This window comes from Peromyscus leucopus, chromosome 8b (genome assembly GCF_004664715.2).
Source record: "Peromyscus leucopus breed LL Stock chromosome 8b, UCI_PerLeu_2.1, whole genome shotgun sequence".
NCBI lineage: Eukaryota > Metazoa > Chordata > Mammalia > Rodentia > Cricetidae > Peromyscus > Peromyscus leucopus.
The window spans coordinates 54,367,162-54,439,250 of record NC_051086.1 but is presented as its reverse complement, the minus strand read 5'-3'; the positions used below and the strand labels follow the sequence as shown (position 1 = coordinate 54,439,250).

The 72,089-nt window shown below is 42.3% G+C and overlaps 1 pseudogene; it reads right to left on the bottom strand.

Moving 5' to 3' along the window:
- Positions 1 to 34,446: 34,446 nt before the first annotated feature.
- LOC114688982 lies at positions 34,447 to 64,032 on the bottom strand (annotated as a pseudogene).
- Between the last annotated feature and the right edge of the window lie 8,057 nt (positions 64,033 to 72,089).

Below are 72,089 nucleotides of genomic sequence, written 5' to 3'. Positions count from 1 at the left end.
ACTAAAATGTAAGATTAAGGACACAAGAGGACCATGATTATAATCTTCTAGTAACTAAATCCTTTCCCACATGGAAGGGAATAGATCTTGATGTGTCCCAACAAAAATAATTAACATTCACAAGAGGTTGGCTTCATATAAAGAAAAATAGCAACATTGCTCCCTTCAGTGAAGGATCACATTGTGAGATGGGTATAAACAGCATTTAACCTTTCCAATTCCCCTATCAGTAACTAATTCTGATCTCCAGTTTACAGGTAAGGAAGGTCAGACTCAAATGAGTTAAGTCATTTTCCAAGATCACCTGCAGAGTAAGTGCTGGAGTGAGGTTCAAACCCTGGCCTGACTGGGGAAGGTCAGTTCTCCACCTGTGGGTCACTCAGGTTAAGGCTGAGCAAAGGCAGTTCTTAGTGAAGCCTGTTTGTAGCAGCTCAGGAACAGGAATCACAGTTTGACAGCTGTCAAGAACTGGGCATCTCCAGAGATATTGATTAAGGGAGTTTGGTTTTGGCATTTTGGGCTCTAGACTAAGACTGTACTGTTACTTCAATTGAGAAGTTTCCCTACTTAGGTTTCTCTTGTCCATGTCAGCTTGAAAATATGGATGACTCTACAATAGCCAAATAAATAAATAAAGCCCACAATTTTCGACAGAAAAACCTAACCACAGCAATGAAAGGACTCTGTAAGGAAAATTTAAAAATATGCATCAAAGAAAGAATCAAGGAAGACCTTAGAAGATACAAAGACACCCCAGCCATGGTCATTGTTTGGAAGGATGAATATGTGAAAAAGCCACACTAGTAAAAGCATACTACATACTCAGTGGAGTCCCAATTAAGATGACAGTGACATTCTTCACAAATAGAGTGGAAAAATGCTGAAATACACGTAAAATTACAAGAGACACAGATGTCCAAGGTAATCTGAACAAAATCAGTTTTGTGGAAAGATTCATCACATCTGATTTCAAGCTAATACTACAGCCAGAGCAAAAAGATGTACAGATCAATGGAATAGAATAGAAGACCTAGATAAAATCCACAAAACTATTACCTGGCCTTTGACAAAGAACCCAAAATACATTTTGGAGAAAAGACAGCCTGTTCAACAAATGATATTGAAAAACCTATATGGGAACACATGGAAGAATTAAACTAGATGCTTATGTCTTACCTTTAAAAAGCCAACTCCAAATGACCCAAGAACTCAATGTGAGACCCAATACTCTGAAACTGGTAGAGTAAAAATTAGGGAGAACATTTCAACATGGCGGTATAAGTAAGGATTGTGTGAACAAGACTCTAGCAGCACAGGAAATAAATCCAATAATTGATAAATTAGACTTCAGGACACTAAAAAAAAATTCTATATAACAAAGGAGAATCAGTTGAGTGAAGATGCAGCCAAGAGTGTGAGAAATGATTTCCCAGCTAACATAGAATAGAAGATTAGTAACTAGAATACCCATGGAACTGAAAAACCTAAACAAAAAGAAAATAACCCAGTTCTAAGATTGGCCCTAGTAGTAACAGAATTCTCAAAGGAAGAAATATACATGGCTAGTAAACACTTAGCTATTAGGGAAATGCAAGTTTAAATCACTTATGATTCCATCTCATCCCTTGAGAATGTTCAATATCAAAACACAAATGTTAAGTTAACAAATGCCGGGCAGTGGTGGTGCACGCCTTTAATCCCAGCACTCAGGAGGCAGAGGCAGGTGAGTTTGAGGCCAGCCTAATCTACAGATAGAGAGTTCCAGGACAGTGAAGGCTACCCACAGGAAACCCTGTCTCAAAAAACAAACACACAAACAGAAAAAAACAAATGATACATAATGCTGGAGTGTACGTGGGAACGGAGAAACACTTATACACTAACATGTTCGAGTTTAAACTAGCTAGTTCAGCCACTGTAGAATCCAATACAAAGGCTTCTTAAGAACTAGAAATAGCTGGGTGGTGGCTGCACATGCCTTTAATCCCAGCACTCAGGAGAGAGAGCCAGGCAGTTCTCTGTGGCCTGGTCTACAGAGTGAAATCCAGGACAGGCACCAAAACTACACAGAGAAACCCTGTCTCAAAAAACAAAACAATAACAACAAAAGAACTAGAAATAGAACTACCATATAACCCAACCTTACCACTCCTGGTAATATACTCAAAGAAATATATATTCTACTCTGGAGACATTTGCACAACCATGCTTATGGAAGTTCTGTTCACAATAGCTAAGAAACACAATCAGCCTAGATGTCTGTCAACAGTTAATTAGATAATGAATGTTTGCCATATATATACCATGGAAGTTTATTCAGGTGTGAAAAAAATGGAATTATGAAAGGTAAGTGTATACAATAGGAAAAATATAGAGGAAGATATGTCAGGACCAGAAAGAAAAACATCACATCTCTCACATGCAATTTCTACCCTGGAGTCTTTAGTTCTGTGGGTTTCATTTGGTGTACCCCTGGAAACCAGAAAACTAGAAAAGGGCAGGGCCTTAGGGAGGAAAGGAGCAATGTAGTGTATTGATAAAATGAGGGTAGAGAGAAATACTGGGGGCAGAAATATTCAAATAGCAAGAGGGGTGGGGATGGAGGTGATGAGTAGGTCAGTGGGATGGGTTACTAAAAAAAATGAAGACAGTATTTAAAAGTCACAATGAAACTAATTATTTAGTAACCCAATATAAAAATCACAAAAGAGTTCAAATGCAAGACACCCTTCGAGCACACGGACTCTGGACTGACAGCTGGGGAGCCTGCATGGGACTGAACTAGGCCCTCTGAATGTGGGTGACAGTTGTATGGCTTAATCTGTTGGTGGGGCACCTCGGCAGTGGGACCAGGACTTATCCCAGATATATGAACTGTGTCTTTAGAGCCCATTCCCTTTGGTAGGATGCCTTCCTCAGCCTTGATGAAGAGGGGAGGGGCTTGGTCTAGTCTCAACTTGGTATGCTAGACTGTGTTGACTACACAAGAGAGGCCTTACTCTCTATAAAGAGTAGATGAAGGGTGGGGTGGGGAAGAGGTGGAGGAGGAGATGGAGAATGGGGGGTGGTGGGGAGGGGAAAAGTAGTTCGTATATAAAATGAAAAAAAAATAAATAAAAAAAGAAAAAAAGATAACCTATTAGACTTGAAATGGGAAGTCTTAGAAGTAGTGTATTTCAAAACAAAATCACAGTTCTATGTGTGGGATATCTCCATAGGAGTTGTTGGACAGGGAGGCCCTGGAGGTTCCCAAGAAAATACAGGTGCATGTCATTCTTCTTGGCTTCCCATGAAAACTAAATGATAAGACCTTATTGCTGAAGACACCACACATCTTGGATATGTGATATAGAGAATTCAAACTGGAATGAGTTGGAAGCCTTTCTTTGATGCTAAGCATAGTGACAGATTGTGTTATGCAGGCAGCTGAGGAAGAAAAGGCATCAACAGTCATCTGCCAGTCAAGATGGTCCCAGTGCTGCAACAGTGGTACAACTGTGATGAGAACTCACTTATTACATTTCAGGCCCACCCCACGAGACAGAATCCATCACTAGCACTATAAAGTTAGTAAAACAAGCAAACCCATCCATATCTGTGGAGGTCTTAGTCCCTTGAGAGAAGCTACTATGGCTGCTTAGCTAAATGGACATAGTATCAATGCCCTTCTAAATATGTAGGTTTATAACACAGAGAAAGGTTACTCTCAGTCTTCCTCAGAAATGACTCTCTTTGTTGTGAATGTAGGTGAATACAGATATCTACAGCTCTGCAAGATACTGAGAATAAGGAATGGTTGCATACTAATGCCTATAAGTAGATATTTATACCACATTCTTAAGGCTCTAGGAACATTGTGGAAGAGGAAGTGGAAATAATGTAGCAACAAAGATATGGAGAAGGGTTGTGAAGGGTGACCATGGCCATCAGGAACTCATATCCCCTGCACCTACTGTCTCTGGACCCACATAAGTAGGGCCTGCCCATCAGTCAGCTAGGCATGGGGAAGCAGCTCCCAGGGATAGTACCACTTACTGCTGAACTATTGGCAGATAATAGATAATGGACAAGGAAGGTATACATTCCATCTGTATCCCTGCTGGTGAGCTCTCTAGGTTTTTACTGTACAGTGTAAAACCATGGGCACACAGATTTTCTCAGTTAAACTCTGCAAGAAACAAAGCAGAACTTTATGAATGTGGGAAAGAGATTTGTATTAAACAAGAAGAGCTGCCAGGAGTAGGAGGGAGATAAGGAGGTGTGTTTAGGAAGGAGTTCCTGCAATGTATTGTACCCATGTATAAAATTGTCAAAACAAAATTTATTACAAATTATGTATGGATTTGAGATTGAGTATCTCATGTTGGCAAAATTTCTTCATTTTAAAGCTGAATTATTATGTGAACTGGAGCCAGATGCTTTGTGCATCTCAAATTCTGTCACTTCAAGGGTAGTAGGGGAGGAATTCAGGATACGGGACTGAGAAAATGAGGCTTAGGGTATATGGTGACTTGGATATGATGTGTGCCATGATAATGCTCACGTGCTGAAGGATTAGTCCTGCAGCCATATTCAAATATGGCTAGTCCTGAGGGCTGTGCACTCAAAATTGTGTGAGTACTGAGAATGGAAACTATAAGAGTGTACATTGGAAGAAGTAGGGCACTGGAGGGATGTCCTGGAAGAGAACATCTTGCATGGACTTCATTCCTTTTCCCATTCCCTACCCCTCTCCTCTCCTCCCTTTCTCTCCTCTCTTTTCCCCTCTTTCTCTTCCCCTCTTCCTCCTCTTCTCTTCCCTGGCTTTCACTCTGACTCCATCTCTCTGCTTGAGATAGTAGGTGAACAGCCTCCTCTCTCACAAGCTTCCCATCCATGATATACTGTTTAACATTAGGAGCAAAGAGATGGAGGCAGGTGACCATGGACTGAAACTTAGTTCTAAGATGATGAATCAAAACAAACCTTTCCATTTTAAGTTGTTTTTCTCACATATTTTTTCACAATTGGTAACAGCTGCTGACATACACGTCACAGTTTAAACTGTGATCAGACCACCTGTTTAATATCTAGCAAAAGCAATATAACTAATCTGACTATTTTATGACACCAGGAATTAATGACAATACACCTCTCCTCACTCCTTGTCTCTCTTCTGTCTTTGGGGTATCCAGACCTAAACTAATTTTACCTGGTTTCAGTAAGGCTTCCCATATGAGATTCTTATGCTTCTTGTCTCTGATTTTCAGCTTAATCTCTGAACTCATGTGGCCAGCATAGATCTCAGAGAAGAGCTGGGATTCTCCAGGGCTCTGGTAGCACAGCTCTAGTTCCTGAAGAGAGAAAGAATTACTATGTGAGAATGAACTACTCGTCCTGTGAAGGAGGGCTGTCCACACCACATACTTTCTTGATCTTGCATACTACACTAGACACTGGTTATCTTTTGCACTGAGGTAACCCACAGCCTTTGAATACACATCTTTACTCAGAAGGTTAAGGACTGAGATGGGACCCAATCTTGCTGTTTCTTTTCTCATCACTCTGACAAAAACCTGACAGGAAGCACCTTGAGGAAGGGTTTGTGTTATTGTTTAGTTTTGTAGTAGGAAATGCATGGAAACTGGGACTCCATCTTGGTGTCAGGAGATTGTGGCAGTGCTCATTATATCCCAGATGATCAGCAAATCATACAGTGAGGTAGGGAGCAGGGCATGACTATAATCCTCAAGGCCTGACACTAATGACCTGTTTCTGATGGCCAGGCCTCACGTATTTGTTCCACAAACTCTCAAAATACCACCACTGTCTGGGAACCAAGTGTTTAAACATTTACATCTGTAGGAGAAGTTCAGATTCAAACATTAGCAACCACAGATGAGTGAGAGCTCATCCTGAAAGTCCTGCTCACACAACCTAAGCCAGGGCTTGCTCTTTAAGCTTCTCTGAGCCATATTGACTCTAATTCCTTAGTCCTGCAGGCTCAATCTGCACTCTGGTGTGGTTCCTTAAATTGCTTTCCACCTAAAGCAATTTGGTGTATTCTTGCTCATCTCAAATATCAGTTATTTTCTCCCCAATCTCAATTTGTTGCAAAACCTTGTAACCTGCCCCACAGGGTTCCCAAGCCTGGCATCTGACTCTGAAGAGTAGCAATCACCTAGATGCTCACCTTTGGGATGATTTTCAGCTTCTTGGAACCAGATAGGATGTAGCGGGAGCCAATGTAAAGAGAGTCTAGTGGGGGCGGCTTGTTTATTGGAACAAATTGGAATTTTGTTTCTTCATCATCAATGGCCTAGGGAACAGACAGCAATTTATCTAGATTGCTGGGCCACAATATCTGGTCTGAATACCGTACGATGATACATAGTACATTTTCGTGGGATCGGCTGGTGACACCTCCAAGCTACCCTATGTTCCGTGACACAGATTGTTGAATTATTAGATCTTTTTGTGTTCATTTTGGGAGCAGGGTAGCTGCCAAAGAAGAAAGGAGATGGCTACAGATTGTGCATGGAGAATTTCCATCCTTCTGATGGGTAGAAAGAGGCTATAGAAGGATGCTTAGGGATTAGTAATTGGGCATCAAAGACACTTGGATGAGACTCTGGTGGAGGGGGCCATGAGGAGGGCAGAGTCACACACACACACACACACACACACAACACACAACACACACACACACACACACACACACACACACTCCCCTTATAGAACCCTTAAGAATCTCTCCTAGGGATTCACTAGCTGCATCTCAAGTTTTCTCTCAGCCCACCCTGGCCTCATTTTGTGGTCCTCAGTGTTACCTTCCGAATGGTGCAGTCATTAGGGACCAGGTAAAGGTGAAATGTCACATCCTTGAGATTGAGGTGATAGTAGATCAATGTAATGGAAGTGATTCGGATGAGGCGTCCAAAACCAGGAATCTTTCTCATTAGAACTCCCACTGGGGAGAAGCTTGGGTTTTCCAGTACTGCATAATGCTGCTCCACCCTGGCTGGAGTTTCTAGGACCATCCCATGTTCTTGAAAGTGGGCCACACAGAACCAGGAGATGTCTACCTGTCCCTCTGTGAAAGAACAGATTAAAATATGTAGATTTAATACTTCCATTGAGCCATGTTTGGCTGGAATAATATCACCCTAGGATTTATAATGACTGTGGTGGTTTGAATGAGAATGACTACCATAGTTGGTAGAATTGTTCGGTAAGTATTAGGAGGTGTGGTGTTGTTGGAGGAGGTGTGTCACTGGGGAGAGCTTAGAGATTTCAAAGCTTTTAGTGTCTCCACTTTCCTTTCTCTCTCCTCCTTGATAATAAGGATGTAAGCTCTCAGCTACTACTGCTCCAGTGCCAAGGCTGCCTGCTCCCTGCCATGCTCCCTGCTGTGGTGGTCATGGACTCACCCTCTGAAGCTGTAAGACCCAATAAAATCTATCTCCTATAAGTTGCTTTGGTTATGATTTCTATTTAGTTTGTGTTGATGTTTTGATATTTATGAGAAAAACTATGGTTAAAATTTAATTAAGTTCTATTAATTAATGTCCAGTGACAGCACAGCAGAATTATCAACTGTTTCCTCATTATCAATCACCATGCCAGTGAGGGTGAGTGTGAGCTGTTGCCAGTGGTGACTCATGTAGACTGACCCTCATTGGAGGTAGTTTACCCTTGGTCCTGTCTAGCTGATGGGGGAGCATTTACAGTGGAATGGAGGCTCTTCATGGTCTCATCAACAGATATAATAAAGAATACAGCCAAAGAGGCTACTGTCATAAATTTCACAATCAGCAGGTTCTTAGAGGTGCTGCCATCACCAGCTTCAGTGTTTGGGGTTTGGCATAATCCTCTAAATTCTTTTTTGCAGATGGGAGTTTTGCTGCTATGAAAGAGACTCAGCGTACCTTTGTTCACTGAAGACAAGCTGGATGGACCTATGGAATAGTTAATGTCAAATGTGAACTTGATGAAGTCTAGAATCAACTTGTATATATGCCTCAGGGAATAATAGAGGAAATTATTGTGATTGGATTAGTTGAGGAAGGAAGACCTATCCACTGTGTGTAGCATCATTTTATGGACTAGGACCTAGGACTATGTAAAATGGAGAGGTCACATGAGCATAAGCATTCACTGTTCCCTGCTTGCTCTGTTGACACAAGTTACCAGGTGCCACAAGCTCCATGTTCTCAGACTTCCATGTCATGATGAACTGTTCATTTGGAATGTGAGGCAAAACAAATCCTTTCTCTCTATGTGTAGCTGAAGGTTTTCCTGTGCTTGCCCGGTACCAAGGACCCCACAGCTGCTTATAAAATAATCACTCAGAAACTTATATTAATGAAAACTGCTTAGTTATTAGCTCAGACTTATTACTGACTAGCTCTTACATACTTAAATTAACCCATAATTCTTATTTATGGTTAGCCACGTGGCTTGGTACCTTTTCTCAGTTCTACTGTGACATCTTGCTTCCTCTGTGTGGCTGGTGACTGCTGAGTCATCCTTTCTTTTCCCAGAATTCTCTTCTCTGCTTGTCCCGTCTATACTTCCTACCTGACTACTGGCCAGTCAGCACTTTATTTATTAACCAATCAGAGCAACACATTCACAGCATACAGAGCAATATTCACAGTACTTAAGTTTCTTTTGTCATGTATTTTTGTGAGTTATAAGTAAAGCAATTAGGGTAGAAAATTCATATCAGGATCCATGTTTTTGTTGCAATAAACCTAATCATGTGGTTCATAAAACTTTGGAACTGTTTTGTGACTGGCATGTGAGGAGTTTTGTACTTAGGACTAGGAAAGCACTTCCATGCTGAGAACAGAGCTTATGGGGACATTTGGGTGGAAGCAGGAAGACAAGAATGCTGAGAGAGACAGTGGAGGCCAGTCATGAGGTTGCAGAGAGCAGCAAGGTTTCCATTGGGAACTGTGAAAGGATCCACTCATGTGACAGTTTTGTCAGGAGTCTTGATTTATTGTGTTAATGCTCTGAATATGAGTGAAGATGAATTTAAACACAAGGGACTAATTTGGCAGGAGGAATTTCAGAACAGAAAACATCCAGAATGACTCTACACAATCCGCTGTAGCTGTGAGAGAGCAGCGTCACTGAGGGAAAGGCTGCAGTGCAGGTGACAACAGGAAAGGGGTCCTGAGGGACAATCTCACTCTTCACAGACTCATCTTGTGAAGATCCACATTCATTTAAAGACAGAAAGCCTGAAGTGATGGTGTTCCCTGCTCCACAAATGCAAATGCAAGGAAGTGTTTCCCATGGTTAGCGCATCATACAGCTGTGGTCCAAGGTGGCCACATCTCAAACTGTCAACAGAACTTGGCAGTGACGTTCCTGTAGTTTTATGGTGGAAAGATGCTGGATTGAGGGGTCACTGAATCATGCTCCACAGTTTCAGATATCTGCTGAGGCAAGGCAATTTGCCTGAGTCAAAGATCCTGTATGGAGATCCTGAAAGCTCAGCCTATGGACCATTGAAGGTGAAGCCTAGGGTGGAATGGACATCCTAGGATGTTGGAGAAGCCAGAACCACAATTTTTTTTCTGCTAAATAAAGTTTTAGGCATGGAGTAGCGAGATTGCCCAAGGAGAGATTGTGTGTGCATCATGTGGAAAAACTGGAGTGGTGGAGCTACCTATTCCCTTTGGAGTCCAGTGAATGACATCATGAGCTGCATAGATTGTTGGATGGATATAGAGCTGCAGGAGTTGTTGTTTATGCTGATGGAGTTTTTGTCTTGCTGTGGTCTTATCATTCTTTCATTCCCTGATTCTTCCATCTTTGAATGGCGATGTTTATTCTATGCCATTGTAAGTTGGAAGTATGTAACTTGTTTTTTATTTTATAGAAGCTCATATTTAAGACGATTGTCTTGAATATCAGATAAGAGGTGGTCTTTATGGGCTTTTAAACTGTTGGAATTATTAAGGATTATGGGGTTCTTTGAAATTATATTTTGCTTTATGAGACAAAACAGAAACTTTAGAGACATGAGGTGGGAAGTTACAAATTAAAGTGATGTACTTGGGTGTCAAGTTGACACTGGGTGGAATCATGATGTTGAATCTCACTTTCCAACTTGATGTGACACCTGCTAATGGAGGCACCGCTCTGCAGTCCACCATTTCCTGTCCCTTCAGCACCGAGTTTGCTTTCCGACATGGTCCATGACAAATGGTGTTGCAATGTGTGTTGTTCACCAGAGAGCTTTTCTATTTCTCTCAGGTGATTGCTTTGGAATCAATTATCACCAGGAAATGAGACAATGAAATTGCTCTTGAATAGAGTGGTACAGCTTAGGATTTCCATCAATGACATGCCAGCTAATAATTTCACATGGAACCACAGAGCACTAAAATGTACCTTGTGTGACAGTTCTGGGAGTTGACACCCTGGTTTTCCCCAAATCAGCTTTAGCCTCAGCACCAGATCCTTGACTTGCCTAGGCCTTGTGTTGTGTTATTTTGACAGAGTCCCAGAAGATGCTGTATCTCTCGCACTTCCCTTCTTGCTAGGGTAAACGATAGTCATGACCTTCCCAGACTTGAGGGGGATGTGAGGTGCTGGAGTTTTCATTGTTAAGACCAGAAATTTCCTGAGGCATCTAAGATGACTTGGTAAGTTTTTCCATCTATATTCTCATTTTAGGTTTTTAGATACAGGAATTCACTATGTATCTTCAGTTAGAAGTCACAGTACTTTTTGCCTAGCCTTAGGAACTCTAGGACCACAGGTATGTGCCATCACCAGTCCCTGTGACTATCCTTCCTACATATATTGTCCTTCTATATCCTTTAATGGAATCACATATATTGATTTTCCAATTGTGTAGTTCTCTGATCTGAGAGTGGGAGTAAGAAATAAGAAGGGCAGTGGCCTGCAGAGAAGAGCTTGAGTGGTGACTGGGCAAGTGATCTTGGGGAGACCAGGTACCCTGTGTGCACCTGCTGGACTTGCCTCATTAGACATACTGGGGAGGCATCATCCGGGTAGCAGTGCTCCTGTGTCAGGGTCTCATGTGTTTATGAATGTGACTATTGTTTTTATTTGTTTTGTGAGTTCTTTTCAGCTGAGTCGTGCTTGTTTTCCTCATCTTCATTTGTGTTCATCTTTTGGCCTTGACATTTAATGTGAATATTTTAATCAGATGAATGCTTTGTTTTCTATTCATGGTTCTTCTATCAGCTGGATAAGTCTGCATTTCTTCTCTAGCTTTTATAACTTCTTCACCTGTCAGTTTCCTCTCTTGACCTAATCCTCATCTTTATCACCTATTTCTGTGCTCCTTGAAGTAGGAGAGGAAGTTCGATCATTAGCCACTTGTACAACACCTGGTTCCTTGTTGGTGTTGCTTTTTCTTTTCATAAGCATAGTCTGGCTGTGTAGTCTAGGCTGCACTTGAATTCTAAATTCTCCTGTCCCAGTCTCAGGAGATCTGGGATTACAGACATATAGTGATGGCTTACTTTATGATATCTTTCACTAAGAATATTGTATTTATTAAAACATCTTCTTTTTGGTCACATGCTGTGGTTGATAAGCTTATTGTTTTGTGGGACTCCTATTTGTGGGAGTAGGTGTCAGTGACTATTTTCTGTTCTCAAGACCATTTTCCTCCTACTTTCTTGCCTCATCTACCCTTGAAATTAGGGTTTGTGCTCATTTATTGCAACTTGTTGTACTGTCTTTCGTTGATAATCACTTTGATCCTGGTTCTTTTCTGAAGGGAAACAGAGGAGCAGTGGATCTGGGGGAGAGGACAGGGGATGGATAACTGTGAGGTGTGGAGAGAGGGCAGGATGCTGCCGAGGGTTAGTCATCACGACAGATACTTCTGTGTCAGGGCACCGTGGCTTCCAGTCCAGGAAGTACGACCACCTTAGCTCTGAGAAAGTGCCTCCACCAGCCTCTGCTGTTGTGGGTGGGTCACAGGAAGACAGAGTATGCAGAAGAAAGGTAAAAATGATCTAAATACAGAACCCATATTCGTGTTTAAAATTCTAAAACAAAATAATGGCAGTTTTTCATGTCCTCTGGCCAATGACAGAATGACATTTTTCTAGGTCCTTCTGGCCAAGATCAGAAGTCAGTAAATATCTACAGCCCTTGACAAATCCAGGCAATCCTTTGCCTGTGGTGAACACTTACTCTAGAACATAGCCATGAGTCCCTAAAGGAAGATCCAGAGGGTGCGCACGCACACGCACACACACACACACACACACACACACACACACACACACACACACACACACACACTGAGATGCCCATCTCTTTATGGGATCTGAGTCTGAGGACTGACGCAGATGTAGAAAGTACATGAGGACTTATGGTTCTGGCTGTGGTGGATGCCATCTGGCTTCACTCCTCATTTGTCTGGTTATGCAATCAAATGCTACTTAGTCAGCTTCCTTCTCACACATGGTTTCCTGCCCCTCAATGAGCTGCTCTCTCTGCTCCCTTACAATCTCTATGTCTGCCTGGAATTTTCTTCTTCTAGGCTCATCCTTCATTTCCAATCTTTGAGAATTCACCTCAGCTCACCTCAGCTTTGGATGAGTTTAGAGAGTCCAACACTGTAATAATATGGTTCCCAGGTATAATTATGTGACTGTGGGAGAACAAGTGTCTCCTCCCTGCTGGACTGAGATAGCAAATGTTGGGCTGTGCCTGTCTTGCTCACTGATGTGCACTCAGATCTCAAAACAGTGTATGATGCACAGTAGGTCTGCAGGAATGTCTGTTCAATGAATGGCTGACCCTCCTAAGTCTTCAGTACACCCTCCATTCAAGTGTGTCACAGCAGCTAGGAACTTGAGAACAGATGGAATTCATGGTCATGAACTGAACTGTGCCAAAGTGGGAGAACATGGGGCTTCAGCACAGTCTCTGGAGTGGAGATAACTTTCCTGTCCTGTGACTTCTCCATCATACAGTGTGTGTGTGTGTGTGTGTGTGTGTGTGTGTGTGTGTGTGTGTGTGTGTGTGTAGTTTGGACAGTGATACACATCATGTTTTTTTTCCCCAAGAGTCTTTCTGTCTGTGTCTTTCTCTCCTAGTTTTGGTGACTGTTTTCATTGTCTAGTGGTTTGGGTTCACTGTTGGCTACTATTATCTATTATTATCACACTGGCTGTGCCAGAGGACTCACCACTAACTCAGCTTTTTCATATTCTTTTTTCCCAGTTGAAGAACTTAAGAAGGCATGCTATATGATTTTATTTTTTGAACTTTAAAACCATAACACACACACACACACACACACACACACACACACACACACCTATCTCACTCTAGCCTCATGGTTCCTAGTTTCTGTGTGGATGTGCTTGTTTTTTCCACCCACTCAGGACACTTTTCCCACATATGAGCTTATCAGAAGTCACATAGAGCCTGGGCTGACCAATAGGAGTTTTCTGTGCCCACTCCTTGCGATGTGCTGGAGATGAGCAGCTGCAGATTCTCTGTCTCCAGGGCTCTGAGCTCCATCATCACCTGGTCACTGAGAGGGGCCTGGTCCAGCCTGCAAGTACAAGAGGGGTTTGTTTCTTCTGGGATCCACCACAGGATCATGAGGCCTCAGGGTCCAGGATCCTAGACTCTTGTCTGCAGATGGAACCGTTGAGGAGCCTTATTTAGGCTTATTTTTGACTCAAAAACCAGGACAAAGGATGGAGAGTAGTGGGATGAGTGGAGGCAGATGTGTCCATGACACAGTGTCAGTGGACCATGGTCAGTGTGCAGGGAGATCTGAATCCAGGGTGAGGACCTTTGGAACTTTCCAGAGCTGAAATGAGTGTCTTACCCTTTATACCCCTCCTCCACAGTTCAGTTATTGGAAATAGACTGTTAGGGGAAAAGGAACATGGCCATAGATGAGGGGATTCTTGTTGGTAAAGAGCTACACAGTAGCCATCAGGATTTTCAGTGACTGGAGGTCATGGTCATATCCCCCAAAGGGATTCTGAGCGGGTGTTCAAAGTAAACACATAGCACTGGGATGATGGGTATTCACCATGAGGGAAAGAGCCTTGGATCCATTCTCACCTCCCTCCCCCTTTCCTCTAGTGCTAAGGGAGGAAGGCTTGTCCTTACACAGCAGCCACAACCAAAGATCCGCAAGTCCTATCCTTATGATCCCCAAGTTCCAGGATTTCTGGTTTTAGGGTAGTGACTTCTCTGGGTTTCCACATCCTCAGTCCATAACCAGAGCTATATCACTCCCATCTGCCTATTGGGAGGCACAGATAAAACGGGGGGGGGGGAGTAGCTTCCTGCACTCATGAGAGCCTGAGCAATGTCACATGCAGCAGACACCAGCTCTGAACAGGCTCTTCAGCCTGTGAGAAACAGTCATGTCTGAAAGCAGGCTGGGGAACAAAGGTGCCGAGCAGCTGGGCCAGTTTCAGCTCCCAGAGGGTGGAAAGAAAACTCTTCACTGCCCAACTGCTTCTGTGCATTTAAACCAGAGAGCTGGAGAGATGGCTCAGTGGTTAAGAGCACATACCGCTCTTCCAGAGGACCTGAGTTCAATTCCTAGAACCCACTTCAGGCAGCTCATATCTACCTGTAACTCCGGTTCTGGGAGATTTTGACTCCTCTGGTCTCTGAGAGCACCTACACTCACAAATACCAGTGGCTCTCAACCTGTGGTTTGCAACTTGTGTGTGGAGATTCTAATGACCCTCTCACAGAGGTTGCCTATGGACATTGGAAATAAGGAATATTTACATTAAAATTCATAACAGTAGCAAAATTATAAAGTAATGAAGAAATAATTTTATGGTTTTGGGTCACCAAAACAAGAAGAGCTGTATTAAAGTGTCACAGCATTAGGAAGATCGAAACCACTGACATATACATTCACAACATTAACATAACAATAACAATAATAATAACAAGAATAGAGTTGAAGCAGAAGGCCTGACAGAGAGAAGTCCCAGGGCACAGGCCTGCTGGACTTCTCCTGTTGGCTGGAAAAACCAGAAGACTCTCACTACAGGGGAAGGGAGTCTCTGTGGTTCTCTGAGCTCATGAAGGGCACTGGCCAGCAACCTCTGGGAAGTTCACTAGAAACTGGCTGTGGGCTGTGCTGGGGAGGTGGAGGGACAGGAGAGGGAGAAGCTCAGAGACAGCATGAAGGGGCTGAGTGGAGGACCATGGTTTCCAGGGCTGTAGTTTGGAGGCTTCTGAGCTTGTGTGAAACTGTAGTTCAGGGGGAATGGCAGCATTTCTGGTACAGAGGCCTGTCTCAGGCTGCTGTAGTGAACCTGGTGACTCTCCAGGGCTCCAGCCTCTTTCTGTTCCAGAGCTTTCCCCAACTCTGCCTTTGTCTGGGCCCTGGCCTCAGCTTGGCCCACCTAAGTCCTATTTCCCCTTCAGGACTCAGACCCCACCCCCACCCTGAGCCATTCAATGAAGTCCCATCTCTCACATCATGACATTCTCACAATACTGTTGACTCCACAGCATTCAGCAGAGCTTGTCAATACAGAGTCATGTGCTGGTGTTTGATCTATGTCTGTCTCTTTTCACACAGTTTCAGGAGGACAGAGTCACGTGTGTTTGTAATTGTATCCCTAGGGTCTGGGCTAATGCCCAGAGGGCCTGATATGAATGCATGCATGGATTCATGAATGAATAAATGATTGAAGCACTGTCCTGGAGTAAGGCAAACCTGGGAGTCTTTCAGGATATACAGCCTTGCTAATACATGTGATTCCACTGTGCCCAGATATCTACCTGATATTATCTTTGTTTTTACATATGTACATTTTGTGTCATTACAATCCATGAGGTGGGTATGGCATTCTATTTAATAGATGAGGAAACTGAGTTGTAGAGAAGAAAGTGACTTGCAATGTCACAGGGTGTAAGTGGCACAGATGGTCAGGAGCCAGGCTGACTGTGCATTATCTGTCCCTTTTCTTTTCTATGTCTTGTCATGTAGTAATGCACTTGTGTCTCTTCTCTTACCTCTTGCCCAGAGGGACTCCCAGAGTCTTTCTTACTGCAGGATGCTGAGTTTGCAGGCAGGATTCCTGAGCCCCTCACACAGCAGCCTCACCACGGTCGCCCAGGTCATTCAGCTGCAGGTCTAGCTCAGCCAGGCTGGTGCTGGCCCTGAGCACTGAGGCCAGGTCTGCACAGTGGCTGGATGTGAGGCCACAGTTGATGAGCCTGTAGGGAGGATGCTCACAATCAACTTCTTCAGGCTCACTGCTCTTGGGAACTGAGCTCAGGTCTCCCTTTGTGAGCCCTGGTGTGCTGTGTTAACAGTGTTTGGCTCTCTGGAGTTCCTTTTCTAATCTGGGTGGATAATCCATGCTTCATACAGCTGAGCTGCAGGAGCAATGGAGTACAGCTTGGAGACCACTACCTTGCTGTGACTGATCATGGCAGAGCTCCACAGGGCCCAAGACAGTTCACTGGTGTATTTCAGGGAATCATCTGAAATGAAATTCACCAGCCATAGAATAGGGCATGATCTAACTTGTCACGTAAAATCTTAATAAAGATGGAGTTCATAGAAACAGAGTAGATAGGGGGAATGGGACAGGGGATAAGAGGGGCATCTGTGTGGTTGGTATGTAAAATGAATAAATAAATAATAAGAAACAGAGTAGAAGGCTGGTTACAAGGGCAGAGAGCAGGAGGAAATGGGGAGATGCCATTCCCTGGGCCTGGAGCTTTCTCCCTGTGGGCTTCCCATTGTCTCTGTGTTCTTCAGCTCTCCTAGTCCCTTTCTCAGGAAGTTTGCTCCACTGAAAACCTCATGAACTTGTTGTTAGTGGGATTCCTTGATGAATGTCATTCTATCATGATGCCCAAGAACAGAATCCCATTTGTTTATCATAGCCAGTCTGGCATCTGTCTCAGGTATGGTCAAGATAGTTTGACAAATACCAATCCTCACCCTAGAGTCAGGTTTTGCATTTTGTCTCCATTCCTTCCATCCCTGCTTCAGGGAAGACCCCAGGCCAGACTCACAATGTCCTAAGATGACATCCAGGGCATCTCAGGGTCCTACAAAGTCTACACAGTGCAAAGCAGCTCATTGGATTTCCACTTAGGTCCAGCTCCATCAGGCTTCCTGTGAACTCAAGAGTGGAGAAGAGAATCTTCCAACTGGTATCTGTGGTAGGGATCCACCTAGACCTGAAGGAGAGAGATGGGGTGGGGGGAGACAATGAGGGAAATAACTTATGTGTGCATGGTCTGAGGTACACAGTCCCACACAACAGATTCGGTTTCTATCTGCCTGAGCACCAGGCTTCAATATGCCATCCCCAGGGTTCACCAGCTTCTACATGCTCCTTTGTTCCAACATCTGGATCTTCTCCTCTTGTTGGTTCCTCATCTACATCCTTATCATAGCATGTTGTATGTCTGTTTCTGACTATTCTAGGTGTCGCACAGGGTATGAACTGGTGGCTGGCATCTTTTATTTTTAATCTACAGTATTACGCACAAGGGTTGGCACAAAGGAGGCCCTTGGTAACTCAGGCAGTCTTCTTCCTCTTGATGTGAATGTACCTGCTTTCCTTTGGAACAGAATTCTAGAGTCTCATGAAGAAAAAATAAAAGGGGAAGTGGGAAGGGAGCTCATCAGAGGTGGCTGAACATGACTGTGATGGGATGTTGAGCATGATTATAAACAATGCAGATGTGCTGGTTCACATGGTCTCTACCTCTCTACAAGAGTAAAACACTGCAGAGAAGGGAGAGATAAGAAGAAAAAATGGAAAGAGAGAGAGGGGGAGGGAGTAATCAGCTCAGAGTGGTAGTGCATTCCTTTAATGTGAAAAACCAAGCATATGAAGGCAGGAAAACAGTGAGTTTTAGGTCAGCCTAAGCTACAAACTGAAGAGGCTAGGAGCAGCTCCAGGCCTGTGCAACATTCTATCCCAAACACTACAAACAGAACAAAATAACAAACTCAAAGAAATGCAACCCCAGAAACACTGATGAAAAGTAGCCAACTTTAAGTGTAACAAAATGTATAGGATATTTTATTCCAATTATACAAAACCAAAGAAATGCCAAGGAAACTAAATACTAAACTTTGAAGTATGGTGCTTCACCCACCCCCGCCAGACAGGGTTTCTCTGTGTAGCTTTGGGCCTTTCCTGGATCTCGCTATGTAGACCAGGCTGGCCTTGAACTCACCAAGATCCATTTGCCACTGCCTCCTGAGTGCTGGGATTAATGGCATGCGCCACCACCGCCTGGCAACATGGTGCTTTCTTAAAGGCTTTATTTATTTTTTACTTTATGTGCACACTTTTATTCCTCCCTGTCCTTGTGCACTCTGTACAAGCAGATGATAGAATCAGGGTCTTGGATCCTCTGGGAATGTAGTTAAAGGTGGTTGTGAGCCGTCTGTTGTGGGTGCTGGGAATGGATCCACATTCTCTACAAGATCAGCAAGTGGTCTTAAACATAGAACCACTCCCCCAGCTCTCAAAAGATGACAGTTTCGGTGCATGATTAGTATTTGCACTGACTGAAAGTGGAACCTCAGAATGTATTATTCAAAAATCAAGAGATGCCATTAGAAGCCCCACACAGAAATTGTTTACCTTGTCATCTTTGATGCCTTAATTCACTGGGCTGGTCCTTTCCCTTCCCTTGGCTTTGGCCAGTCTCCACCTCTGAAGTCTTTTCCTTGTGAGCAATGGCCTCCTGCTTGTCTCCCTGCCTTGTATGATTGATATTCCCTCTCAACTTTCCCTTCTCTCTAGCAGTTTAAGCCTCTCTTTATCCCATAGGGTTGTTGCAGGATCTAAGCCCACTGCCTTTGCAAGCAGGATGGTGTTCCTGTTTTCTCTTTCTGTGTCTGGCTTGTCTCTGTATCTACTTCGAATTCTTCTGAAGGTCCACATCAGACCACTTCTACTTGCAACATCAGTATCAAGGTAATCCAAGGCTTACTTGTATATAACCATAGACACTTAGTAACGACCTTAAATGGCTAAATAGAAAAATGGTCCAATTGGCCAAGATATTCTCCCAAGGGAATATTGTAATGCCATTTAATATGTAAACTAGACTTTTAGTAAGCAGAGAAGACAGCCTAAATTCATTAAGAACATAACCATGAGTGTAAGATAATGTGTGGCTCAGTTATACTGTAGAAAAGTCTATAGAAAAAAAAGATTAGGGCTGGAGAGATGACTCAGAGGCTAAGAGCACTGGCTGCTCTTCCAAAGGTCCTGAGTTCAATTCCCAGCAACCATGTGGTGGCCCAAACCATCTGTAATGAGATATGGTGCCCTCTTCTGGCATGCAGGCATACATGCAGGCAGAACACTGTATGTATAATAAATAAATAAATCTTTTAAAAAAGAAAAAGATTAATAGGTATACTCCAATTCTTTACTTCATGCTTTGTACAAAATCTAGGTTCTTGGGATTCCTAAATGTGATGAGATGTGACCAAGAGGCATGGGCATTTGAATGCTTTGTCTTCAATTGGTGGTAGTATTAAAGAAAGCTTGGGAGGTATGGCTTTGTGTAAGGAAGTATGTTACAGGGGGAAGAGTTTAAGTTTCAAAGTCTAGAGCCATTTCTCACATACCCCTTCTGACTCTTGATGGTGGTTCAAGAATGATCCCTCAGCTGGGGCTCCAGTCACATCCTTTCCCTCTGCCAAGATGGACCCTGATTCTTCTGGAGCCATAAAACCAAGTAAACTCTTCTATAAGTTGCCTTGGCCACGGTGTTTTATCACAGCAACAGAAAATTAACCAACACTAGACAATCTCTCTATCAATGAGTCCCATCCTTAGCCATTAATATTTTGAGACAGTGTCACACTATGTAGCCCAGGCTGGACTGGGACTACTGGTCTTCTTGCCTCAGCCTTCAGAGTTTGGGATGACAGGTGTGCACAAACAAGCTCAGTTAACCCAATTCTTAATGCTGTCCTGTCTGATAAATGGAATTCTGGAGGGTACTAATTTATTTTGTTTGGATAATTGATATATCCTCACTCTTCTGCACTGAGTAGGTTTTTAATTTGGACCTACTAGTCATATAAAATGAGTCACTGAGACAACTTCACTTACCTGTGTAATACAGTTTAATAATTTCTGTGCTCTCTGACCCGTTTTCTTTCTACTCTTCATCCCCTTCCTGTTCTCTGACAGTTGCTCCACTACTTTTACGTCACTATCTTTTCATGTGGGCTTTTGTTGTGTTGTTCAGATTGAAGTCAAAGCCATGACTTAAGGAATCTCCCAGTTTTCACTACTAGAATGATGGGATTTCAAACATATGCCGGCCAAGCCCAGCTTAGATTATCTGGGGAAAAGCTTCAATGTATAGAAACAGAAGACTCAAAGTAAAAACACCTCTTCCTCTGAGAATCTTTTCCTTTCTGGTTTGCTTGAGTAAGTTTTCTCTTCCTTGATAACTGTGTGTGCCTAATCATTGCAAGAGAGTGTACTTCACTGCATTATCTCTACTTTCTGACATCCTCATGGAAGCAACTCTATTTTCCTCCTGTAATTGATTGGTAGGACCTGCCATGAAATGAGTACTTAATGAATATTGATGGTGTGAATCATCTAGAGGGGAAAGAGACACATCCTGATACTACAGCACACTGGAAGGAGAAGTGTATCTTGCTACTGGTTTTTATAATTTTTTTCATGATGTCTTTTATGAAATTCTGAAGCCTCCAACACATTTTCTATCAATAATTGATCAATTTCTTTATTCCTTTTGCTAATGGCCCAGGCTGTCAAGTATGAGATTGAATATGAATGATACATAGTAGGTTAAGTTCTGTCCAGAATTGTTTTTTGTGGTTGTATGAATAACAAAGTTAATTCCGAATAATCAGGAATTAGTTGAGCAGTTTTTATATGGAATACAAACCCTTTTGCATATTGAGAATCAATAATTATATTAAGGGATTCATTAAAGTCTAATAAAACATTAGAATGGCATATGACTCTGATTTTTGGACTGGAACATGGACTTTGAATTATTTTACTTATATTTCCTGCTTAATAATCAGCCATTTTTAATTTATTTTCATAGGTATAGAAGGTAAGAGCCCCAGAAATAGGTAATCTTTTCACTATGTGGGGAAGAATTCATTCAGTTCTTATTATAAATTGATGCCAGTTACAGTTGGGATAATTGTTAATTTTCCCTCTTCGTCAATCATCATTAATCACCCATAATTGGATAATTTTAGTATTAGTATAAGGTAGTACAATTTCAGCTGGACTCATTCCTGACAATTGATGAAGTCTTATGCTTCCTTTTATAATTAATTCAGAAAACTTTTTTTACTCTGCTTTTGAGCTTAAAAAATCTATTATAAATATTATCCTCCCTTTGCATAATTGGTCCAGTAGGGGAATGGGAAGAAGGTGAAATAACTAAAATACATTCAACTGTAAGATCTAACCTATCTCCACAGGCATTTTGTAATTTCTGTTCTATTTGGGGCAATTTCTCTTCTTTTCTTTCCTTCCTTCCTTCCTTCCTTCCTTCCTTCCTTCCTTCCTTCCTTCTTTCTTTCTTTCTTTCTTTCTTTCTCTTTCCTTTTTTTTTGAGGCAAGGTTTCTCTGTGTAACAATCCTAGCTTTCCTGGAACTCACTTTGTAGACCAGGCTGGCCTCAACTCACAGAGATCCTCCTGCCTCTGCCTCCCAAGTGCTGGGATTAAAGTCATGCACCACCACTACTTTGAGCCAATTCCTTTTCATCTTCAGCTGCTAATTGCATTGGACTGTTTAAGTCTGAGTCATCTTGCAACATTTGAAACAAATTACTTAATTCTTGAGTAGTCAGTCCAATGTAGGCTGCAGTGAGTTAATATCGCCCAATAATTTTTGAAAATGATTGAGTACACAATTGATCACTTCTTTTTTAAAAGCTTATTTTTTATCAATTCTTTGAGAATTTCACATATGCACCCAAATTCCATTCATTTCCCAGTCCTTCCATATCTGCCCTTCACCTTTGTAGCATCCTCCTGAAAAGAAATAAAAAAAATTAAACCCAGACCAAACCAAACAAACAAACAAATAGAAAAAAATTCTCTTTCCTTATTCATCTTTTCCACCTTCTAACTTCTCTTCATTTGTCTTAGTAGCACTGGGAGCCAAGGTATGTCAAACAGTATACCAATCAGCTTTCCTTGTAAATGTTCACTGCAGTGAGTCATTGGTCTGGTTCAAGGGGTCTGGTTTTTGGTATATCATCATCATTACTGGACCCTCACCAAACTATTCTTGGATGTTCTGTGGCTGCCCTGAGTCATGAAGGTCCTGTGGGTATTATTCCACAGTACCGGTCTTTTCATGCATTCCAGCATGTCACAGATGGAGTAGATGTTTGAGTGGGCCAACCCAAGGCCCTGGCTGTGGGCCTGGTTGGTAGCTGAGCTAGTCAGTCAGGGCCACTGGGGCTATACTCTTCAGGCAAGAGGCAGAACAAACTACTCTATGCCCATCCATTGGAGCCAGTTCTCCCATGTCTGTGGTGAGGGGGGGCATCTCTCTCGAGTGCAGGTCTAGTTCTGCTATGAGGGTCATGGCCAGCCTTCTTGCTGCAGTCACCAGTGAGGGGCAGCACCAGCTTTCCCAGGGCCAGAAAAGGGTTGGTCTGGCTCATCATGTGCCTCTGATTTCATTATGCATGGGTTCCTATGGCTTCCTGTGGTAAAAGAGGCTACAGACAACAACACAGACCCTAGCTGCAGCAAGACCATGGACCCAGACATGGCCTTCACAGCAGCTTGGGCATGAAGTATACCATGGCTCTAGAAACAGTATGGCTACACCAACAAGGCCACAGGTTGCAGCCCAGACCCATGGCTTCTGTGTATCCTTTGATAGCAGTGTGGTCCTTGGACTTCCACACAGACCCCAGTTGCAGTAGGACCAAAAACCCAGACATGTTCCTTGGCATCAGCCTGTGCCAGGATGTAACAATTGCCCAAGGGAGCAGCACAGGCCACTCAGATTGGCATGGCCCTTGGTCACGTATGTGGACTTTGAATTGATATGTCTTTACAAGGTAGGCATTTTTATAAATAGTTGGTGTAAAAGCAAATTTCTCTCTGTCTTGTTCTTGTAAAGGGATAGTGAAGAAACATTCTTGTAAAACAATAACTGTAATAGGCCAATCTTTGGGTAATAAAGAGGGTAAAGGGATTGCAGGTTGTAAAGACCCCAAGGTTGAATTGCTTTACTTACAGCTCTGAAATCAGTTAACATTCTCCATTTTCCCAGATTTCCTTTTTAACTGCAAATGCAGGAGAATTCCAGGGACTAGTAGTTTCTGCAATATGCTTAACATCTAACTTTTCTCTTACTAGCTGCTCAAGTGCCTGCAATTTTTCTTTAGTTAAAGGCCATTGCTCTACCCATACAGGCTTATTAGTTAGCTTTTTAAAGGTAGAGCAGTTGGGCTTCTGGCAGTGGCCTCTATTCCAAATTTGGGTAGCCAATTCCTTCTTTGTCCTGCTGCTGGACAACCTGTATAACCTCTGATTTTCTTTGACAATCCTTCTCAATACCTTTTCCAGGAATGTATCCCATTTTTTAATATCACTCTATGAGCCGTTTCTGAATATTAATTTGACTGGTATAACCCAGAATGGATATAATCTTTTTGGTGGAACATGGAATTTGTGTGTATACATGCTTTTTGTCCTTTTCAAAAGCCTTCTATAAAAATATTAAAACAATCTCTATAGGATTTTAAGAGGTTATTTTAGGCAGTACCATTGGAGCTGACAAAATTATTTTTCACATGAAATTAAATGCAAGCAAAATGTTTGTTATACACTGTTTTAATTGACAGGTCACATTAAAAAAGGACCAAGCCAAGCAGTGGTGGTACACGCCTTTAATCCCAGCAGTATTTTTATAAAATCGTAAAAAGAGGGTTCTTTTTTTTTTTATTTTTTTATTTTTATTTGGTTTTTCGAGACAGATTTTCTCTGTGTAGCTTTGTGCCTTTCCTGGATCTCGCTCTGTAGACCAGGCTGGCCTTGAACTCACAAAAATCTGCCTGCCTCTGCCTCCTGAGTGCTGGGATTAAAGGCATGTGAAAATGGATTTAATCGATATATACAGAACATTCCATCCTAACAAAAAAGAATATACCTTCTTCTTAGCTCCCCATGGAACCTTCTCTAAAATCGACCACATACTTGGCCACAAAGCAAATCTCAATAGATACAAAACAATTGGAATAACCTCCTGTGTTCTATCAGATCATCATGGTTTAAAGTTAGATTTCAACAACAACAAAAACTACAGAAAACCTACAATCTCATGGAAACTGAATAATGCTCAACTGAATCACCAATGGGTTAAGGAGGAAATAAAGAAAGAAATTAAAGACTTCCTAGAGATCAACGAAAATGAAGACACCACATACCCAAACTTATGGGACACTATGAAAGCAGTGCTAAGATGGAAATTCATAGCACTAAATGCCCACAGAAAGAAGTTGGAGAAATCTCACACTAGTGACTTAACAGCACACCTGAAAGCTCTAGAACAAGAAGAAGCAAAGTCTCCCAGGAAGAATAGACGCCATGAAATTATCAAATTGAGAGCTGAAATCAGTATAATAGAAACAAAGAGAATAATACAAAAAATTAATGAAACAAAGAGTTGGTTCTTTGAGAAAATCAACAAGATAGACAAGACCTTATCCAAACTAACCAAAAGACAGAAAGAGAGCATCCAAATTAACAAAATCAGAAATGAAAAGGGGGACATAAAAACAGACAATGAGGAAATCCAGAGAATCATCAGGTCATACTTCAAAAACCTCTACTCCACAAAACTGGAAAATCTAAAAGAAATGGATAATTTTCTGGATAGGTACAACATACCTAAGTTAAATCAAGACTAGATAAATTATTTAAATAGGCCAATAACCCCTAAGGAAATAGAATCAGTCATTAAAAGTCTCTCAACCAAAAAAAGCCCAGGACCAGAGGGTTTCAGTGCAGAATTCTACCAGATCTTCAAAGAAGAATTAACAGCAATACTCTTTAAATTGTTCCACACAATAGAAGCAGAAGGAACATTACCAAACTCCTTCTATGAGGCTACAATTACCCTGATTCCTAAACCAAATAAAGATGCAACAAAGAAAGAGAACTACAGACCAATCTCCCTCCTGAATATTGATGTAAAAATACTCAATAAAATACTGGCAAACAGACTCCAAGAACACCTCAAAACAATTATGCACCATGATCAAGTAGGCTTCATCCCAGGGATGCAAGGGTGGTTCAACATACGGAAGTCTGTAAATGTAATACACCATCTAAACAAACTCAAAGAAAAAAACCACATGATCATCTCACTAGATACAGAAAAGGCATTTGACAAAATCCAAAACTTCTTCATGATAAAGGTCCTGGAGCGATCAGGAATACAGGGAACATACCTAAACATAATAAAGGCAATTTACAGCAAGCCAACAGCCAACATCAAATTAAATGGAGAGAAACTCAAAGCAATTCCACTAAAATCAGGAACAAGGCAAGGCTGTCTGCTCTCCCCATACTTATTCAATATAGTACTTGAAGTTCTAGCCAGATCAGTAAGACAACATAAGGAGATTAAGGGGATACAAATTGGAAAGGAAGAAGTCAAGTTTCCCTATTTGCAAATGCCATGATAATATACATGAGTGACCCCAAAAATTCAACCAAGGAACTGATACAGCTTATTAACACCTTTAACAACATAGCAGGATACAAGATCAACTCAAAAAAATCCGTAGCCCTCCTATATACAATTGACAAACAGGCTGAGAAGGAAATCAGAGATACATCATCCTTTACAATAGCCACAAATGATATAAAATACCTTGGGGTAACTCTTACTAAGCAAGTGAAGGACCTATATGACAAGAACTTTAAGTCCCTGAAAAAAGAAATTGAAGAAGATGTCAGAAAATGGAAAGACCTCCCATGCTCATGGATAGGCAGGAGTAACATAGTAAAAATGGCAATCTTACCAAAAGCAATCTACAGATTCAATGCAATCCCCATCAAAATACCAACACAATTATTCATGGACCTGGAAAGAATAATACTCAACTTCATATGGAAAAACAAAAAACCCAGGATAGTCAAAAGAATCCTGTACAATAAAACAACCTCTGGAGGCATCATAATCTCTGACCTCAAGCTCTGCTATACATCTACAGTAATAAAAAACAGCTTGGTACTGGCATAAAACCCCCCAAGACACAGCTATACCACTCTTGGGCATATGCCCAAGGAATCCTCAATCATACCACAAGGGCACTTGCTCAGCTATGTTCATATCAGCATTGTTTGTAATAGCCAGAACCTAGAAACAACCTAGTTGCCCTTCAACTGAAGAATGGATGAAGAAAATGTGGTACATATACATAATAGAGTACTACTCAGCAGAGAAAAACAATCACATCATGAGGTTTGCAGGTAAATGGATGGATCTAGAAAAAAATCATCCAGAGTTTGAGTCTGTGTGAGGTAACCCAGACTCAGAAAGACAAACATGGTATGTACTCACTCATAGGAGGATACTAGATGTAAAACAAAGAGGACTAGACCGCTACTCACAACTCCAGGGAGGCTGCCTAGAAAACAGGAGGACCCCAAGAAAGACACAGGGATTGCCCAATGACAGAGAAGTGGATGAGATCTACATGAACAACCTGGATGTGAGTGGGGGTAATGAAGGGCAAGGTTCAAGGGAAAGAGAGCTTAGGGGAACGGGAGATCCCAGCTGGATCAAGAACAGAGAGGGAGAACAAGGAAAAAGAGACCATGATAAATGAAGACCACATGAGAATAGGAAGAAGCAAAGTGCTAGAGAGGTCCCCAGACATCCACAAAGATACCTCCACAATAGACTACTGGCAATGGTCGAGAGACAGCCTGAACTGACCTACTCTGGTGATAGGATGGCCAAACACCCTAACTGTCATGCTAGAAATCTCATCCAATGACTGAGGGAAGCGGATGCAAAGATCTACGGCCAGGCCCCAGGTGGAGCTCCAGGAGTCCAATTGGTGAGAAAGAAGAGGGATTGTATGAAAGAGGAGGGATTGTATGAGCGAGAATTGTTGAGACCAAGATTGGAAAAAGCACAGGGATAAATAGCCAAACTAACGGGAACACATGAACTATGAACCAATATCTGAGGAGCCCCCAACTGGATTAGGAACCTGTTCTTAGTACATGAGCTGGCTGTTTGGAACCTGGGGCTTATGCAGGGACACTTTGCTCAGCCTGGGAGGAGGGGACTGGACCTGCCTGGACTGAATCTATTAGTTTGAGCTGAATCCCCAGGGGAGTCTTTGCCCTGGAGGAGATGGGAATGGAGGGTGGGCTGGAGGGAAGGCGGTGGGGGGGGGGAGTGGGGAGGAGAGGACAATCCATGGCTGATATGTAAAATTAAATTAAATTATAAAATAAAAACAACAACAACAACAAAAAAAAAATCCCTGACTTCAAACAAGAGGTGATAGTTATTGACTTTAAACCAAATGTAGTTCAAAGCCTAGGTGCCATCACTCTGAAATTCAAGCCAGAATCAATGGCCCTGGGGAATCCATTGCTACAGCTCTCTGCCTTCTCCTTACCTATAAGGATGTAAGCTCTAAGCTGCTGCCCCAGCATCATGCCTACCTGACTGTTGCCATGTTCCTAGCATAATGGTCATGAACTCCAAACCATGAGCCCCAAATGCCTTCTTTTTAATTTCATATGGTACCATTTGTCAATTTGTCCCATTTCTTGAATGACTAGAGTCCTCTTCAGAAAAGCCTTACCTGTGCTGACACTGTGAACTGTATTCCTTCTGTCAGACCCAGGATTTTAATCTTCTGCTAATGTCTTTGGTGCACTTGGAGTTGATTGTTCTGCAGGGTGGAGGAGAAATCAGTCTTTTACGTGTAGGTGTGTAGTTTTTGCAGCCCCACTTGTTAGAAAGGTTTTCTCTTTGTCAATGAATACTTTTGTCACCAATGAGTGTTTTTTGCTTGTCATTTTTTTTTTTTTTTGCCAGAATGCAAAAGCAAGGTTTAATTCTGGATATCCAAAAGCAATACAAGCCTAGGCAGGGACTTCATCCAATACATCCAACGCAGTGGAGGCTGGAGGAAGTGCCCACCTGTCTGCAAGCTCAGCTTTTAAAGGGAAAACTCACAAGGTTACATCATTTAGGGGTGCTAGTATGGATACAATTCTGATTGGCTCGCTTCTAGGGACTTTTACAAATTACTTCTAAGGGAGTGGTTGCCCGCCACCATTTCTCATTGGCTGCCCTCGGGTGGGGGCATTTCTGTGGTCAGTTACCCTGGAAATCGGGGAGAGGACATTCCATAGTGTGGCAGGCATTACCTCGTGACTATCTTGTGACTCTGTACTTTTACACTTCCTGGTTTCTGGAATCTGAACTGACTGGTTTCAGTAACTAATGGCCTATTCCCAAAAGGAGAAATCGTAGGCCTTAATTTTAGGGTGAAAGCATTTGTCTTATTTCTAAGATGGCTCATTTTGGTCTCACATTTCCCCCTTCTCATGTGCCTAATGGAACCCAATCATGAGTTTTGGACAGTTAGTTCCTAACTATCCCTCTCTAATAATGGCCATGTATAGTTAGTTAGTCATCTTGTCTCTATGACAGGGAGTTTTCTTTTGACCCAGCATTTCAGCCTTTTCTGAACAGGGAACATGGGTGACATATTCTCTTCTGGAACTGCTTTGAGCTGGCATTGGGGCGCCACTGTCAGGGGCCCCAAAAGACTGAAAAGCTAGTCAAAGACTGGGCAATTGCTTGTCATTTTTACTTTAGAACAAAAACCTTATTTTTTCATCTAAAACATTAAAAAATTATTCCTCTCTCATACATTACATGACTCCAGCTTCTTACTACTCCACTCCTCCAAGTCTACCACATATACCTCCCCTTTCTCCCAGATCCACTCCTCCTCGATTTTCCTTTAGAAAAAAGCAGGTCTTGCAGGGCTATCAACTGACCATGGCATAACAAGATACAATAAGACTGGACACAAACCCTCATATCAAAGCTGGATGAGGTCACTCAGTAGGAGGAAAAGGATCCCAAGAGCAGGCAAAAGAGTCAGAGACACCCCCACTTCTACTGTTAGGAGCCCCACAGTAACACCAATTTAACAATCATTACATATATGCAGAGGACCTATCTTATACCCATATGGTCTCTGTGATTGTGGCTCAGTCTCTGTGAGCCCCCATGAATATTGATTAGTAGATTCTGTGGGCCATGTTTTTGTGTCTAAAATTAAAACATTTTTTATCCAATACATTCTTATTCAATGGATTGTTTTAAACTAGAACATATTTGATAAGTTATTCAAGAAATACATTAAAGTAATTGCAAACTGTTACTATAGGATGAAAACACTGCCAGTATATGTGATTGTGGTGGCTTAAAAGAAAATGTCCCCTAAAAGGAGTAGCCCTCTTAGGAGGTGTGGCTTTGTTGGAGTAGGTATGGCATTGTTGGATGGAGTGTGTCACTGTGGGTTGGGCTTGGAAGTCTCCTATGTTCAAGTTATGCCTAGTTCAGTTCTCTTCATATTGTCTGCAGGTCAAGACGTAGTATTCTCATGGTCCTTCTCCAGCACCATGTCTGCCTGCATACTACCATGTCTTGCTGTGATGATACTGGACCAAACCTCTGAATTGTAAGCTACCCTAATGAAATGATTTTCTTTATAAGGGTTGCCATGGTCATGGTGTCTCTTCACAGCAATGGAAATTCTTACTAAGACAGAAGTTGGCACCAGGGACTGGGATGTTGTTGTGATAGGCTGGACCATGTTTTTTCTTTGAAGGAATATGGACATTGCTACTGTGGATTAGAAAAGCAGCTGAATGCTTTAGGTTCTCCTTAATGGGCCATACTAGTAGAAGTACGGATAAGAGCTTCTGAGTGTGATTTGATGAACCATGGGGGCCTGGATCAAGAGGTTTCAGAGGAGAAGAATTTTAACATATTGATCAAGATGGTTCTTGTGATATTTTGGTGAATAATGTGGCTGCATTTTGCCCTTGTCCCAAAAGTCTGCTGAAGGCTAAAGTAAAGAGTTTTAGATTATTGCATTGGCTAACAGTCAATATAGCCCAGTATAGACTTTGTTGTGTATTGATGTAACCAACCGTCTTATTAAATAAGAAACACAGAAACAATGTAAAAGAGAAAGCCGAGAGGTCAGAGCTCAGAGCTAAAATCTCACCCTTCCGCCTGCAGTGTCCCAGCTTCCCGAAAGAGACCTATTCCCTGTCTGTTCGTCTATTTATAGTATTTTGTTCTGCCTTCTCATTGGTTGTAAACCCAAACACGTGACTGCCTCATCACTGTCTGAATGTACAGCCCCCTAGGTCTTAAAGGCATATGTCTCCAATGTTGGCTGTATCCCTGAACACACAGAAATCTATGGGATTAAAGGCATGTGCCACCACCGCCACACTCTTGCTATGGCTCTAATAGCTCTGACCCCCGGGCAACTTTATTTATTAACATACAATCAAAATCACATTTCAGTATAATTAGATTACCACCACAGTTGTGTGGTTGTTAGTATTGACTCCAATGAAGATATATAAAGAAAAGAATCAAGCTGAACAATGAAAATTACAAAATGTACAATTTGAGGAGAAAAAGAGCACCAGAAAGTGAAATGGAGCTAAGTCCTGTGTTCAAAGAGATAAACAGATCAATAAATAGAATAAAAGAAGTGGTGACCTCAGGGCAGGACCCCACCCAGCTAAGTTTCCAACTTGTGAAAAGGAATTAAAGAAAAGCTTAGAGAGGGGAGTGGCAGTGCATGCCTTTATCCTAGACTCCACCTACTCCAGCACCATGTCTGCCTGTATACCACCATGCTCCACCATAATAGTGGACTGAACCTCTGAACTGTAAGCCATCCTCTGAACTGTTTTCCTTTATAAGAGTTTCTGTAATCATGGTGTCTTTTCACAGCAATAGAAACCCTGATTAAGACAGTGATTAACTTACACAAAACATCATGGTTAGATTTATAAATCTTAATCTGTTTTGATAAGATGTGGCCCTAGAAGGCTGAAAATCACATAAATGCTACATGTCCTTTGTAGAGTCATTTCCAACTTCTCTTGGACTCTTTTTTACAAATTTATTTATTTTCATTTTTTATTAATAATTTTCTATTCACTTTATATACCAACCACAGATCTCACCTCTTCCCTCTTTCCACTCCCCAACCTTCCCTCCCAAGTCACCCTCCATCCCCACAATTTCCAAATCAAGGTCTCCCATAGGGAGTCAGCAGAGCCTGCCACACTCGGCTGAGGTAGGTGCAAGCCCCTCTCCACTGCACCAAGGCTGTGCAAGGTGTCGTACCATAGGCACTGGGCTCCAAAAAGCCTGCCCATGCACCAGTGTCAGATCCCAATCGCCCTACCTGGGTGTCCTCTAAACAGTTCGAGCTAAACAACTGCCTCCTATATCCAGAGGGCTGGGTCTAGTCCTATGGGGGCTCCATAGCTATTAGTTCACAGTTCATGGGTTTCTACTAGTGTGGCCAGTCATCTCTGCACGTCTTCCCATTATGATCTTGGTGTCCCTTGCCTGTAGAATCCCTCCTCTCTCTCATTGATTGGATTCCGGGAGCTCAGCCTGCCTCCTGGTCATGGACCTCTGCATCTGCTTCCATCAGTCACTGAATAAAAGCTCTATGATGACAGTTAGGGTATACTCTTGGACTCTTTAGGCTTATACAAGAAAAGAAAAAATAAGTAAAATTATTGAGTTTAAATTAAATTAAATCTTGAGTTTAAATTATCTGATAATATATTTTAAAAGAAACTTGAATGTATACCTTTTTCACATTTAGTCTGTATCTGCATCTAGTGTAAAGCCTCATTTTTTGTGTGCTCAAATATTTGTTGACCAACTGTTGTGTGATATTTCTGGAAAGATGTAAATTTAACATCTGCTCCTAACTACTGACATTTCCACATTTCAAAGAATGATTCATTAAGATCATCTTTATGAACAGAAGTACATTTATTAGAGATTGCTCATAGAGCAATAGAAGACCACAGACATTTGCATGGACCCTTCCCCTGAAGTTGCCCCAACCTCTCTCACCAAGCTCTTATTACCTTCGGCTCTGTCTGCCCCAGAATTGAGGGAAACATTTGTTCCCTGTGCCACCTAGTGTGCAAGCAGCAGAGGTGACCCCAGGCTCAGACTGCTAGTGTTTGGTGTTTATGTAAACTCTGCCCTTGCCCTTATAAGGGGTTCTGTTGGTTTGAGCTAACATTGTCCATCTTGCAAAGGTTCGAGTGTTTTGCTGCAGTCTGGCATCTTGGACAGCCCCATTTGGGCTTGTTGTAAGATGGAGGTGACAAAAATTCAGAGGTCTGGGCTCATTCACTAGCTTATACACAGCCCAGACCAATAATGGCTCCCACACCTTGAAGGAAGCACTGTCCAGGTAACATGTCCTCCAGAGGAGCCATGTTGAAGACTCGGTTATGGAGACTGCGTCAGTCTGACAGACACAAAGTCTGTCCTGTCATGGCTTTTTTTTTTAATCAGAGCATTCTAACTGCATCAGTAAGGAGGCATGGGCTACCTAGAAATTTATATTTAGCTCATGATATTTTAGCATTTTCACTTATTTACAAATAACCCCAGTGTGTTACACCTGTCATACACATTTAAGAACCTTGACTTCAGGCTGGGTGTAGTGGCACAGGCTTTTCATTCCAGCACTTGGGAGGGAGAGACAGGCAGATCTCTAGAGTTCCAGGTTAGTGTGGTCTACAGAGTGATTCCTCAGAAAGATAGGGCTATACAGAGAAACCCTGTCTCGTAAAACAACCAAACAAACAAATAAAACCTTAACTTCGCTTGTAATTACCCAATTTGTTTAGTTTTAAGTTATTTTTAAACTCCTGATGAAATAAATATAGGTTAAAACTTGGAAATAACTCTTGTCAAATAAATCCCTGGAGGATTCTGGATAAGAAGTCTGGGGAGAAGCTGCCTGCCTGTAATGCAGTAAAGGGCAGAGGTTAGAATAAGGAAAATACTGTGTTCCAAGAAAGAAAGAGAGGGAGAGGTCCATAGATTCTCACAGGCAGAGCTAGCACACCTGCAGAGCCCAGAGGAGAAGATAGGACATATTGAAAAGCCAGGCTAATAGCTCTGGCCATGGGTCGGGAGGGGAGCAGAAGCTTGATCCAGAAGGAAACTGGGCGGCCTGGGGAAAGAGACTGGCAGGCCTACCCTTGTGGCAAACACACAGCCTTACTAAGTCTCAATTCCTACTCTGGTAGATAGGTGAGCAGTGGAGAAGAATCCCATTTTGTTATTTTTTATAAAAATTGTGTGTTTGTGTGTGTCTACTTCTGTACATGTTTTTGTGTATGTGTATTTGAATGTGCACCTGTGTGTGTGTGTGCCATGAATTCCTTCACATGGAGTTGGTGTTACAGGTTTGAGCTTCCTGATGTGGGTTCTGGGAGTAGAACTCTGATCTTCTACAGGAGCAGCTCTTAGCCACTGAGCCTTCTGTTCACCACTTTTTTACTATTGTACATCAGTTTCTCAAGCTGTGAATCCCACATTCATTTGGGATAACTTAACTAAATGTGGGATTGCAAAATATTGACAAGAACAACAGGTTTGTGCACATGCAATGGCCAAGGTTAATTCAATGTGCACTGAGTCTGAGGTGTTTCTGACAGCATGAGCCATGTTACATCATGTGACTTCCCCATACCTGTAGTTCTGAGCACACAACATGAATACTAGTACTGCTTGAGCCCACACACCACACAATGCCTATGATGCTCCTGAAACACCTTGGCTCAGAGTCTAAGCTATTGTTGGCTGGGATTACAGCATTTACCCTGTATAAAGAAGATTTTCTATACTCAGAGAAACATGAAACCTTAATTATGGAATGTAAAAATTTAAATATATTCCCATTTTTATTCTCTAGCATGTAAGAATTGGATTAGCATATCTTTGCATTGTATTATATGAGAACATTTGGTTTTACAAGTTTGTGTTTTGAGTTGTTGACTTGAGTTACATAAAGAGATGCTAAGTGAATTTTGCCTTGGGATTAGGACAGGATTTCCACCAGCTTCTGGAATGTGCACTGCACATCTGTGCAAAGCATGAGAGATGCAAAATATCCACTAACTCTGAGAGACACTGAAGATTCCCAACATCTTATAACATCAATTATTCAATCAAGGTTTAATTCCAAATGCAAAATAAACAAATACATGCTTTTCATTAGTGTGAAAATTTGCTGTCATTTTTAACAATTGGTAAAATTATATTACAACAAAGCCTTGTTTAGAATAAATTTCTTTAAGATTTATTTTTAGTAAAAATGTTTGATTTATATACTTATATATCTACATATCCAGAGTCACATAAAAATTATTTGGAAAAAGGTTTTGAGGGTAGGAAATGTTTGAGAAGCCCCCCTTCCTTTCCTATTCATTAGACCTTCAATTTCTAGGGAAAGGACCATCTCATTGTCTCCATTTCCATGTGCCCCAGTCCTGCTTGTATTATGGTGTGTCAGGTGGTTTTGAGACTGGTCCCTCAGGCCACAAGAGCAGGCTGGACAAGACTTGAATAGGTTGCTGGCTCCACTGGAAGTTTCCTGAGATGCTCATCCCACATAAACATCTGGCTGGGGAAGGTCAAGAGGGAACATCTGGTTCCCTAAGAAGTGTCCTGGAAACTCTGCCATCAGAAAGGCCACTGAGATAACTAAATCTATAAACCACTGCTTTATAGATTTAGTAGCCAAAGAAAGTTAGGCAGAGTCAGAAATCATTTGAGTGCTCACCCCTCAGCCACTAAGATGTCAGGATCTCACAGAGAAACTTCTTGACGTCTCATAGAGGTCCATGATCAGGTGAGGATGTGTCTCCTTCAGAGCTTGGTAGACTTGGTCTTTACTGTCCCAGCTCCAGGACCTGCTGAGGCTGAAGAGCTTCCTCATCTTGTTTTGGTTGGTGGCCTCAGCCCGCACTGCCTCATACTCCTCTTCACTCAGCACTAGACTATGCAACTTGTCCAAGACAGGGTCCACTGATGTCACGCGGGCCACCAGCTGCTCCCGATGCTGGTCCAGGAAGTGTGGCAAGGCAGGGGCATCTAGGGGTGAAGATGAGACTGGCACTGAGAGAAGAAAGGCTCCTCCTATGGGCTCTCCCACTGGCTGCCCACTTCTTGCTATTTTCATGTATGCCATCTGCACCCCTGGCTCTGTCCTTCCTCTGGAAGGTCATTTGAAAAAAGTATCTGTACCCTTCCTCGGCCAGTTATTAGCCTGACACTCTGCCTAACCAGGAGGAGGGGTTCCTGCTGGGGTGTTCAGGTTGGGAGTGGTGGAGTTATTGTCAACATGGGAAGCAGCAAGGGGCATAAGAGAAACTCTGCCCTGGGCATGCACTTCTCCTACCTGTCCTGGTAGGTTTGCAAAGTATGGTTCCCTCCTTCTTACTGCCCTTCTCTCAAGGACTAGATCATCTACCAGTAGATTACTACTGGATTTTCTGGCCCTGTATAGTTGTTACTGACCTTGGTGGGCTGCAGGGATCATGGGCGGTACAGGTCTGAGGTCCCCTGGAAGAAAGGAGAGATGATGCATCTGTAATGATACCTGTCACCAACACTCAGTGTACTCTGTGAAACTCCCAGCCATGCCTGGGAGTTTGAGAATCAACTATAGATTCTTTATAATCTGGAATGTGAACATTTCCTTACTCACACAGGGAATCTATGTGTGACAACTATCATCATAGAGAGATGGCATGTGAATGGGAAATAGACCTTTCTCCCTTATGACCACAGTCTCAATTTTATCCTAGACTGAATTCCTCATGGAGAACTCACCAAGTCCCTTGCTGGCTTAAATCATTTGACATAAAATCTTGGATAAAAAACTATTTTTTTTTTTGGTCTTTGTTTGACTTTGTACAGTCACATGCCACACACATATGTTCTTGATTTTATTGCAGAATCAAGATAAAGCGAGACTGAGCAAATGGGAATAGTGAGTGAATTTACACCAAGTGGGAGAGGCTAATACATTTCCTCTCATGAATAAGCCCCAGGGATTTGAAAAGACCAGAATTTCACTGTGCTCTAACAGCTTAGAGAAGTGAGCCCAAGGACCCAGTTTGTAGTATCAGAAGCCCTGGTTCCATTTGTATGAAAAAGGATGACATTTTGTACACTCCATGCTAGCTGGGCCTTCTTGGTTTATCCTGACTTGCAGGTAAACAGGAGCATCTAATGAAGAATGTGATTGAGTGACATGGATTTAAAAACCAAAATGTAAGATTGGAGATACAAGAGGGACATGACTATAATCTTGCAGTCTTTGAATTCTTTCCCACATGGAAGGGAATAAATCTTAATGAGTCCCAAAGAACAGAATTAACAAAATCATGAGGAAGATATTGGCTTAATAAAGAAAAATAGCAACATTGCTCCCATCAGGTAAGGATCACATTATGAGATGGGGATGAACAGCATTTAACCTTTCCAGTCATCCTACCAGTTACTCATTCTGATCTCCAGTTTACAGGTAAGGAGATCAGACTCAAATGAGTTATGCCATTTTCCAAGATCACCTGCAGAGTAAGTGCTGGAGTGAGATTCAAACCTTGATCTGATGCTGGGGGAGGTCAGTTTTCCACCTGTGGATCACTCAGGTCAAGGCTGAGCAAAAGCAGTTCTTTGATCACATGTGAAGCCTGTATCTAGCATCTCAGGAGCAGGAACCACTGTTTGACAGCTGTCAAGGGCTGGGCATCCCCAGAGATACTGATTAGGGGAGTTTAGTTTTGGCATTGTGGGTGTGATGCTAAGATTGTATTGTTTCTTCTCCAAAGAAATGTCAATATTTGATTGTCTCTTGTCCATGTCAGCTTGAAAAAAAAGGATGAATTATAATAGCCAACAAATAAATAAAAATACAAAATTTTGGGATAGAAAAACATAACCATAAAAATGAAAACACTTTATAAGAAGAACTTTAATATATATATATATATATATATATATATATATATATATATGGAAGAAATTGAAGAAGGCCTTTGAAGATGAAAAGACATTCCTCCCCCATGCTCATTATTTGAAAGAATATTGTGAAAATAGGCACCCAATTAAAAGCACACTATATAATCAATGCAGTCCCAATCAATATGCCAAGGACATTCTTCATAGACAGTGTGGGGAAAAATGCTGAAATACACATGGAACCACTAGAGACATATGATGTTCAAGGTAATCCTGAACAAAAATAATTTTGTGTAAAGCTTCATCACACCTGATTTCAAACCAATGCTGCAGCCATAGTAGTAAAAACAGCATATTATTCATATAAAGAGATGTTAAGATTAATAAAATAGAATATAAATCTGGGTAAAAGTCCATATAGCCATAGCTACCTGGCCTTTGACCAAGAACTCAAAATATACTTTGGAGAAAAGACAGCCAGTTAAACAAATGGTGCTGGAAAACCTAGATAGCACTGCATGAAAGAATTAAACTAGATGCCTGTATCTCACCTTTACAAAACAAACTCTTATGATTCCCATAGCATCCCTTGAGAATGTCCAACAACAAGGATACAAATGATAATGAACGTTTGAGTATATGTGGGGACAGAGTGACACTTATACACTGTCTGTGGGAGTGCAACCTATTGTAGCCACTGTGGTAATCACTCTGGAGGCATCATAAAAACTAGAAATAGAACTACCATATAAGCCAATCCTACCACTCCTGGAATATGCTCAAAGGAATACATATTCTACTATGGAAACATTTGTACAAACATGTTCAGTGAAGTTCAGTGAAGAACAATAGCTAGGAAATGCAATCAGCCTAGATGCCTATCAATAGTTAATTAGATAATGACTGTTTGCCACATGTATACCATGAATTATTTTCAGGTGTGAAGAAAATGGCATTATGAAAAGTAAGTGTAGACAACAGGAAATATATAGAGGAAGATAATCCAGGCCCCAAAGGAAAGTATCACATCTCTCACATTCAGTCTCTGTCCTGAAGTCTTTAGTTCTGTGGGTTTAACTTGGTGTACCCCTGGAAACCAGAAAACTAGAAGTGGGCAGGACCTTAGGGAGAAAGGGAGGACAGTAGTGTGTTGGTAAAATGACAGTAGAGAGGGAGTATTGGGGACAGAAATGTCCAAACAGCAAGGGGATGGAGGAGATAAGGGGGTGGGTGGGATGGGTTACTGAAAATGCACACAGTATTTAAAAGTCACAATGAAACCTATTATTTGTAACCCAATACAAACATCATAAAAGAGCTCCAATACAAGACACCCTTTGAAGATTGAAACTGGAGGTCTTAGAATTAATGAGTTTCAAAAACAAAACACAGTTCAGACAGTGGGATATCTCCATAGGAGCTCTTGGGCAGGCAGGCCCTTGAGGTTCCCTAGATAATACAGGTGCATTCATTCTTCTTGGCTCCCCATCAGAACTAGTGGATAAGACCTTATTGCTGAAGATACCACACATCTTGGATATGTGATATAGAGAATTCAAGCTGGAACTGAGTTGGAAGCTTTTATAGTGTCAAATGCTGTTATTCAGGCTGATGAGGAAGAAAAGGCATCAATAGCCATCCTGCCAGGCAAGATGGTCCCACTGCTTCAACAGTGGCACAACTGTGATGGGAGCAACCAGTAGCTCCCTGATTACACTTTAGGCCCATCCACAAATAGAATACACCTCTAGCATTTTAAACTGATAAAAGGAACAATCCCAGGTTTTGGGATATCATAGGACCTTGAGAGAAGCTACTATTGCTGCCTAGATAAATGGACACAGTGCCAATGCTCTTCTAAATATTTATGTTTATACCACAGACAAAGTCTACTTTCAGCCTTCTTCAGAAGAGCCGCTCACTGCTGTGAATGGAGGTGAATACACATCCCTATTTCTTTACAGGATACTGAGAATAAGGGATGGTTGAATACTCATCTCTATAAGTAGATATTTTTTATCACTTTCTTGAGCCTCTAGGAAGAGAAATTGGAAAGAATGGTGAGACAGAATCACCTGCACCTACTGTCTCTGGACCCACACAAGTAGGGTCTGCCTATCAGTCAGCTGGACATGTGAAACAGCTTACAGGGACAGTACCACTTACTGCTGAAATATTGGCAAATAATAGATTGTGGGAGAAGGGGATGTATACAAATCCATCTGTTCCCATGGCAAACTCACTCGGTTCTACTGAGTAGTTCAAAACACACAAGTACACAGATAGTCCCAGGTAAACTATGTGAGACACAAAGCAAAACTTTATGAATATGGAAAAGAGATTTGTATTAAAGAAGAGAGACTGTTAAGAATAGGAGGGAGATAAGAAGGTGTGTTTAGGGTAGAGTTACTAGAAAGTATTATATGAATATATAAAATTGTTAAAAATGTATTTAAAAATTATATATGGATTTAAGATTGAATATCTCATGATAACAAAAATGCCTTCATTTTAACTGTTCACATTTAAATGTGAACTGGTGCCAGATACTTTGTACATCTCAAAATCTGTCAATTCTAGGACACTGGGGGCAGAAATCAGGATACAGGACTGAGAAAATTGGGGCTTAGGATATGCGTTGGTATAGATGCAGTATGCTCCCTGATAAATGATCATGTGTTGAAGGATTAGTCCTGCAGCAATATTCAGATGTGATTTGCCATGAGGACTGTGATTTTTTGTTTGTTTGTTTTCAAGACAAGGTTTCTCTGTGTAGATTTGGAGCCTGTCCTGGATCTTGCTCTGTAGACCAGGCTGGCCTCGAACTCACAGAGATCCACCTGGCTTTGCCTCCCAAGTGCTGGGATTAAAGGCATGCAGTTTTATGAATGAACTCATACGCTAGTGCACTCATAATTGCATGAGTACTCAGAACGGTACTGGAAACTATAAGTGTGCACAGTTGGAGGAATTGGGTCCCTGGAGGCTTGTCCTGGAATAGAATATCTTGCATGAGCTTCCTGCCTCTTCGTTCTCCTCCTTCTCTCTTCTCCCTGCTCCTCTTCTCTCCTGGTTCTTCTCCATTCCCCCCACCTCTCCTCTGCCCCTCCTCCTCTTCTCTTCACCTTTTCCTGCTTCTCTTCTCCTTGCTCTCACTCTAACTCTAACCACATGTTTTGGATTTAACAAAAGCCACATAACTACTCTGGTTATTTCACGACACCAAGAATTAATCACAGCACACCTCTCCCCACTCATTCCCTTTCTTCAGCCTTTGAGATATCTGGACCTAAACTAATTTTACCTGGTTTCAGCAAGGCTTCCCATATGAGATTCTTATGCTTCTTGTCTTTGATTTGGAGCTTAATTCCTGAACCCATTTGACCAACATAGATCTCAGAGAAGAGCTGGGATTCCCCAGGGCTCCTGTAGCATAGCTCCAGTTCCTGGAGAGAGAGAGAGAGAGAGAGAGAGAGAGAGAGAGAGAGAGAGAGAGAGAGAGAGAGAGAGAGAGAATGTGTGAGAAGCCTCTACTCATGTGAACAAGGGCTTTCCACACCCCCCCCACACTTTCTGATCTTGCATACCACATTAGACACTAGCTATCTTTTGCACTGAGATAAGCCATAGCCTTTGAATGCACATCTTTAATCAGAAGGTTGGAACATTGTGGAAGAGGATGTAGAAAGAATGTAGCAACAGAAGATATGGAAAATTCTTGTGGACCCAGCTGGGATTCCCATCATGCTGTTTCTTTATTCATCACTCTGAAAAAAAAGTGACAGGAAGCAACTTGTGGAGGGGTTTATTAAGTTGTTCAGTTTCATGCATGGAAGCTGGGGCTCCATTCTTTGTGCAGGAGATTGTGGCACAGTTTGTTATATCCCATAGGATCATCAAGTCTGAGGTGGGGAATTGCATGGCTATACTCAAGGCCGATGGCCAGGCCTCACATACTTGTTTCTACAACTCCCCAATACTAGCACAAACTGGGGGTCAAGTGTTTACACATTTACACATGTAAGAGACATTTAAGATTCATACCATAATGAATAAGATCTCATTCTGAAAGTCCTGCTCACGTATCTTAAGTCAGGGCTTGCTGTTCATGTTAGGCTGCCCCCCTCTCTATGAATTCTTCATACTGATTCTAATTCCTCAGTTCTCCAGGCCTTCTGTATTCCTCTGTGGTCCCTTAAATTGCTTTCCAAACTTTGAAATATTCTTGCTCATTCTAAATTGCAAGTGTTTTTTCCCCAATCTCAGTTTGATGCAAAGCCTTGTAACCTGCCCCACAGTTTCCTAAGCCTGGCATCTGACCCCGAAGAGTAGCAAACACCTGGATGCTCACCTTTGGGATGATTTCCAGCTTCTTAGAACCAGATACTGTGTAGCAGGAGCCAATTTAAAGAGACTCTACTGGGGGTGGCTTGTGTATTCGAACAAACTGAAACTTCATTTCTTCATCATCAATGGCCTAGGGAACATTGGAGAGAGCGATTTAGCTACATTTTTGGGCTACAGCATCTATATTGTCTGAATAAGGTGAGATGATTGATTAGTACATTTCTGTGGGGTGGGGTGGTAACACCTCTTGGGCACCATTCTGTCTTGTGTTCTTCCACATAGACTTGAATTATTGATTCCTGTCATGTTCATTGTGGGAACAGGGTCCCTGCCAGAGAAGAAGGGAGTTGGTTGCATGTTGGGCATAGAACATTCACATCCTTCTGATAGGTGAAAAGAGGCCATAGAAGGCTGTACAGAGATTGGTAAAGGGGCATTAAAGGCAGTTGGGGGAGACACTGGTGTGAGGGTGCCAAGCAGAATCATAAATAGCAGTGTTCTCTTTATAGGACTACATTCCCATTGTAAGTGGAGAATCTCCCCAAGGGGCTCGCCAGCTGCATCTCAAGCTTTCTATCAACCCACCCTGGTCCCACTTATGTGATTATCAGTGTCACCTTCCGGATGGTGCAGTCATTGGGGATTAGGTAGAGATGAAGGGTGATTTCCTCAAGATTGAGGTGATAGTAGATCAATGTGATGGAAGTGATGGGGATCAAGAGCCTAACAGCAGGGATCATTCTCAGTAGAACTCCCATTGGGGAGAAGCTTGGGTTTTTCAAGACTGTGTAGCACTGCTCCACCCTGGCTGGCGTTTCTAGGACCATTCCATGTTCTTGAAAGTGGGCCACATGGAACCAGAAGATGTACACTTCTCCATCTGTGAAAAAACAGATTCAAAGATGTAGATTTAGTGTTTCCATTGAGCCATACTTGGCTGGAAAAATTGCACCAGAGGATTTAGAATGACTGTGGTGGTTTGCATGAGAATGGTCACCATAGATTGTGGAACTGTTTGGGAAGGAGTAGGAGGTGTGGCCTTGTTGGGAAAGATATGTCACTGGGGTGGGCTTAGGGGTTTCGAAAGCTTGTTCTGTTTCCAGGTTCCTTTCTCACTCTTTGACAATAAAAATGTAAGCTCTCAGCTACTGCTCCAGTGCCAAGCTTGCCTGAATTCTGCCATGCTCCCTGCTATGATGGTCATGGACTCACCCTCTGAATCTTTAAGTCTCAATAAAATATTTCTTCTATACGTTCTTTGGTCATGATGTCTTTTTCGCTTTTACTTATTTTTTGATGTTTATGAGAATGAAACTGTGAACTAAAACATCTTACGATTTATTAATTAATCCCCAGTGAGAACATAACAGATCAATGAAACATTTCCATAATATTGATTCACTATGCCAGGGACCTGCTGCCAGATGTGACGTATGTAAACTGCCCTTCCCTGGAGCAGCCTTGGCTTTTGCCCTGTCTAGCTGCCAGGCGAGCATTCTTGGTGGAGTGGAGGTTCTTGATGGTTTCATCCATTCATGCTATAAAGAATACAGCCACAGAGGCCATTGTCAGAAAGCTGCTGGGGGAGCATTCTTGGTGGAGTGGAGGTTCTTGATGGTTTCATCCATTCGTGCTATAAAGAATACAGCCACAGAGGCCATTGTCAGAAACTGTCAGAACCCAGCAGGTTCTCTGAGGTGCTGCCATCATTAGCCTCAGTGTCTTTGGTTTGGCAATGTCGACTAATGTGCTTGTTGCAGGGTGGAATTTGCTGTTATGAATGAGACCTGAGGGTACCTACCTTTGTCCACTGAAGACAATGCTGGATGCATCCATGGAATGGTTAATGTCAAATGTGAACTTGATAAAATCTAGAATCACCTTGGATACAGGCCTCAGGGCATAATAAAAGGAGATTATCTTGATTGGGTTATTGATTTGGGAGGACCCATCCACGGTGGGATCCATGGACTAGAATCTAGGGCTGTGTGAAGTGGAGAAGGCCACATGAGCACAAGCACTCAGTGGTTTATGTCCTCTCTTTTGATGTAAGTTTACCAGGTACTCCATGCTCCATGTTCTAGGACTTCCATGTCATGATGAACTGTTCCTTTGAAATATGAGGCAAAATAAATCTTTTCTCTCTTAACTTTCTTTGATTGAGTATTTTGTCTGAGCTCCAAGACATGTAACTTGGATAGAAAATTGATACCAGGAGTTGGTTCATTGCTGTAATATAACTCATCTTATGGCTCTTAGACCTTTGGAAGTGTTTTGTGGATAGCATGTGGAAGTTCGGTACTTAGGATGAGAAAAGTCCTACTATATGGGCAGCAGAGTTTGTAAGGACATTCTGGTGGAAGCAGGGAAGACAAGAATGCTGAGAGGGGCAATGACACTTTCAGAGAATAGCAAGCTTTCTACTGGGAACTGTAAGAGATCCTTCATGTGACCGTTTAGCCAAGAATCTAGTTTCATAAATGCCCTGAATGTGAGTGAAGAGAATTTAAAGATAAAGAACTAATTTGGCAGGAGAAATTTCAAAACAAGGAACATTCAGCCTGATTCTACACAACCCGCTGTAGCTGTGAGAGAGCAGAGTCACTGAGGGGAAGGCTGCAGCAGGTGACAACAGGAAAGGGGTCCCGAGGGACAATCTCACTCTTCATAGGCTTTATCTTGTGAAGATCCAGATTCATTTAAAGGCAGAAAGGTTTAGCTGGTGTTTCCTGTGACAAAAAGGCTAATGCCTAAGGAAGTGTCTCCCATGGTCAGCACATCATACAGCTGTTGTCCCGGAGAGCAGGGGTAGGCTATATTTCAAGCTGTCAAGAAAACTTGGCAGTGTCATCCCTATAGGTTTTAGGCTTGAAAGATGCTAGGTTTATGGGTCACTGAGTCATTCTGTATAGTTTTAGATAGCAGCGGAGGCCAGTTGCAAGGAGGAATGGAGACCTCATTCTTTGGAACCTTTGAAATGAAGCCCAAGGTAGAACGGGCAGCCTAGGATATTGTAGAAGCCAGAACAACAATTTCTCTGCTGAAGAAAGATCTAGGTAAGGAGTAAAGAGATGGCCCAAGAGAGAGGCTATGTGTGCTTCATGTGGTATAACTGGAGGGGTGGAGCTTCCTTTGGACCCTTGCGAATGACATCATGAGTTCCATGGTTGGACATGAAGCTGCAGGATTTGGTGTTTATGCTGATGGATTTGGTTGTCATGCTGTGGTCTGATCATTCCTTGGTATGCCCTGGATCTTCCGTTTTGGCATGGCAATGTCTATTCTGTGTCATAGTACGTTGAAAATATGTAACTTGTTTTCTATTTTATAGAAGCTCATTGTTAAGACATTGTCTTGAATCTCAGATGAGAGTTGATCTTTATGGACCGTTTTAAACTGCTGGAATTATTAAGGACTTTGGGGACCTTTTAAATTGGATTGTATTTTGCATTGTCGTACAAAACTGAAACTTTGGAGATGTGAGGTAGAAAGTTAGGATTTAAGTGATGTACTTGGTGTCAAGTTGACACTGGATGGGATTGTGATGATAAATGTCACTTGTCAGCTTGATGTGACCCCTGCTAATGGAGGCACCGCTCTGCTGTCCACCATTTCCTGTCCCCTCAGCACTGAATTTGCTTCCAACGTGGTCCATGACAAACGGTGTTGCAGTGTGTGCTGTTTAGCAGAGAGCTTTTCTATTTCTCTTGCGTGATTGCTTTGGAATCAATAAGAGGCAAAGAATGAGACAATGAACTTGCTACTCCAGGAAGTGGTACAGCTTGGAATTTCAATCAGTGATGTTAGGTAATAGTTTCACAGGGAGCACCACAGCATCAAAATGTGCCCCCTTTCCCTTTTGGGGGACTAGAATTCCCGGCTTTCTCGAAGTCAGCTTTAGACCCAGCACCAGATCCTGGCACTTACCCATGCTTTGTGCTGTGCCAGTTTTGGCAGAATTTGGGGAGATGCTGTACATGTCCAACTTCCCTTCTTGCTAGGGTAAATTCTAGTCATGGCCTTCCCAGGACCTGGGGGAATATGTGGTACTGAATTTTCATTGTTAATACCAGAAGTTTACTGGGGCATTTAAGACAACTTACCAAGTTCTTTCATTTCTTTTCTCATTTTGGTTTTTTGAGACGGGGACCTACTATGTATTTTTAGAGAGAAGTCATAATTCTCCTGCCTTAGCCTCCTAAATGCAGGCATTGCAGGTATGTGCCACCACCTGGTCCTGTATTGTCATTGCTACATGTATTGTTGCTTACTTACTGTATTCCAATGGGATAATTGTCTGATCTGAGAGTGGGAGTAAGAAACAGGAACGGTGGTGGCTGCAGGGAAGAAGCTTGCAAGGGTTTCTGGGGAGAGCAGGAGCTCAGTGTGGACCTACTGGAGGGCCTCAGACATACTAGGAAGGCATCATCCAGTAGCAGTGCTTCTGTGTCAGGGTCTGGAGCTCAGGTCTCATGTGATTGTGAGTGTCACTGTTGTTTATATTTGCTTTGTGAGTTCTTTTCAACCAAGTCTTGCTTGGTTTCTTCATCTTCATTTTTTCTTCTGGTGGGTTGCCATTAAATATGAATATCTTTAACCTAGGGGATGCTTAACTTGATTTCTATTAGTTGTTCTTCTATTGGCTGGAGCAGCCCCTGTTTCTGTGTTACATCTCATGACTTCTTCAGCTGTCAGATCTCCCCTCTTCTGGCTGCTCACCACCTTCAGACCATGAACACACATCTTCATCTGGTGTGAGCTGGATTCTCCTGGTCTCTATGGTGGGCCTATGGCTGTGCTCCTTGAAGCAGGAGAGGAAGTCGGTCTCAGTAGTCACTTGTAGAACACTTGATTCCTTCTTATTGTTGCTTTTTCCTTTCTTAAGCATAGTCTGGCTGTGTAGTCTAGGCTACTCTTGAATTCTAAATTTTCCCCCCTTCAGCCTGGAGAGAGCTAGAGTAATGGCTTTCTTCATGAGATCTTTCACTGGGGATCTTACATTTATTGAAATATCTTCTGAAGGAATCTTTGGTGATGACTGAGGTTCAGACACTTTATGAGCCCCCCTTTTTAGGGCACCCCTCTTTTTTAGCTACAGTTCTCAAATGGAATCTGGTGACATAATTTTCTCCCTGCCTGCAGCAGTGTAATGGCTTATAGTGTTGGTAGACCCTGGTACCAACTGATCCTTGTTAGTGACCTTAGTCTTTGCAACAATCTCTTCACATTGCTCAGTTTATTCTGTTTCCTGCTGAGGAAAACTAAGGAAACTCCTTAGGTAAAACAGAAATAAAGTTATAAGGCTAGGAGACACATGCTTCAAAAAAGATACATCAGACAAGAAGGGATGACAAAACATCTCAGTGTTCACCTTCATAACCTGCTCTGCCCTGCTAAGTAAGTCATGAGACCTTTCCTCATCACCACCATTCTACTGTCTGCTATGTGACCTGTCAACTCCTGCCATTACCACCCCTCTACTCCTTATGCTTCCCTTGGTTACCTTGGAGATCCACAAAATGAGGGAGGTGCACAGCAGCCACAGCTCCCTGCTCAGCCTTGATGTCAAACAGAGGCCCAGCCACCATGTGACTGTGCTGCAAGGGAGTCTTGTCCAGGTGTTGGCTCCAGGAACAAAATCCAATCTCGATGGTCACGGCCCTTGTCACCACAAAGCCTAGTCCTGAGTTGGGACAGTGGTAGGAACCAGGCACAGGGAACTGAACTCTATAAGAGGGAGAGGCAGACACCAGTGAGCACCAGCTCTGCTCCTCTGCTGGGTACAGACCCAGGGCAGGGCTGGGGACACAGCAGACGTCATCCAGATGGCTTTGAGGTCTGGTTCCTCTGCTGTCTGTCTGTGGATCCCTGCTAAGTCATTTAACCCTCAAATCTGTTTCCTAATCTGTACACAGGGGTAACAACAACAACAACACAATCTATAGACCTGTGAGTTCTGAGTGATCTCAAGGCTTCCTGTTTGGTACCTGGTGGGTAGACAGGTGTCAGTTTCTGTGGAAGTTGAATGTGATAGTTTCTCCAGCTGAGACAGTGACTGTGACAGTGTTGGAGGAGGGTAACAGGTTATGGAAGACACCCTGACTGTGGATATAGTTATTCATTACTCAAGGGACTATGGCCCTTGGAAGATAAAGCTGCTGAATTCATCCTCACATTCTCCGCTCCTAGTGGGTTCTTGGCACACAGTGGTTGTTAGTGAAGCAGGAGTGTAGAGACTACAGAGATTTAAGGGAAATCTAAGAGACAGGAGGACCCAAATATAATGAGGGGAGGGATGCTATTTATATCAGTAGAAAGACCCAGATAATGACCCAAGTTGAGCACTGACTTTTTAGATGGAATGAAGGACCCCCTTCAGCTCTGTTGATATGGTAATGGTGTACTGGTCATGAAAGATGAGGTCCTGTCTTAACTATGGGGAAGGCATAGTGAAATGTTTGTGTGTGAAGTCACCTGATGTCCTGGACTCACAATACTGTGACAGTGATGACAAAGGGGGAATGTGAGTAGTTGAAACAAACTTGGAAAAATGATTGCTGGAGGTGAATAATTGGACAGGGAAGCTCTTGTGCTTTCCAGTTTTGTAAATGTCTGAAAATTTTTATTAAACAATTCTCTATTTTTATAACAGCCCAAATATCATATTCCTGTCCTGGCCTTTCACCTGCAATAGTGAGGGCAGCAGAAGACACAGTAGAGACCAGGTGAGAAGTGTGGACAGTGTGCTGGGGAAAGTCACATTTTCCAGGCAGAGCTCACTCACCGGTACAGGTTCCTCTCTTTGTCAACCACCTTTGTAGCCACAGGTCCTGTAGGGCCCCAGAAGTCATCTTCAGTCCCCAGTGGTTCCAGGGGCTTGTGTTCTGGAGAGGCAGGAGAAGATGGATGGGAAGTCTTTAGTGGTGCATGTTTTAAGTACCATTCCTCTAGTAGAGGTCAGGCAACTGGTCACTCTGTGTCGTTCAGGCTTATCTCCCAAGCTTTCCCTAGAAATGGACAGACCATGGCTGAACTTTTCCAGGTTCTCCAGTCTAGGTCTTAGCAGGAAGTGTGCCTTCAGATTTTATCACTATTCATCAGGCTACCTTTGTGCTTTTCATATGTGTGTGTGTGTGTGTGTGTGTGTGTGTGTGTGTGTGTGTGTTTTATTGTCTTTCCACCATGCTTTTTGACCAACCATCCCACCATACTACCTGTTCCCAATCCAGCTGTTGTGTTTTCTTTCTTACTGATCCTATTAAGTATTGATTTTCCTAGCATGTCTCAAGTGGGTATGTTGAAAAAGAAAAGAATGTAAGTCACAATATAGGTGAGCAAGTCATAGGGAGGTGAGTCCTAGGCCAAAGCAGCTCAGAATGAGACATGGTGTCCTAGTATAGAGCTGGATGCAAGACACAGACTTGAGAAAGTGATATCAGCATCCCCCAAGGCAGAGAGAGAAGGAAGCAGTATTCCCTCTGGGTTCTAGGTGTAGAATGTCTTACAAGGGGTGGTGCTCTTATTGGAGAGCCTGTAGTGTTCCATGTCAGAGATAGAGGGATAGAAATGATGACCACTCCCAGGATATCTGTTCTACATAATGTTTTCTGTATATGATAGGAATGTTATGCCAATGAAATCTCAACAATATCTCTGCCTCAACAAGATCTGCACAATGACAACATTAATTGACATGCTAATGTGGATGGGGGAAATTTAGTAATGTCACACTCCTAAATGAAGAGTTATAAGCAATTCATAGCTGGTAGGATAAGGGATAAAATTAGTCTTTCCCTCAAAAAGATTTTACTAATAGGTTATCCAGTCACAAGTGGTGAACCTGAAACATATATGCAACCAATACTAAGTGGACTTATCAGATTATATATATATATATATATATATATATATATATGTAAATATACATATATTTAACAATAATATTTAAGTGCTTGTCATAAATTTTAGAGAGAGTTTGTTGGTGGGGCACAGGAGTTTTTTGAGTGGGCCAATTGAGGGCTGAGGGCTAAAAGTGATGTAAATATTAGTACTTGTGTATTAAATTCTAAAAAAATAAATTAAAAAAAGAAAGAAATGATGGCTTCCTCCTGTAGATGCCCCTTAATCTGCCAATCATGATACTCTGGGTCTGAAACCATCACATACCTGACTGTAGTCTCTGATGCTTGAATGAGGTCAGGCTATCAACCATTTCTTCTCCATCCGGGTTCTTATTAGGGACCATCACATGTGGGTTCCTATACACAGATATGTTCTTTCCCTTAGACATCTGAAGAAACTGGGGAAACCAGGGTGGTGTATACAATATCCCCACATTAAATCTAACTCATCTGAATCCAGACTCAGTCCCATGATTCTTCTCTGGGCCAGAACTGTATGAAGGCCCCCATCCTCTGTGGTATCCATGTTGCCTGTACAGAGATCATCTCATCCCCTCCCTTGCTTTAATTTGAATGTGTTCCCCAATGTTTACTCATTAGAAAGTCAATCCCCAATGTCACAGTGCTAATAGGATGAAGGATAAGACCCAATAAGATCATGACATCTCTGCTTTCTTGGAAGCGGTTAATGTCATCATCACAGGAATAGCTTCTGGTGGCCCGACAGAACTTGTCACAAAAGCCAGCTTAGCCTCTCACTCTCAGCCTTCCCAGTTGTGCAGTCAGATGGAACAGGAACAAGGGCTTCCCTAGATTTAAGGTCCGTGCCTTTGCCCTTCCCTGTATCCAGAACTGCAAGAAATAATCTCAGTTCTTCATGTTAAATGCCCAGTGTCAGACGTTGTGTTATAGCTGCACAAAACAGACTAATAATCTTTCACCCTGAATGCCAATCACCTAGACAGTACCTCCCAAATCTCTCTCCTTTCTGTTCTCTATTCTCTCCCTCCACACACTCCATTCTTGTCCAAGGATGGAGTGAGCATTGTCCTGAACCACTGTAGCATCCTCTGGCAGGCATCTCTGCTTCTGATCTGGTCCCTTCTTGCACATATTTTACATAGTAGCTGACCATAAAAAGTAGGTGGAGATGCCCCTTCATGGCCTAGGCACTGGAATGCCTCTCATTTCCTCTGGGGAAAACATAAGATCCTTAGCGTGGTTCATAGTTCTTGCTGTGGCCCCGGTTACTCTCCAGGCCCTCCTATATCACCCTTTCCTGCTCACTGACATCTAGACCAGTGGCTCTCAAATCACTGTGTTAAAATATCACCTGGACAGGCTGCTCAGTCAGAAAGCTCACTGAAGAAAGCTGTCCCACCTGAGATTCTAAGTCAGCAGGGATGGAGTAGGGCCTGAGAACCTGCATTTCTGTGGAGCTCCCAGATAATGGTGAGGCAGAGCAGATGGTCTCACAGACGGTTCCCTGTTCCCCAATCAAGCTCTTCCCTCTGCTTCCTTATCCTCTATCTGTGCCTAGAATTTTCTTCTTGGATCAACCCCACATTTCTCATCTTTTAGAAAACACCTTAGCTCACTTTAGCTTAGGATGAGGTCAGACAGATCAACACTGCACTCATAGGTTTTCCAGGTATAGTCCCATGGACTGTGGGGGAACAAGTGTCCCCTCCCTGCTGGACTGAGATAATGAATGTTGGACCATATCTGCCTTGTTTACCTATGTGCCCTCAGATGCCAAAACAGTGTATGAAGTACAGTGGGTCTTGCACAAATGTTTGTTCAATGAATGGATGACTGTCTTATGTCTACAGAACTCTCTCTTTCACCTGTTGCATGGCAGCTAGGAACTTGAGGAAAGGTGGAATTCATGGTCATGAGCTGAAATAACTAAACTGGGAGAAACATCCAGCTTCAGCACAGGCTCTGGGGGTGTAAAATGACACTTCTGCCCTGAGGCTTTATATACCACAATACAGTGTGTGTGTGTGTGTGTGTGTGTGTGTGTGTGTGTGTGTGTGTGGTGTGCATATACTCCTGTGGTATGTGTGTGTAGTGGCGGTATTAGCATACAATAGTGGTTTTGTTCTCTAAGAGATTTTCTGTATCTTTTTAAAATGTGGTTTCTGCTTTCACTGTTCAATGGCTTGAGTTTAATGATGGCTACCATTGTCATACTTGCTGTGCCCAGAGAACTTACTACTAACTCACCTTTCAAATACTCTTTTTTTTCTGATGTAGTCAGAAAACTTACGTAGTCATGTTATATGATTCTATTTTTGCTAAATAAAAATAATGCAACTTCCTAACAAAACTTCCTTACTTTGGTTGCTGTGGTTTCCTGGTTTCTTCCTGGATCTGTCTTTCCCATCACCTCAGGACCCTTTTCCTACCTCTCAGCTCTTGAGCAACCACATACAGCCTAGGTTGACCAGAGAGAGTTCTGTGTCTACCCCTTACCATGTGCTGGAGATGAGCAGCTGTGGATTCTCTGTTACCAGAGCCTTGAGCTCCATCATCACCTCATCACTGAGAGGGGCCTGGTCCAGCCTGCAAGCACAAGAGGGGCTGTTTCTTCTGGAATCCACCACAGGATCATGAGGCCTCAGGGTTCAGGATCCTGGACTCTGTTGTCTGTAGATGGAGCTAGTGAGGACCCTTACTAAGGCTTATTCCTGATTCAAAACCAGGACAAAGGATGGGTAGTAGCAGGCTGAGAGGAGGGAGGTGTCTCCATGACACATTCTCAGTGGGGCTTGGTCAGTATGCAGAGAGAATACAAGGATGAGGACCTTTGGGTCTTTAAAAAGCTGAAATGAGGGAGTGGCCCTTTATACCTTTCCCCAACAGGTCAGTCATTAGAAACAGACTGTTCCAGGAAGGAAACATGTCCATAGATGAGGGTACTCCTATTGCTAAAGGGCATCATGCAGCATGGTAGCTATCAACATTCCCAGTGGCTAGAGGTCATGGCCATATCCCCATAGGAATTCTGGACAGAGGACCACCATGAGCTCTTGTAGTGAAACTCCATGGCCCTCCAGGGCTCCAGCCACTTTCTATTCTAGAGCTTTGTCCATCTCTGCCTTTTCTAGGGCTACTTGCTCCAGGTTGGCCCAACCAAGGCCTATTTCTCTATCAGGCCTAGAAGAAGCCCTTCTGAGCAATTCAATAAAGCAGGCCCTCTCACAGCATTACATTCTTACAATGCTGTGGAGTCAACAGCATTTAACAGAGCTTGTCAATAATAAATCACAGGCTCACAGGGGATCTATGTCTGTTTCTTTCCACACAGCTTTAGGAGGACAGAGCCATGTGTGTTTGTGATTGTATCCCTAGGGTCTGGACCAGTGCTTGGTACACAGGGGTCCTGATATGGATGAATGCATGGATGGATTCATGAATGAATAAATGATTGAAGTGATGTCTTGGAGTAAGGCCTGGAAGTCTGTTAGGATAATAAACTTACTAATACAAATAATTGCACTCTGCCTGGCTACCTACCTGGTATTATCTTTGTATTTATGTATGTACATTTTATGTCATTACAATTAAGGAGGTGTGTATGGCATTCCATTTGATAGATGAGGAAACTGAGTTTTAGAGAAGAAAACAACTTGCTCAAGTCACAGGTTATTGGTGTCACAGCTGGTCAGGAGCCAGGCTGACTGTGCATTATCTGTCCCTTTTCTTTTCTTTGTCTTGTCATCTAGTAACACACTTGCATGTCCCTTCCCTTGCCTCCTGCCCAGAGGGAATCTCGGGTTATTACTTACCGCAGGATTCTGAGTTTGCAGGCAGGATTCTTGAGCTCTTCACACAGTAGCCTCACACCATGGTTGCCCAGGTCATTCAGCTGCAGGTCTAGCTCAGCCAGGTTCGAGCCTGCCCTGAGCACTGAAGCCAGGGCCAGACAGTAGTTGGATGTGAGACCACAGTTGACAAGCCTGCATGGGAGATGCTTACCATCAGCTTCTCCAGGGCTCACTGCTCTTGGGAACCAGGTTCAGGTCTCCCTTTGTGAGCCTTAGTTTACTGTGTTAGCAATGTTTAGCTCTCTGGAGTGCCCTCTCTACTCTCAGGGGATGATTCCATGCTTCCCACAGCTGAGCTGCAGGAGCAATGGAGTGCAGGTTGTGGACCACTGCTCTGCTGTGATTTGCCCTGGCAGAGCTCCATGAGGCCCAGGACAGCTCCCTGGTATATTTCAAGAGCCATCTGAAGTGAAATTCACCAGCCATAGAATAGGGCGTGATCTCACTTGTTATGTGAAATCTTAATAAAGATGGAGTCCATACAAACAGAGTAGAAGTCTGGTTACAAGTGCAGAGAGCAGGAGGAAATAGGAAGACACCATTCCTGGGCCTGGAGCTTTCTCCTTCCCTGCTTCATTTAGCCTCTTCCTCTGTGTTCTCCAGCTCTCCTAGCCCCTTTCTCAGGAAGTTTGCTCCAGTGAAGCGTTCATGAGCCTGGTGTTATCATTAGTTAGTGGGGCTCCTTGATGAAGGTCAGTCTTTCATAATCACTAACAGAATCCCCCCCCCTTTTTTGGTTATATCAAGTCTGGAATCTGTCACTAGCACAGTCAAGAGTTTGGTGAACATTTGATAAATACTAAACCTCACCCTAGATCTAGCTTTTGCTTTTGCTCTCCTGCCATCCATCCCTGGTTCAGGGAAGAACCCAAGCCAGACTCACCACAATGTCTTTAGGTGACATCTGGAACATCTCAGGGTCCTACAAAGACTTTGTACTGCGGAGTAACTCAGTGGGTTTCCACTTAGGTCCAGCTCCTTCAGGTTTCCTGTGAACTCAAGAGTAGAGAAGAGAATCTGCCAACTGGCATTAGTGATTGGGGTCCACCGGAACCTGTGGGAGGGAGGGAGGGAGGGAGGGAGGGAGGAAGGGAAAGAGAGAGAGAGAGAGGTTATGAGGGATGTGAATTGCATGTGCATGGTCTGAAGTACACAGCCCCACACAGCAGATTAGGTTTCTGTCACCCTGAGCACCAGGTCTCAATATGCTGTTTCTAGGATTCACCAGCTTCTAAATGCTCCTTTGCTCCAACATCTGGATCCTTTCCTCTGAGTGGTTCCTCATCTACATCCTTATCATAGCATGCTGTGTTCTCATTTTGTGTGTCTGTTTCTGACTAGTCTAGGTGTCCCACAGGGTGTGAACAGGTAGCTGGCATCTTTTCTTCTTAATATACAGTGCCCTGCACAGGCCCTGGTACAATGGAGGACATTGGTAATTCAGACAGCCTTCCTTCTTTTTTTAATAATTTAATTTAATTTTACATATCAGGCATGGATTCCCTTGCTCTTCCCCCTCCCACCCCCCTACCTTCCCCCAGCCCACCCCCCATTCCCATCTCCTCCAGGGCAAAGAATCCCCTGGGGTTGCGTTCAACCTAGTAGATTCAGTCCAGGCAGGTCCAGTCCCCCCTCCCAGGCTGAGCCAAGCAGGGACACTTGGCTTTCCTCCTTTTGATGTTCATAAACTGCTTTCCTTTAGAACAGAATTCTAGAGTCTCATAAAGGAAAACTGGAAAGGGGAGATGGGAAAAGAGCTCAGGAGAGGTGGTTGAGAACGAATCTATGATGGGATGTTTAGCATGGTCAGTGAACATTACAGATGTATTGGTTCACATGTCCTCATATCTTTCCAAGGGAAGGGGTAGAGGAGATATAGATAGATAGATGATAGACAGACAGGCAGACAGATAGATATAGTGATAGGGAAAGACAGAGACATATGGAGAGAGACAGAGTGTGATAGACTGAGAGAGAAATTAACATACATACAGAGAGATAAATTGACAGACACAGGGAGAGACAGAGACATACACACAGAGAGACAGGCAGAGAGAGAGAGAGAGAGAGAGAGAGAGAGAGAGAGAGAGAGAGAGAGAGAAAACACCACCATGTGTGGTAAGGCATTCCTTTAATGCCAGAAACAAAGCATATAAAGGCAGGGGAACGTGAATTTTAAACCAGCCTAAGCTACACACCACAAGGGGCTGGCAGTTGCTATGTGTCTGGTGTGTGCAACAAATGACCCCTAACACTGTAAGCAAAACAACATAATAAACTCAAAATAGAATGACAAGTTTGAAAACACAGATTAGAGATGGCCAACTTTGGCTGAAACGAAAGTATAGGATGTTTTCTTTTAGTTTTACAAGACCAAAGAATGTTAAGTAAACCAAATTCTAAACTTTGAGTGATGGTGTTTTTAAAAAGCTTTATTTATTTTTTTTACTTTATGTGTATGTGATAGTTTGAATATAATTGGCCCCCAGAACCTCATAAGGAGTGGCATTATTAGGAGGTGTGATTTTATTGGAGTGGGTGAGGCCTAGTTGGAGGACCTGTGTCATTCTTAGGCTTTAAGGTCTCCTTTGCTCAGGATACCACTGAGAGTGCCAGTCTCAATTTCCCATGGCCTGCATATCAAGATGTAGCCAGCACCATGTCTGCCTTCACACTGCCATGCTCCCCACCATGAAGATAATGTACTGAACTTCTGAAACTGTGAGCAAGCCATCTCAATTATATATTTTTCTTATAAGAATTGCCATGGTCATGGTGTTTCTTCACAGCAATAAAAGTCCTAACTAACACAGTGCATGTTTGTATGCCTGCTTGTCTCTGTGTACTCTATGCTATGCATGCAGAAACCAGCTGAGGTTTGAAGCAGGGCATCAGATCCTCTTGGATTATAAATAAAGGTGGTTGTGAGCAAGGTAGCTATGAGCAAGGTGGTTGTCAGCCATCTGATGTGGTGCTGGGAATGAATCCACATCTCCTGAAAGAGCATCAGGTTCTTTTAACAGTGTACCCACTCTCTCAGCCCACAAAGGATGGTAGTGTTGATGTATGTTTACTATTTACACTGATTGAAAGTGGCACTTCAGAATGTGCTATTCAAAAAACAAGAGGTACCATCATGAGCCACACAAACACAGATGTTGCTCCCTGTGGTATTTTGAAAGAAAATGACCCCAAAAGGGAGTAGCAATTTTAGGAGGAGTGGGCTTATTAGAGTAGGTGTGGTCTTGCTAGAAGAAGTGTGTCTCTGTGGAGGCAGGCTTTGAGGTCTCATATATGCTCAAGTCATGCACAGTGACACAGTTCTTCCAGTTGCCTGCATATCAACATGTAGCCATGTCCTGCCATGATGATAATGGACTGAATTTCTGAACTGTAAGTGAGCCACCACAATCAAATGTTTTCTCAGTAAGAGTTGCAGTGGTCACTATGTCTCTACAGCAATAGAAATCCTAAGGCACCTTGCCATTGTATATTCCCTGACTTTGGCCAGCCTGTACCCCTGTTTTTCTAGTGTGCAATGGTCTCCTTGCTGATCTCCCTGCCTTGTCTGACTTTTCGCTTCAACTGTTCTTTCTCACTAGCAGCTGAAGCCTCTCCTTTTCCCCTGGGATTGTCCCCGGCTCCTAAAGCCACTATCCTTTGCAAACAGGCTGGTGTTCCTTGTTTCTCTTGCTGTAACTGGCCTCTGTCTCTGTAAATACTGAGAATTCTTCTAAAGCTACACAGCAGACCACTTCTGCTTGCACCATCTGTATCAAGGCCCTTTAAGGGTCACTTTTCTGTAACCATAGACACTTAGAATCGACTTATACTGGCCTAGAACAAGAAAATGATCCAATTCACTACGGTATTCTCCCTAGGCATTATCATAAGGCTATTCAGAATGGTATTGTACTAGACCTTTAGTAAGGAGAGAAGACAGCCTTAATTCTTTAAGAAAATAAATGTGAATGTAAGATAACAGAGATTTTGTGTCTTAATAATACCAAAGAAAAATATGTACAGAAAAGATTAAACTGAATGTTACAATTTTTTTCTTTAATGCTATGGATCAAACCTAGGGTCTTGGGCTATTAGGTGTGGTGTTTTGAATGAGATGTCACCCAGTCTTAGGCATTTGAATGCTTGGTCCTCAATTGTTGGTACTCTTTGGGGAGGCTTAGGAGGTGTGGCTTTATGGGAGGAAATATGTCACTGGGGGCAGAATTAAGATGTCAAAGTCTTCTACCATTCCTAGTACACTCTTTTAGCTTCCTGCTTGTGGTTTAGGCATGAGCTCTCAGCTGCTGCTCCAGTCACATCCTTTCCCTCTGTCATGGTGGACCCTGATCCCTCTAGAACCATAAAGCCCAAATAAACTCTTCTATAAGTTGTTTTAGCCATGATGTTTTATCACAGCAACAGAAAATTAACCAACACACTAGGCAATCTCTCTACCAAATGAGTAACATCCCTAGTCAGGGATATTTTGAGACAGCATCACACTATGTAGCCCAGGTTAGACTGGGACTTCTGGCCTTCTTGTGTCAGCCTTCTGAGTTTGGAATGACAAGAGTGCTCTATCAAGCTTTGCTACCCCAATTCTTATTGCTGTACTCTCTGAGAAATGGAATTCTGAAGGATATTAATTTTTGTTGTTTTGATAATTGATAAATCCCTACTCCTTTACAGTAAGCATGTTTTTATTAGTCTACCTATTAATATAAAATGAGAGTAACTGAGACAACTTCCTATATTCTGTAACACAGTTTAATTACATTTGTTCTCTTTGAATCATTTTCCCTCCTCTCCTCATCTTCTTCCTGTTCTCTAACCTTTGTTCCACTAACTTCAAGTTATTTACTTTTCACATGGGCTCTTGCTAGGTTGTTTAGATTGATGTCAAAGTCCTCAACTTAAGATAACTGGTCTGTTCCTGGTTACTGCAAGAGTCACGCCCTATGTAATTAGAATAGTTGGCTGTCTTCTTTCACAGGTTAGAAATCTTTAGGCAGCAACTTTATTTCTCTCTTGTTATTAATTGGTAGGGCCCGGTATAAAATTAGTGCTTAATGAACCATCTAGATAGCATAGAGACACATACTGAGTCACCGCTTCTGAACAGTGGCAGGTCACCCTGGAAGAGGAGTTCTACCTTGCTGCTGGGATTGGTGGGAAATTTGGAAGCCTTCAGGCTGAGTGCCAGGCCCATGTTGCTTTCGTTGACACATACAAGGAAGTCATTTGGGGAGGGAAAATATAGGGACTCTAACACATTGCCTTCTGAGGTGATGGTGGGAAGACCTTAGAGGTAAGGTCACTGTTGTGGGGATAGGGGATGATGTCTGTAGGAGCTGAATTAGCAGTCCCTCAGAGAGAAAGCGTGGTAAGAGAGAGGATCAGTAACTGTGGGCCATTTTAACATTGTGGAAGATGAAGAAGATTTGAATCAGAGATGATGGAAGTCCTCATTGACTTAGAGATAGAAGCTCATAGACCCATTGTATAGTCAGACACACAGAGGCAAATAGAGAAAGGTGGTCAGATTCAGCAGTTAGATGTCACCGGTAACCTGTATCCTACTGCACTAGATTCAGCTAAGAGTGGTGCTGGTGCTCAGAACATGTGTGCTCATGGGATCCACAGGGAAGCTGGAAGGAGGGCTTTATCTAGATACTCACAGAAGTACCCTGGGGGCCGTTGACATTTGTCCCTGCTGTCCACCCCCATTCAGCTGAAGCCTTTTCACATGGCTGCAGAACTTAATGCAGAAAGTGACCACCATGAGCTCCACGTCTGTCTGGACCAACAGGTACTTTTTGTTTGTCAGGAAAACTTGGTGTACCATATCCACTGGGGAGCGTACCTTTGTTCCTTGATAATTGTGCATAACAACTCTCAGGAAATATTCATCCTGAATCTCATACAGACAATGGAATAAACCCAGAGAATATGGTTGATGGCATTGGATTTCCCCTAGGATATACCGTCGCAGGTACAACTTTGTCTCCCAAGGCAACCTGCAGGCAAAGATCTTCTCCATCTCTTTCATTCCCTTTTCACTTAAAAGACCAAACAGGAAGTGCACAAAGGGTGTCTCAAACAGGTCTTGCCTTCCATAGACTTCCTTCAGTAATTTCACAATTCTGTAGACACACATATAACCACGACTCTGCACATTATTCTCCAAGATGCAGGACATCGCTGCAAAGAACTCCTGGAGATACAAGTGGGCAAAGCTGTAACTCATAGAGCTGTGCTGCTTTTTAAGGACACCCATCTTCACGAAATGGGCCGTGACATACTCAGATAACCCTTGCATGTAGAGATCGAATTCACTAAATAGTGTCCTTCTTCTCCAGATCCCCTCTGCAGCTAGTGAGCAGAGCCTTAGGAGCTGGGTCCCCAGGGCACGACCTGGAAGAATTTGGGAAAGGTATTTCAGGCAGAGGTCTGTGGTGGTCTGTGAGGTCAGTGAGAGGTTTCCTTTCTGTTGCATCTGCTGCTTCAGGCAAGTGCAGACAAGCCAGGATACCCAGGGTACCACACACAGTGTTGAGAGCACTGGGTTTGATTTAACCAAGCTAAAAGCCTTAATTGCTTCTCTTTTCTCTGTGAAATATTTGTAGATATATGTCTTCCGTCCAGACTTGGAGAAGCCCAGGACTTCCACCCAACGTGGCTGCCCCAAGACAGGGATGAACTTCTGTAGATCTGTGGTCCGAGCTGTGAGCAGCAAGGAAGCTCCAGGCAGGATAGATTTCCCCAGCAAACTGCCCAGGAGTCTCTGCACAGGCTGTGGCTGGCTCCAGTGCTGACAGAGCTCAGGATTCTGCTCCTTCAAGACCCATGATGGCTCATCTATGCCATCCAGGATGAAGAGCAGCTTCTCAGGGTGAGACAGGATCTGCCTAATGGGAGCTCTGGGCACAGTCTGGTCTATTGCTATGAGCTCAGCCAGACTCAGCTGCTGGTACTGGGCCAGCTCTCTGCAGCTGAAGTAGAAGACATGTTGGAAGTGATCCCTGTAGAGCTGGCCTTCTCCCCATTCTCTCCTCACCTGCCTGGCCAGCGTTGACTTCCCAATCCCAGCAGCCCCCTCTAATATGACTAGTTGAGGCTTCTTCTGGGTATCCGGGTTTGGCTTAAATAAGTCTCGGATCTCAATCAGATGTCCTCTCTCCTCCCTTCTACATTTATGCCAGCTTTTCCTGGCCAAAGTCTCCCAGCCTCTTGGATAAGATTTTTGTAGAAGTAATAGCTGTGTGAAATTTTGGAGCAAATCCTCTGTTTTCCAGGACTCTGTGTGGTAAAGATTCTCTCTTCTTTCATTCTGATGTATTTCTGAAATGAATCATAAATTAGGAAAGAATGATGGAGCATAAGTGTACATAGTAGAGTTGTTTGTTCTTTCTTTCATTCTTTCCTTCCTCTCTTCCTTCCATTCTTAACAACTGGATGAATTTAGACATCTGTCTAAGCTGTACAACCAACTGGCTATGGGCGCTGGGATATTCTGAATGGTACAGTACAAAGATTGTGAGCTTTCAACTAGAAGAATTTAGTTCAAGTCTTCACTTGACTGATAATTAATAATAATAATAATGACAACAACAATAATAATGCTATATGATGTTTATTCACTCTTTAGATATTTATTGAGGTTTCACTCTCTGCTAGACCCACTCTTGGGTATGAGAATATAGGGTGAGTTCACAGACACAACTATCCTCATTCAGTCAATGGGATGATGCAGTAGTTCCACTGAGGTTTGACTTTCTTGTCTGTAATTTAGGGCCTGTGGTTTTTCCCTATAGTAGGCCATGGAGTACTGGGGAGATTATAGACAATGGAGCCAATGTCTGCTTCTGACAGATCACATTGGCTCCCACCATTGCAGTCCGAACAATATCGTTTGTAAGTCCTGAGATTGTGGGTCTGAAGGGATGGTTTTGGGATCCCTTAGAGTTTATGTTTCAAGGAATGGAATTTGTCCCCTGTCCCCAGGCCTGGAAACCCCAGGCATGTTTTGTACTGCCTTCTAGATATTGGTAACAACAATCCTTGATTATGACTACTGTGTGGATGTCTTTAGTCCTGACTGAAAATCATGTTGAAAGTAATATTGAAACTCAGTTGCCATTGTAAAAGTATGCGGGCAAGGGTCTATTGTGAGTGTATGGAGTCATGGGAGAAGGCCTCTTAATAATTGACCAATACTTTTCTTCTAGGATTGGTAGGATTGGGCAAGCTGTTGTGGGAAGGGGTTCCCTATCTCTCCTGCAGTCACCTGCTTGCCTATATACTTTTTTTTCTTAAGCAAAGAAGTCATAGTCTCTACTCTTGGACTTATAGACTCTAGAAGTGTAGTTAAATATACAAGTTCTAAAAACAAATGAACAAAAAACCAACCAACCAAACAAACAAACACTGAATACTATAGTGTAGTCCTGTAACTCATCACTCAGAAGACAGAAGGCAGGAAAATCAGGAGCCCAGGGACTGCTTTTCCATATGGTGAATTTGGAAATATCTTGGCCTACAATCAGTCAGTTAGTCAGTCTGTCAGTCAGTCAGTCAGTCAGTCAATCAATCATACAAACAAACAACAAGAACAACAAAAGTTACCCAGTCTTTGTTTTCTGTCCTGACTATGGAAAACAAACTAATACACTTGCTCTTGGTATAACCTGTTCCATCATTCTTACAGCACACTTTGCTGACTTCTTCCCTCCTGCCCTACTCCCCCTTCCTCCAACCAGTGCAACTGAGGAGTCTTCTCTCCAGTTTGGGCCTGAACACAAATCTCCTCTCAACATCTTCTTTGGAAGGAACTCAAGACAGGCAGGAGGATGCCCCATGGACCAGAATTCAAGTTCATCCCTCAGCACCTCAGGTGACCCAAAGTACAAGGCAACTGCTTGTACTGTTTTGGTCAAGGTGCTGAAGAAAATTTGGTGAGAGCACATAGTGTAGCATCAGTTCACACAATTAGCCCTTGAGAGATTGGCTTCAGGGGCCAATTTGCCTTTGAAATCAGGATCTATAGATCTGCTTTCACTGTCTTCTGTAGGACAACATCTAACATCTCCTGAGTGTAGTAGGTTGACCACTCATGAATGTGGCCAAGGTCTGCCTGGCTCAGGCCATGTTTGTTTTTGAGGTGCCAAGGGAGAGCTCAGCTCTTCCTAGGATGTGCTCTCCAAGACCTTTCATCTGGGATGTATCTGTTACTATGCACACGTCTAAGTCCTTTTCAGTTTTGTCACACTTAAAAGCATCTGGGGTAGTAAGTTAATGAGTTTAACAAAAAAAAAAGCATGTAGACTAGAATTTGGATCCCAAGATCCCCTGTACATGCTGTATTTGCATTGGACCCTTGTTATTCCAGGCTCAGAAAGTTGAGTCAAGGGATCCAAGAGCAAGGTAGCTAGCTAGACTTGCTCCACTGACAATCTCTGGGAATGAATGAGAACTTCTGCCTCAAGGAATAATGGGAGAGCAACTGAAGAAGAATCTAGATACTAATTTAGGGTACTCACAAGCACACACAGTGTGAACTCCTACATATGTGTGACCCAACACATGCAAAGATGCATACATACGTGTACACATACCACACATATGCACATGAACAGAAGGAAAGGCCAATGAAAAATCTACAGAAAAATGGATGGAAATGAGAAATATCCTACTTAGTGAAGTAACCATGCCCAGAGAGGCAAATGCCACATTTCTCTGTCATATGTGGATCATATAACAAATGGTCATATGTTATTTATATGATCCATATATTTAGATTTGTATGTTTAATTTGCTCTTTTAAAGGTTTTTAATTTAAAATTTGAGAATTTCCTAGTCCATATCATATTTACATCATTTACATCTTTCTTAGTCTTTTCCCCTCCAACTCCTCCTGTGTTACCTTCTTCCCTTCCAAATTTATCTTTTACTCTTTAGTGATTGTTACATCCACACATAATCCATCCATCCCTCCATGCATGCATTGTGTACATACATACATACATATATGCACACAGTATGTTAATTCTATGTAGTGTTGCTGTTATATATTTAATGTTGACCACTTGGGATTGGATAACCTATTAGGGACTCATCTCTGGAGAAGACTGAATTTCCCTCTCTCAGCAGCTATTAATTGCTTGTAGCTTTTCATCTAGAGGTGGGACCATGTGAGACTTATTTGGAGACTCTCTAGAGGTAAGGAAATTATAATAAGCTCAATAGAGGGGTAGGGTAACAGACCTTAAGGGGTGGAGACAGAGTAAAACCATTGTGATGTGAAAATGTTTAAGTGAGGTTTATGCGGCTCAAGTTTGAAGTGAGGATAGGGATTGTGTGATAGGGGAGAGGAGTGGGTGGGATGGTAAACCAAAACTAACAGTGTATGAAACATCCTATGGACACACACCATAAGCTAATAAAAAAATATAACAAATAAATATAGACTATTGCGTAATGAGTGCATGATGCTTTCCTCAGAAGACATGAATTATTAAAGAGAAATCCCAATGCTAAGCATGGAGTACCTTCCTAGGCATTACTGGTCAAGGAGGATGCAGAGACTCCTAAAACAGCAGTCTGTTGCTGTTGCTTTTGGTGGTCTACCAGAACTACAGTTAAGACCCTATTGCTGAAGACACAACATTTGTTACAGGACTTAGAGACTCCAAGTTGGAACAGACATGAAACTTCTTTCATGCTGAGTAACTATCATAATACTAGGAGATGCTATGAGGACACTGGGGAGAAAGTCATCAATGATATTACCTGATGGTGACCCTGGATGCTGCAAAACTGACCTGATAGGTGAGACATGCCTAGAGATGCAATAATGCAATAATGGCATGGAGGTTTTGGGTAGCCATCTCCCTTCTGATGATATTTGAAGAATTTCTTATTAGATCTGAATTTCACAGGAGGGAATTCATACCTGTAAATGCAGTCTACAGCTTATGGCTCAGGAGGTTATGGCCCTGAGGGAAAGACTTGTTGCTATTTTGAAAAATGGGTGTATTGTTAAACTGCCTTCTGAATACTTATGGTTATACCTATTGAATAATGTTTCTCTCAACCTTGTCCAGAGAAGCTTCTCTCTGTTGTAGGTAGCAGTTAATGTAGAGACCCATAGTCAAAATGCTAAGTGTCTATTATGTGCTTGCCCCTAAGTGGGACGTCTAAGTGGGTCACCAAGGATCTGGAAGCAGTGCAAAAGTAGTGGCAGAAAGAATGAAAGAGCTGGAGGACAGGAAAGAGTGTGTCCTGTGAAATGTGTTCTTCCAGATGTTCCATGGCTGTTGTGCTTATGAACTCACTACAGCTATAGGTGCTTGTGCATGACTTGCACAAGGCTGGCCAAAGTTATTCTATCAGGCAGCACTAATTGGATTGAGAGGTTAAAAAAAACAACATCAACAAAACCCAAACAAATTTACGATGACAACAACAAAATGAAAAAAAAAAACAGAGAGGACACGAAAATGGGAGCCAATGATAGGGAGAGTATTCTGGGGAAGTGAGTAGAAGGGATTTGAGAGTGAATATGATCAAGATACAGTGCAAAAAGATATGAACTTTTCAAACAAATAAAAGATATTCTAGACATGCACTCTCAGATACAGCACCCCCTTCCTCTGCTCACTCTATAGCTGCTTCCCAGGGATGCTGATCTCCTTCTAGACACTCTCTCTCCCCATGGGACCCACCTGATCCCCAGGAACATCTTAACTTATCCTGGTGGTATGGAGACTTAGATATTCTACATATACTCCCTAGAGCATCCCCCTCAACCCTGATAGGTCTGCAATTGCTTCTGATGGATCATGAACTCTTCCTGGCTCTTCTCCCTTTCCTTAGGACTCACTAGATCACATATCCTTCTCCATCAGGAACCCTCTAGTGCATTCATATGGCACAGAGAAACAGAAATGCTACATATGCTCTATGTTCTCCCCAGCACAGCCATCCTGGCAACTCTCAACAACCCATGGCTGCTTACACCACATCCATCCCTCAGGCTCATCATGGTTCATGCATCCTGTGCTTAGGACCAGTGTGGTGAGTTTGCCTGATCCTGCCCTGACTGCACCTTCCACAATCCCCAGACATGGCCCCAGCCCAGGCTGTTGAGGCTGATCCCAGGTTGAGGCAGGGTAGCACATCCTGTTGGTAAGCCTAACCTGTTATGCCCATAGGAACAGAACCAAGAAAAGAAGCTCATATGTCCAGGTGTCATTGCAATGACATGATGAAAGGTAAAGATAATATTTGCCCCCTCTTAATTCAACAGTCGCATGGACATGTTCTCCAGTAAGAATTACCCAGATGAACCCTAAGACCAAGAATTTAGTTGAACAAACATAAACCTCAAAAAATTAAGGTGTTTAAAGAATTCAGAAAAAACTATCTCAGTGAACTTAAATAGAATGAACTCAAAGAGAATAAATGCATGAGTGTTGTGCAAGAACACACAAACAGAAGGCTGAATGACACAACTAAGATAATCCAGGATTTGTAAATGGAATTCAACAAAGAGAAATAAATACTGAAGAGAACTCAAATTGAAATGAAGAAGAAATCTAAGAACTCAATTAGAATATTCAAAGAAAATCCTTACAAGTAGAAAACAGAATATAAAGACTTAGAGTTAAGTAGATGAATTAGACCTCATAAGCAAAGAATATTTATAAAACAAAACAAAACAAACAAATAAACAAATAACCCTGGATGAACATGTAGGAAGTTTGAGGCATCATGAAATGACCTATTCTTCTATGTATAGGCATAGATGAAGGAGAAGACACCCAGGTTAATGTATGGACCAGATCTTCAACAAGATGACAGAAGAAAATTTGCCCCAACTCAGGAAAGACAAACCCCACACAGATACGAGTAGCTCAGATATCACTAGTAGAAAGCACCATAAAACAACTTCTCTTGATGTAATAGTTAGAACACTAAATATGCAGAACAAAATAGGTTATTGAAAGTTATAAGAGAAAAAAACAACTCAAGTCAAATATAAACACAACAGAATAACAGCTGATTGTTCAATGGAGACTTTGAAAGCCAGAAGGTCCTGGAGTAATGCACTCTATATTTTAAAGACCATGGATGACAACATTGACTAACAGGACCCAGCAAAATCATCTGTCATAGCTGAAGGAGAAAGAAAAGCTTTCTATGATACAAATGGGCTAAAATAATTCATGTCTACCAAGCTGGCCTTGCAGAGAATACTGTAAGCAATACTTTTACTGAAGAGAGGAATAAGCATAGTTAAGAGACAGTAGAAGGAAAACATAATTACTGAAACACATAGTGTGACTAATACCTCCAACAGCAAACAACAACAAAATCATTATGATCAATATACACAACTTTCCATAGTAACTTCAATGGTGTTAATGGCATCTGTTCTCTCATAAAAGGCCAGCTTGAAGGATTAAGAAAGGGAGTCACTCTTTTTATTGTCTCTAATTATTCATCTTGGCTTTAAAGACAGGCAGCACCTTACAGAGAAAGGATGGAAACTATTCCTAGCACCTGGGACCAAGAAGCAAGCAGGTGCTGCTATCCTAGTACCTGATAAAATAGACTTCAAACTAAAATGAATCAGGAGAGATGAATAAGGACACTTCATTATAACCAAGGAAACAATTAGCCAAGAAAACATTACAATACTAAAAATATATGTATCAAACTCTGGTGGTCCCAATTTTGTAAAAAGTGTAGTACTGGAATGAAAGCACAGACTAACATCTTCCTAAGAATAGCAGGTGATTTCATACTCCACTTTCTCTACCACACAGCTCATATAGAAAAAAAAGTTAACAGAGAAATGAAAGAATTAAATAACATTATACATCAAATGAATTCAACAGATATTTGTAGAATATTCCACCAAAACAACAAAGGATATACTTCTACTCAGCAGTCCAAGGATGTTTCCTTTAAACAAACCACATCCTGAGACACAAAGCATATCTTAACAAATTCAGAAAAGTTGAAATACCTCAATGTTTCCTGTTTGACCACAATGAAATTAAAATTAAAATCAACAGCAAACAAATCTAAATCCACAAACTCATGGAGATTAAACTACTCATCAGTGAATAATGAGTAAGTCTGAAGGGTTCACAACATGCCCCTACGGTCGCATATACCAGGCGGACACTTCCGCCTAGCCAATTCCAGGTCAGGATAGACATTTCCAGGTCAGGGCGTCTCTCGTAACCAGGATACCTGGCAGACCTGGACACCTCCGCCTAGCCAGTTTCAGGTCAAGATAGCCATTTCCTGGTCAAGGCGTCTCGCGTAACCAGGATCCGTGACGTTTCATGGCCACGTAAGTGCGCAACGTGACCATGTGATCTACGCACACGCGTGGAGTAGTGACAGGACCTGGCCACACCCCCAGCCGGTTTTTAAGTGGAGCGCCATGTTCCCGGTCCCTTCTTCTTCTCCACGCACGTGTCTCTCCCACAGGCCTGCACACCCTCTATCCCTTTATCTCTAATAAAACTCCTATAAGCGGATTCTGTCGTGTTTTGTGACATTTCCTTGCAGGATAAGAACACAACGTGGCTAAATAACTAACAAAGTCAAGAAAGAAATAAGAAAAATTCTGTAACTAAATGAAAAAGAAAACACAACTGGACAAAACCTCATGATGAGTTAAAAGCAGTTTTATAAGGGAAATGTGTAGGTCCAAGTACCTACATTAAGTATCAGAAAGAGCACAGATGAATGACTTAATGAAGAGACTCAAGAGTTTGAAAAACAAGAGCAAACCAACCCCAAATCCAGATGTCAAGAAATAATACAAAACAGGCAGAAATTAATGAAATAGGAATGGAGAAAACAGTACAAAGAATCAATAAATCTAACAGCTGTTTCTTTGAGAAAATAAAGAAAATTGACAGAACCTTGGCCCAACTACCCAAAAGAAAAAAGAGGATCCAAATGAACAGAATCAGAAATGAAAATGGAAACATTAAAACAGACAACAAAGAAATTCAGAATGGTAGAAGGAAAAAACCTGAGTTGGAAAATCTAAAAGAAATGCACAAAATTCTGGACTTATCCAAGTCTCCAAAATTAAACCAAGAAAAGATCTAAAAATACAAATAACAAATAAGGAGATGGGACATTAATAAAAAGCCTTCTGACTAAAACCAGACAGACAGGGACAGATTTACAGTAGTTCTACCAGATTCTCAAACAAGATATACAACAATTCTTCTTAAGTTATTCAAAATCCCCACAGAAACAGGAGCAATTCCAAACTCCTTCTATGAAGCCCGTATGACTCTAATACCCAACCCCCCCCCCACATTAACAATAAAAATCTCTCAAAACCTACATACCCATTTCCCTGATGAATTAAGATGCAAAAAATCCTTAATAAAATACTTGTAAACTGGATACAATCATATAGAAAAATGGTCATCCACCATGATCAAGTTGGTTTTTATATTGAGATGTAGGATTGGTTCAACCAACACGTATGTGGTGGTTTGAAAGAAAATGGTCCCCGTAGGGAATGTTGCTTTGTTGGAGTAGTTGTGGCCTTGTTGGAGGAAATATGTCACTGTGGGGACAGGCTTTGAGGTCTCCTATGTTCAAGTAATGTCCATGTGAACATAGACTCCTACATCCTGCAGATCAAGATGTAGAACTCTTAGCTCCTTCTCCAGCACCATATCTGACTGCACACTACTATGATAATAATGACTAAACTTCTGAAATTGTAAACCAGCCCCCTTAAATGGTTTCCTTTATAAGAGTTGCCATGGTCCTGAGCTCCGGGAATCCAATTGATGAGAGACAGAAGGGATTCTGCAGGTGAGGAACGTCGAGATCATGATGGGAAGATGTGCAGAGATGACCAGCCACACTAGTGGGAGCCCATGAACTGTGGACTGGTAGCTGTGGAGCTCCCCAGGGACTGGACTAGCCCCTCTGGATACAGAAGACCGTTGTTTGGCTCGAACTGTTTGGGGGGCACCCAGGCAGGGAGATCGGGATCTGTCCCTGGTCTGTGGGTAGGCTTCTGGAATCCGGTGCCTGTGGTGTGACACCTTGCACAGCCTTGGTGCAGTGGGAAGGGGCTTGGACCTGCCTAGGCTCAGTGTGCTGGGCTTTGCTGACTCCCCATGGGAGACCTTGATTTGGGGGATGTAGGGATGTGGGGTGGCTTGGGAAAGAGGGCAGGGGGGTGGGAGGAGGGGGGTCTGTGGATAGCATGTGGAGTGAGTAGAAAATTTCTTAATAAAGAAAAATGAAAAAAAAATAGTTGCCATGGTCATGGTGTCTCTTCACAGCAATAAAAACACTAACTAAAACAATATATAAACTAATTAAGATAATAAGTCATATAAATAAGCCTCCTGATAAATTTACATGACTATCTCAGTAGATGCAGAAAAAGCCTTTGGCAAAATCCAACATTCCTTCATGAGAAAGGTTATCGAGAGAACAGGATCAGAGGACCTAAACCTCAACATAATGAAGGCTTTCTACAACAAATTCATAGCCAACATTTTTTTAAATGGTGAAAAAAATCTCAAAGTAATCCCACTAAAATCGTAAATGAGACATGGCTGTCCACTATTCTCACTCCTTTTCTTCCTTTAAAATTATTTTTATTGTAATTTTTATTCTATGTGTATGTGTGTGTTACCTGTATGTATGTCTGTGCACCACGTGTGTGCAGTGCCCACAAAAGTAAGGAAAGGGTGTCAGAGCCCCTAGAACTGGATTTACAGACAGTTGTTAGCTGCCATGTGGGTGCTGGGAGTTGAACCCAGGTCTTCTGGAAGAACAGCTGGTGCTCTCAACTGCTGATTCACCTCTCTAGCCACTCCCCATTTCCTCAAGAGAAGGAAAATAAACAGAAAACAATAGAAAAATAAATTGGATCGTCTCTATTTACACATGATATGACATTATACATAAGAGATCCCAAGAATTCCACCAGAAGACTTCCTTAAATGATCACTAATTACACTAAAGTGGCAGGATAAAAAAAAATCAACTTAACAAAGACTAGTAGCCTTTCTACACATGGCCAACAAATATGCTGAGAAAGAGATCATGGGCACTTTCCCATTTACAATGGCATCTAAGAAAATAAAATATTTTAATGACTTCTACAATGAAAACTTCAAATCCCTGAATGAACAGATTGAGGAAGAAAAAAAAAGAGCTTCCATAATTGTAGATTGGCAGAATATTGAGAAAAATGAGCATTTTACCAAAAGCAATTTATAGATGCAATGTAATTCCAATTTGAATGCCCACACACCTGTTAAAAATTTTGAAGCCCTCTCTGAGGAGTGGATGGGGGTAGGGCAGAGTTGGGGGAAGGTGGGGAGTGATGGGGAGGAGGGGAGGGAGGGGGAACTGTGATTGGTATGTAAAATGAAAAAAAAAAGAAAACTTTTAAATAAAAAAATGAAAAAGGATGTGGTAGAGGAAAACAATTTTAATACATTTTTTTCCTGTTTAAGAAAGATTATTTTATTTCATGTGTAGGAGTATTTTGCCCTAATGTACATATGTGCACCATGTTTGTGCCTGGAGCCCATGGAGGTCAGAAGAGAACAATGAATTGGAACTCAAGGTATAGATGGTTGTGAGCCACTGTGTGGGTGTTGGGAACTAAACCTAGGTCCTCTGCAAAAGCAATTAGTGCTCTTGACCATAGAGCAACTTTTCCAGCCTCTGCACCCTCCACAACACTCTTTCTTTTTCTTTCTTTCTTTTTTTTAGATAGAGTCTCTTTCTATAGCTCTGGCTGTCCAGAAACACACTATGCAGACAAAGCTGGCCTTGAATGCTCTGAGAACTGCCATCCTCTGCCTCCTAAGTATTGGGTTTACAGACATATGCCACCATGCCTGCTTCACCACAATATTCTCGGCACAACTAGAAAAGATCCTAAAATTCATATGGAGTCACAAAAGACCCCAAATAGCCAAAGTGATCCTGAGCTAAACAGTGCTGGAGGGATTACCTATTCCAGATTTCAAGACTTATTACAGATCTGTAGTGATGAAAGCATTTTGATACGAGCTCAATACAGGCATGTAGGCCAGTGGAACAAAGTAGAAGCTCACAGCACACATACATATAAAACTACAGCCATCTGACCGTTAACTAAGATGCCAAAAATGTACACTGGATAAATGACATCTTCAACAAGTGGGCCTGGCAGAACTGGATGCATATGTGTAGAAGAATGAAACCTTGACCCTCTATGTCATCCTGCACAAAAACCAAATCCAAATGGCTCAAAGACATAACTGTGAAACCTGAACACTGACACTGCTAGAAGAAAACATAGGCAGTACCCTACAGGATATAGGTGTAGGAAAGGACCTTCTTAATAGGATTCCATTTGCCCAGGAATTAAGTCCAACAACTGATAAGTGGGACCTCATCAAACTAAAACCCTTTGTACATTTAGAAAACAGTTTTTAAATAGATGCCTGGAGTTCAGGATATTTTGACTCATGAATGAAACTCTAAAGTTATATCTTTTCAAATGTATTTTCAGAGAAATGAATACTTTTCCTTGTTTCGACGGACACTTTTAGTACTGAGTTCTTAGGAAGTTGTAAGGAGGTACATGTAAGCCCAATATTTAGAGAAAATAAATATGTCATGAGTGAATCTGGTTGTATTTTCTTGGTTATAAGTGTAATTGATTTGGATCAACTAATTGGTAAACTAATTAATTGCTTCATAAGGGCAATGTTCTTCTAAATTCATTCCAACAGAGTTCGTTTACTGTATAGTAGACTGAGCTGCTCAATAGTTATGCACTGGGCTTAGAGATAAATGCACTTAATTTGAACACCAAATTCAAT